The following is a 72,089-nucleotide window of genomic DNA, read 5'->3' as shown; positions in this document are numbered from 1 at the left end:
AAGGAATTAATTAACATCTATCGTTTTAATAATACTCGTAAATTTAACTACAAGTATTGCATTTATATAGTGACCTCCACCCAACTACATAAATGATTCCAAGATCCAAATTCATATCAACTCGGGCACGGTGAGCCGATTAAACCCTTATTAATATAACTCGGTGGATTAACTTTTTAATCGATTCTACTTTTAGAACTCTCGGTCGATAAAAATTACTCTAATTCTCATCTTTAGCCCGGAACACATGCGACTACGGTCAACAATACTTCCGTTGAGCTCAATCCAAATTTCGATGTAATAAATTTTTACTACCCCACTTCGCCAACGTAACAAGGTTTGTATTACGGTGAAGCCGGATTAACTCCCTCATGAAATTGGTACTTCATGGGTTTCTACTATTTGGTAAGGCTATTTCTCAATTTTTAATATATGTGAGAGGTCTTGTCAATTTATTATCTATCACGTTTTAAGTGAACTAAAGCGGTGAACTACGATAATTATAATTGACACGGTCGATGACTCGATATTGTATGCATGTGTTGTTATGGCGATTTGGCAATGCATGCAACATATTAAAAGAAATGCAAAGCAATAAATAAAATTCCTAGTATGGCCTTCCTAAAAATAGAAAATCAAATAATATATTACATATTCGGAAACCAACTCCTTTGGTCCCTTGATTCTTCAAATGGCACGCCTCCCAAGACACCGTCTTTGTCGGATCACCTTTCCGAATGGCACCGTCTTTGAAGATGCTCCATAATTACAAATAATAATAAAAGTACAAAGCTATTCCTATTATACATTTGTAAAATGGAAAAACTAATGAAATAAAAATAAAAGTGATACCAGATCACATTAAATTACAACCGAATCAATATTCCCTTTCATTACGGGTAATATTGATTAAAACTAAGGCCATACTAAGATAAAATTACATAATTCAAAATTATATAAATAAAAGACATTCAACAATTGAAATATGCAGCATTATAATATGTACCTATCATGCAAAATCATGTGCCAAATCGCCCTATTTAACTTATGTCGTACATATAACCTGGTTTCATGGAAATGCGTGATAATAACCTTTTAAAATCATTAGTTAACACTTAAATCACATCTAAGCTCAAGTTAATTATCCTAAGACATTTTAGGACTCAAAAATCAGGCATCACTAAATTTTTGACAATAATTCAACTTGATTTAATTTTATGCTCATTTTTGACCTTAAAAACACAATATTTATGAAATAAATCCAAATTAAATCATAAAAGTTTCAAAATTTGAATTTTAAATTTTTGAACATTCTGGAATAAATCCATGACACTCATAATGACAAAAATAATGGTTAAAATTTTCGAATTAATTTTGAGAAAATATAGTTGCATTTTATAGGTTTTATCTCATAAAATACATAAAGTATACGAAAATTAATCCAATAATTTTTACAACTTTAGATCTGAATAGTGGGATATTAATGCAACTTAAAATAATTTTATCAAGCCATGCAATACGTTTTAGCTAATTTTTGCTAAAATAGTCACTATTTATGCCATTTTTACTCAAAAATCCATAAATCATGCTAAAGAAGATCTTTTAATCTGCAAATTTACATACTCTCTATAAATTATTCATGCGACATCATATGTAAAAATCATGGCTTAATTCGAAATTTAACTATTTTTAACCATTTTACCTCTTTTAATCCATTTTTATCTCATAAAAATCATAAATCATGCAATATTAATCAAATTAAAACGTCCTTTTACACACAACTTGTCAAATATTCATGTGAGGTCATATAAAATTTCCAAGGTCAGAAACGAAGTTTAACTATTTTTAGCATTTTAATTCCCATTTTAGTCATAAAAATGTAATAAAATGACAAAAAATCCTTAAAATGAGCAATAAATTTCCATAAATCATAAAAATGACCTAAAAACATTTTAGGACCAGAATAGATAACATGCATGGTGATTTCGGGGCTTATACTAATAAATCACAAATTTTTAAGTTTTATATGTTAACTTTTTAACTCGGAAAAACAATAACCGATTATGCATGCAACATCCTTATGCTCTGATACCACTTGTTAGGTTCATAAACCTATTATTAGACTCCTCTAATAGTGAACTAATTAACTTGTTAATTATTTGTTCTTTAGATCTAGTGCATGCATAACAAAATGAAAGATTTATAAGGAAAAACAATGTTCCTTACATTGTTGGTTGGTTCGAAATTATGGGCACAAGTAAGGTCACCTTCCTTCACTTGTTCTTAAGCTTATAATGATGGATGATCCTCCTAAGACTCCAAGTATAGAAGCCACTCCAATAAATTGCACCCAAGATTAATCCCAAAAATTCCTACTAATATTAACTAGATATGTAGTAGAAATATTACCTTAATAATACTAATGATCTTGTATTACTATCTCAAGTAATATATGATGTGTATTAGTATTTATGGAGAGCTTTGTTGCATTTGCATGTGAGGAAAAGCTTGAGAGGAAAAACAAGTAAAAGCTAGAGAGGAAAAAAATGAGCAAAATATTTGCCCATTTAAAGAGCCAAAACCGGTTGGCATTAGGCAAAGGAGGAATCTTTTGCCTTTTGTTTTTACTTGTTTGTAAATTGTAGGTAGGGTGTGTAAGATGTAGGCATGATTAGAGCTAGCATGATGTGTCACAATCACACAATAACCAACATCAACATAAGACAAAAGAGCATCTCTTGTGCTCTTAATATGACCGAAATATTGGTCTTATTTTGGTCCATTTTTGCCTTTTGTCATTTGTCCCACAAATGCTTATAAGTCATATGTTTAACTATCTTACATATTTAATTATTAATGTAATCCTTTAACACTTAAATATTACAAATAATAATATAATATACACTCCACTTTTTGAGTAGTATACTACCATTATATCAACTATAATGGGTCCCATAATTACTAGTTAGTTAAAATTACAACTTCTTGTAACTTTAAATAACTAATTACCTCTACCTCAAAACTTATATTAATACATCAACTAATTTAGTAATTTAACACTTAATTACTAAATTTAATCTTATTTAATCACATTACAATAAGACGCAAAATTGCACTCCACAATTAAGGAATTAATTAATTCGTATCGCATACAATTAATTAAATATCTATTTGGGCCTCATCCTATAGGTGTGACCTAAAGGGATCAACTGACCACCACCGTCACACCACAGTAATGTCAAACTCTAGTTAGCCAATCATTACCGATTAATGACGGTCAGTCGACTGTATAAAGAATTATCCCTCATGTATTCTTAGTATGAGATTTAATAATGATATTTAAATCATGTGATCGCACTATTGTTGAGGACACATTTCCCAACACACTTCTATGAAAAGAAACTTGCATCTCTCTTGACAAAATATGGTGTTTAACATAGAATCGGCTTGGGATATCATTCTCAAACAAGTGGTCAAGCCGAAGTTTCCAATAGAGAGATGATTCGGTCTAAAATTTTTCGTCTAAGCTTACCAATCAAAACACTGTTTATTAACTTAACATACTACTCTTAGTAGATTGGTGAGTAAAGATCGGATCCCAAGGGACGGGTATTGGAGTTACCGTTTGCAAGTAGCTATGTCTTAGGGTGTCACAATTTAGTTTGGATTGAGATGGTTATCTAAAATACTTAGATAAGCAAACGAAAGTGAATGGAAAACAAAGCAAGTAAAGTAAATGGGGATGTAAACAATTGATAAAAGGCACTAGGGTGTCATGGGTTTATAGGGGAATCATGGTGAAGATCATACAAACAAATTTACATAGATGCAAGCAAATTATTGTTATAGTGGAATCAAGTTAGTTTATGTCTTACAATTCCTAGGAAGATTTGGATCTCGGAGTCGAGTCGGTTAAGACTTTACAACACCTACAAGTTGACTTAGTTTCTTCCTATTCAACTATATGCATGGTCTAACAAGCCTTGAGTTAGTTTATATCTTACAAGTCTTGTTGAATGGACAAGAGATTCATGCTAGGTTGTCAATCAAGCATTTCATCAAGCATAACATTTGCATAAGTGGAAACTACAACCATCAAGCATTCATATGAAAACATATTAAATTAATTATGGATCTACCCCAATGATTAATTCCCCTAATCTCCCACTAACCCTAGTTAGGAGACTACTCACTCGTGATCATGTAAAACATGCTAACAAGGGCGTCAATCACATTAACAAGTCTAAACATGATGGATGAGTAAAGCAAAGAACAATAATTAAGCAAGGAGTAAAGAAATTGTACCAAACTTATGACGAACAAATAGAAGGAAAGAATAATAGAAGAAAAATTGATTGATGAATGAAGAATTGTCAATTCTTCAATAAACCGAAATAATCTTCCAATTACCCAACTAGATCTAAGAATTCTTCAACAATAATTAAGGAGGGATTAATATGTAATTAAGCTAATTGATTTCTAATCTACTCTAATGACTTCCTAATAACCTCCTAATACAATGGAATATTTATACTAAGTACAAGTATTAGGGTAACTAAGGGCTTAAATGACGATTAAGTCCCTAAGAAGAAGATTAACGCCTTGCAGGTCCTTAAGGAGCCTCACGACCACCCTATGTTAGACGCTCATACTGCATAGAAAAACGCCCGTCTTGCTTGTGGGACGCTCGGGCTGAGCCTCGGGACGCCCGTGTTATTCTTCAGGAATCTCGGGCTGCTATTCAGGACGCTCAGGGTGCTCTCGAGACGCCAGGATCATGGGTCAGCTTGGCTTTCTCTTCTCTTAACTGCCTCAAGATCCGTGGGGATCATTGAGGGGTCGTGGGGGTCTTCATCAATGCTCATTCTACTTGTTCTACCTACTTAGGCCTTTAGTATCGGTCTCCTATTTGATGCTTAGTCGTTAGATGCGATCAATTTAGCTCCGTTTTTGCTCCATACGTGCAAGGCTAGCGCTCCTTCCCTACCAAGGGCACAAAGCCTCAAAGAATATGTAAAGTAGGAAGCTAAAGATAAGAAACGACCCTAATATATGTAAGAAAGCATAGGAACGAGGCTAGTTCGGTGACTAAATGTGTGTAAATATGAGTCACATCAAATATCCCTAAACCGAACCTTTGCTAGTCCCGAGTAAAGAGGTGACTAAAACTATGACCTTTATTAATACTACTAGTCGATGTGAGACAATTAGCGGGTCTCACTCCGCCTCTTCAACTCACAACAAGACACCTATGAGGTAAGATGTCTTCTTGTAAGCCAAGGTGGGGCTTGCCAAAATGGCGATGCATCCTAACATTTAAGCACATAAAAACAAGTAAGGAATGCATCTACAAAAAGAATAGCCACTTTCCTCATCTAAGTGGCGAAAATCACCTACAAGGGAAGCAATACAAGGGCACACACTCCATCATAGATATTGGTTCTCCTAGTTACTAAGTCCAAGAGGATATAACCAAGTCACCTCCAAGTTGTGTTAAACTAGGGTACCTTTATCCACAATTGATAAATGCTTTTGTCAAAGGTGATTGGATGGGGGTGGAATGATGATCGTTATGACGTTAGTGGCATATGACATGAAAAATATCGGATTCTCTACAAGTTTAAAGGCCAAGGATCGTCCCAAGATCAACAAGGTGGCATAACAAAAATGATTTTTGGGAAAGGAGTGCTCAAGTCAATCAAAACAAAACTAGTGGATTTGACTAACTTTCCAAACTTGACCTCAATTCAACTTCCGTATTTCACATTTCAAAACTTTGAGATAGGATTTGTCCCTCATTTGCTAGTGTCCTTTGCTTTTGCCAATCGCTTATTAGGCAATCGGTTAACCTCTAGACAATAGCTCTTGGGGTGATAGTCACTTTGTCTTTAGGCGGCCGAATTCACAACCGTGTGGGGGCCCAATTCAATGGTTCCGCACCAAAGCACATTGAAGTGGTACTCCTCCAGAAAATTTCTCGGCAATATCAACAATTCAAAACATTTGAGGTCTCCTTGGCAATTAAAAACAATTCCACATCACAAAACTTTTGAAATGAGCACTGTTTAGGTATTTTTTACCGAAATGATTGATTCGGATCAATGTGGTCTTACTCGTCGGATATTCGATTGTTTGTTTGTATGACGGTATTTAAATAAGGAAATAAAGTACGTAATGTAAATTGACGCGTAAGGTTTGGTGACGCGGAAAACCCAATGTGGGAACAACCGGGGGAGGGACGGTACCCTGCCAAATATTGTACTATGCTCGAATGGGAGGAAGATTCGATTGTATCGTAATGTTAGTCTTGCTAACACGAGGTATCGTGTTGATGAGATCTTGGATGAATGTATGTGTGTGGATGCGTTTGAGTTGATATCTTGATGAGAATGCGGATGTGTGTATGTATGTCCTCCTGCTGATTGCTTCCTCGGCTATTTATAGGGTAAGAACCCTAGGCATGTCCTACCTTGATTATGGAAAGGGAATATAACTTCCATAATAACTCTTTCCATGTTTGGTCGTCTCCCTCAATTCTCCCTGATCTCCCTGACGTCTCCGTAACTTCTCCATGTCTCCCCCTTTCCTAATTCCAGATGCCTCATTCGATGGGCTTTAGTCTTCTCCTGCGTGCATGCCGGTCCATTCCCCTTCTCCGTACTTATTCCAACCGTGGACTCCCTTTCTTCCCATTAGACCCATTTATTTATTAAGTGGGCTTTTCCTTATTGTGTGATTTTTGGCCCAAACAGTTTGCCCTAAATTTCTTGTAAAGTACGCTTCGAGGTGTCGAGCAAGGAATTTACGTAATAGAATGCTAAAACCCTAAGCCGTCATTTACACTCCTTTTCGTGCAACTCTATCACGTCAGCCGCCCTCCTCCTCTTTTCTCGCACCCTACTCCCTCTCTCTTCCTTTATAACCTCAACCTCCACCTTCCACTTTCATTAATCTCAAATTATTTCAAAAACTCTTCCTCTCTCTAAACCCTCAACCTTCCTCTTCCCTCACCTCGTCGGCTTTACTGTTGCTCTCCCCATTGACTCTTCCACCAGGTATTCTTTCCCTTTTTCTTCTTAGTTTCCATTTTCTCTTTCTTCATCATGGGTAAAACCCGACATTCGTCATCAACTTTCGCCCCTACTGATCGCAACCCTGACCAAGTCTTTCCTTCTCGGGGACTCTTTACTTACCCTCATGACTGTGACTGCGTCTTGACTCCCGCTGACATTCCTATGATAAAGGGCTTGCTTGGTCTTGGTGATGGGGTGGATATCGCCATCCCTGAATCGGGTCAGAAAGCTGATGCCCTTCGTCCCGGATGGGTTTGTTTTTATCTGTACCCGTTTAAATATGGCCTCCGTTTTCCTTTTCCCAAACTCATCCAAGATTTCATTTTTACGAACAATTTCGCCATGGCACAAATTTCTGCCACTGTTTGGAGGGTTCTCCTCTACTCCCTGGCCGCTGGTCAAAATACCTGTAATTCCATCTCCCTGGGCGATCTGGTCCATATGTACAACATCAGGTCCCTGAGTAGGGGCCAATTCTCACTCCGGGGACGTGGAGAGGTTCCCTTCAGGCATGTGTCCAAATCCCGAGATGAGAAATGGTTTGAGGACTTCTTCTTCGTGAGGAAGGACTCCATCCAGCCGCCTGCTGATTACATCTTCGAGAAGTGGGTCATAACTTCGAGTAAGTAGCCTCCCTGTCACCTGATTTTTAATCTCGCTTCTTACTAGCTTACTTCATCGTCCTCGTGCAGGCCCCTGTGACCTGACCCGCATTGGTGCCAAGATCCCTGCCTGCAGCAAGTTGTTCTGTATCTTTGAATCTGAGAGAAAGTTCCCTGACCTACTTCCTGGTTTTTCACCTGCTTCCTCCTCCAACCCTCTTCAGTCAGCTCACAGCATGTCTTCGGGTAAGCTTCCCACAATTGTTTCAGTTTGCATGCAGCTTTTACTAACGCTTTAATTGTCTTGACGCCTGAGACTACATCTGCTTGCAGGCTCAAAAGTTGATCCTTTAGAAATCATCCTCCAAAGCGCAAAAAGAAAGAGACCTTCTGCCAGTCCTAACGTGGCATCCGCCTCCAAGAGGAGTGCTCCTACTGCCTCCTTCCAGACTCCTCCTACGCATTCCAGTTCCGCTGTACCTGAGCCCTTAGAGGTCGACCTGTTGTCTTGCTATATGCCTACTCCTCCTGTCAGTCCTCGTGCCTCAGCTAGCGGAGGCACTATTGCTCACTTCCAGAAGGTTTTGGGAATATGGACAAGGTACCATACTGGCCAGAGATCGACCAGCTGCTCTTCCGTCCTTTAAAGGAGACGTTCTCAGAGTTTTCTCTAGAGGTGATGGCTGAGAATGACGTGCACAACGCCTTCATGGTGAATGATCTTCGTCTTCTACCTGTTTTTTTTTTATTTTATCCTTTGATTTCTCTTGATGACTCTTGAATTTTCTTGCCCCAGACCCTCCAGTCTACACTCTACAATAGGAATATGATCAATATAGTGCAGACCACCAGTCGCGCCACCAACGTCAAAAACCAAGAGATGAAGGGGCCAATTGCCGACTTGGCGCAGCAGCGATCTGATCTGAAGGAACGCGTGGTGGAATTGAAGGCTGAGCTTGCTGTTGCTAAGAAGAAGCTGAAGGAAGGAGTTGATTAGCTGGTCCGCACTCAGGAGGTGTGCAGCACCTTCTCTGACTCCCTCAAGCGTTCTGATGAGAAGATCAGTGAGCTGATCTCCCTAGCCACCAATGTTGCCGCCTATACTACCTGGCGGGGAAACATCAGCGGGATGCGTGCTGCTCTTGAGGAGGTTCCCACCCAGCAAGCTATAGAGGATAAGGAGAGACAGCTGGAGATGCTCTACCCCACCCAACCTGATCTGAGTGCGCTGATGCCTGAAGTCGGGGAGGTGAATTCTTCTCGCTATTTGGTTGAGCAAGTCTTTGGTGGAGATCTTTGGAATGCCCCAAGATCTTTGCGACGGAGACTCTGGATGCTATGGCAGCTGAGAGTGTGCAAGCTGGGGCGGTACCTGAAACAGAGGGTCAGTAGGCAGAGGAGGTTCCAGAAGTGGAGGTCATTAATGTGACCGATAATTAAGTACTTTTTTTTATGTTAATGAACGTTTTGGTAGTCTGGCCTAGAGGTGGCAGACTTGTAAGTTTTTAAACTCTTTTTGGTTGCTCCGCCAAGGTGGCGGTTAAACTCAGGGGCCGTACTTTGGCCATATTTTGGGAATATCCCTTGCCTTAGTTTGGCAATTTTTAGTTTATACCCAGCGTGCTTGTTTCTTAGGTTTCCTTAGTTTAGGAAGTTGCTGTTCATGACGCAAGGTGTGTTCATCACGTTTAAAGCCAACAGGGGCATAATTTAGGCAAGTTTATCGTCATTCTAGGACCAATGGGACGCTGAAGGATTCTGGTAGCGCAGAGAACCCTACGTACCATGTATGTGCATGCATGCTGGGGCCCTGTTTAATTGCGATTAGTGCGAGCTACGTCCAGGGGGTGGTATCAGGGGTAGCTGGGTAAGCGTGTTTAGCTGTCAACCAGGCTCCCTTTCATATGTTCCACAGTCCGCCTGGCGAGGGTTCTCCTTGTGAAAAAAATATGTTAGGCATGTTGGAGTGCCATGTGCCTTGTCACCCCGCGTAGGCAGTTGACAGACCTGCTAGATACCCTTTCAACGTACCATAGACATTAGGATTCAGAGTGATGTACCTAAAGAAGCCTAAAAATAGGAAAATCTATTAAAATGATGTGAAGTACCTGTCGCCATCTCATGGGGTACCAGAGCAATTGTGGTCCCAGGACGCTGCCAGACCACACCATCTAATAGCAGTTTAAAATCTTAAAATAGTTAGAGACACCAGAAATAGGAGTGAAATTGGCAGTATGCCTACTACCGGATTTTTATTTTAATTCCAAAATGATTTGGCTTTTCATAGTACATCATTCTGACGGCTAAAATCTACTTATTATTAAAAGTAATATCTCTTCAGGTGAAGTATGTTCCATGGGCGTTGTATGATTTGACCGTCCATCGTCATCAGTCTGTATGCACCATGGCCAACAACTCCTTCTACCTGGTATGGTTCTTCCCATTTGTAGGCGAATTTGCTTACCTTTCGATTCTTAGTGTTTTGAAACACTTCTCGGAGAACCAGGTCTCCTACCTCCAGGAGCCTGACTTTCACATTCTTGTTGTAACTCCTGGCCACGGATTGCTTGTAGGCGGCTAGACGTATTTTTGCACTTGCTCGCAGCTCATCAATTGTGTCCAGGCTTCTGACCATCTCTGCATTGTTCAGCTCCCCTGTCGTACATTCATACCTGTGAGTGGGAACTAGAACCTCTGATGGAATGACTGCTTCTGCGCCAAACACCAGGCTGAAGGGTGTTTGACCTGTTGCAATATTTGGCGTTGTTCTATCTGACCATAATACCAGTGGCAATTCATCTACCCACTTTCCTCCTAACTCCTGTAACCTCCTTCTCAGATTGTCCTTGATGATTTTGTTGCTGGACTCAGCTCGCCCCTTGGACTTTGGAGTCCTAGGTGCTGACTTTTTTAGGGTGATGTTCCACCTGGCACAGTATCCCTCGGTATCGTTTGTAACACCCCCATATACCGAGGGGCCTTAACTAGACCTTCCTTAGCATATAAGGGCGTTACCATCTCGGTTGGCCGAGGTAAGTAATCATCAAAAGTCGATAAAAGAACAATTATAGATAAATTTACAAGTGTTATAACCAACTAACAAAATAAAGATACAACTCGTCAGCTACACGCTATCACTATAAGAACTCGTGAAGACTCATCCCCACCAGGACTCCAGCTATCAAACACATCAACACCTGCTAAGACTGACTGCTCACCATAAGGGATCACGGCAGACACATAAACAAAGAAGACAACCACACAAGGTATTTAACTGAGACAAGACTCAACATAAACCAACAACAATTGCCAACAGAATACAAACACAATCAGTCACACACAATCACACCCACTCCAATCAATCTTTGTCACCGAGTGTCCACTGGACCAGCCCTGCCAGTGGGGGACCGCAGCCGTTCCCACCTAAGCCCCGCTCATCATACCGAGCGATAACCTTGTCCCATTAATGTGCACATCCCCTCCCGTGGTGGGTTCCACGGAGGGCGAAACTAGGGCGTGAAGCCACTCCCGCAAGTGACACCACTCAGCCGAGGACGCACCTCGAGAACCAGAGACAATCAAACACAGACAACTGCAATACAACAATAACCAACAAACTGCATACACCAACTAATTACCACTACACTCTTGCCATACAAACATAATAACAACACAACAACCACGACAAAACAACCGACACACTAGATCATACATTGAAAATGAGTAGGCGAACCTACCTTTAAGCGAATGCAACGATTCCATGCCCACACACGCAATACTCAGCAATCAAGCAACACCTTTATACACAAAACAAACATCTATCACTACCAAGCTAACCCTAACTGCAAGACGAGGATACGGATGATGATGACGACATACCTACAAGAGGAAACCTGGCAAAGAACCGCTACCAGACTCAAGCTATGCTCTCCTAAGGCACAAGGACCTTCAAAGGCTTTCATGGAGGTTATATGGTGAAGGGAAGGGAAAGAGGCGAACTAAAGATCTGAATAAATGAGGCGGAAATGATTTGCAGTTTTAACAAAGCACGATTATAAACTGTCGCTGAAAAGACGCTACTCGATCGAGTGGCCCACCTACTCGATCGAGTGGCCCACCTATTCGATCGAGTGGCCCCTACTCGATCGAGTATCCAAGGTACTCGATCGAGTAGCCTCTACTCTATCGAGTACCACCCACAACTCAAAACACAGGATAACTTTGGTACGCACTTCTAAGGACTATTACTGCTCCCAAGGTCAGTCAACGCTGGTCAACGGGTCTCTAAAAAGTGCGGGTATTACAGTCTTCCCCCCTTAAAAAGAAATTCGTCCCCGAAGTTCAACTCACCTATCCCAAAGCACAAGACACGGGAACAAAACGACATCACTACTCTTCCGACATAGGTCACTACTCCCCAGAAATACTATCCCCCTCATGTCATCATCATCAACTGTCTAACACTCCATATAGATCAACTCCTACAAGCTATTACATGAAATACTAACCTCACCACATGAACCAACACCACCAACGACTACACTGCTCCTCACAACTCTTAGCCACGCACTACGAGATTACACGTTCACTAATAACAACCATCAACACGAAGCATGTCACATTAACACCACCATGTTACTCAACGATACGATTCTATTCCAACACACGACATCATAACTATCTCTTTATTACCGTCTTTTAAAGCACACTATCAACTTTTACTTCAACACACAATTATTCATGAACAAGTGAAAACAATTATAGTTTCATACAAGAAATGTAACCGAAATAATAGATAACATTATAAACAACAACAAAATAATTGTAATATCAGCCTTTTATTTCGCGACATTACTCTTCCCTCTAAAAAGGAACTTCGTCCCCGAAGTTCACCACCAAAATACTACACATATTATTGAAAACTTACCTCTTGACATGTACCCAACACATATGATTCGTTATTGACATTACTCATTACTCATACAACCATTAATTCATGAAAGCATATGCACTATATTCGAGCAATTATTCCTAGACACGAATGCATGTATACATCAATTGTACATTTATATAGAAAATACACCACTCCGGTGAAATATAATTAGTAGACATTACGGATGTAAAATGAATGCAATAAGAACCAACTACTATTTCATTATTCGTTACGAATACGCATCCAAAACCCAAACACGACTTCCAACATATGAAATTAACGGTTCAAACTTGTTACTAATCATCAATAACCATATCAAACATCAAAACATGTAACTATATAACCATTAAACAATTTTAATTAACGAAAAGTTCCTGTGACAGTGCTACTCGATCGAGTATATAGGGTACTCGATCGAGTGCCCGCTACTCGATCGAGTGTCTTGGCTACTTGATCGAGTAGCCCGAGATCATAATATAACCCTTCTCGTCACATCTGCAGCTACTCGACCGAGTGTGGGGCACTCTGTCGAGTAGCTACAGGTCAAAACCTTAGAAATTTCCTGTCATAACACCATATATATATATAACGTCACATAAGCGCAAGTCGGGATGACAACCCGACCCCCAAAATCCTGCAAATAAGTTCAAACTAAACAAATCCGGCCTTACGGCCATCCATACAAACCAAGGTAAAAGTACTAACTAACAATGATCACTATCATCCCACATAACCAAACCATAAACAAAGAGAAGAAAAAAGAGTATCACTCCTGCTGCTGCTGCTGCTCATCCATCATCTCATCTCCACCACCATCCCCTCCCGAGGTTCCTGCTCCTGATGACCCAAGACCCACATCAACCTCTGCCCCAGCTCCAGGACTCACATACCATGGGCTCAAACCACCAAAAACAAAGGACTGTGGTGTCCCCCATGCTGTCTGGTCCACCCCGTAAGAGTGGAAAACCCCACTGTAGTCCCCAACTCCGCTCCACCACACTAGATGTGGCCCCTCGGTCCCAATCCCCTGAGCATACGCCATCTCGTGCACGTTCCGGAGTGTCAAAGTAGATGATACTCTCTCTGCCACTCGAACGTGTCTCCGGGGTATCGAGGTAGGGGTAACAAGGAAAAGGGTGCTGCTGTGGTGTTGTTGGCTATGGTCTGGTCTCAGCTGTCCTCTCTCTCACACGACGAGGTCCTCTCCCCAACCTGGGTCTATCCTTCACCATTGCCACGTTCTCTCCCTTCTTCGGCTCGGGCATCACCTGAAGGATCGTGTCATCAATGAGGTATGTCTGTAACTGTCGAGGTACATCATCATCCTCCTTCTCCTCATCGGAGTCAACAGCTACCACCACCGGATCTAACGGCTCTGTCGGTGGGAGGTGCTCAGGAACCGGGATCCTCATCCAGCTCATACCCCACACTCTCCAAGCTAGGCTACCATCAGCTAAAGTTCTCAACCATTTCAGGTCGAGGTAGTAGTCTCTGTCCATGGTAGGCACCGGTGTAGATAGGGGAACGTACTCAGAAGAAGCCTCAAAGGAGGCTAGCTTTTCAGCTAACCGGGTGGCAAGAGCACCACAACTCAAGTACCGAGTGGTAGAAGTAGCCATCAAAGCAAGGCTAGCACTGACCATGGCAGGAGCATTGAAGACCACCCTCTCAGTCCGCTCTAGGTTAAGATAAGACATCAAAAGCAACAACTCGTGATTGTTCAGCTTACTCATATCCGGCCTCTCATAAAGAAGATTCGAAATAGAACGAAGGAATATCCTCAAAGTAATATGTTGAACATCATTAATCAACATGTTACTAGAGGTGGGAGCTGACTTCCCAGACAAACAAGGCATAAGGCGACAAACCCCGCACTCAGATGGAATCTCATTGATGGAATCCTGTGGAGGCTTGGCCAACCCAAGGTGAGAAGAAAAGAGGTCCATGGTCAACAAAAAACTCGTGTTCATAAGAAGGAACTCAACAGACTGTGCAGCTGGCTCGTATTTAAACGAGCTCATGAACTCCAAGGTCAGAAAAGGATAGGTATGCTTCCTCAAACGATACAACCCCGTGAACCCGAAGGTCTCAAAGATATGATGGACATCCGTCTCAATTCCCAGGTCATCAAGGAGTGTGGTATCCATATAACGGGTGGGTCTCATCTTGCATTTCTGTAACGCTACAAATCTCTCTCTCTGTTTAAAGTCCACAAAGACTACCGAAGGATACTCGGGTACAGACGGTACCACCGGTCCGCTACCCTCCCCAATTTCGGGCTGAGAAGCCCTCCACCTCTTACTTTGACGGGTTCCCAGGTTTAGTCTCGGCATCTGTTTCAGCATACGATTTAAACATATTTGCATAGGCCTTTAAAACATGTAATTTACACAAATTGAACATTGAGTAATCATCTATGTACACACTTTCACCAACAAATTTCCAATTTGATATATAAATTCAGTTTATAGTATTTCAGACGATCTCTATAGCTGTGAAAATTTTAACATGATAAACATGATTTACCCGACTACTACGATTCTCAAGACATGGCTCAAATACTACTCCATATTTACTTGAAAACATGTGAAACATTCATGTATGCTCATAGAAGGGCTACTAAGTACACACCATCACCAACATTCAACATTATGAGCAACTTCTCAATTAGACAGTCAGACGGTCTCTACAGCTGTAACAATTTGGCATATTTGACAAGAATTAATCATCACTACTACCATATCAAAGGTTTAACTCTTACACATTCATTCATATTCAACACAAAACTTTAATTATAGAAAACGAATTTCAATTTGGGGCACTTTTAAGACGGAGTTTTAAGGCAAATTTTAAGGTGAAAATCACAAAATCCAACTTCCAACATGATATATGCAGCATGTACTACTCAATTTCATCATCCAACATGTAGAAATCACCCGAAAATCAATTTGATTTCACAAACCCTAGAAAAATTCGCCCCCAAAATTTGCAATTTCTAATCTATTTTTAGCACAATAAACATCAACAATCAGGAAAGGGAAGCATGTGAATCATATTACAACAATTACAAGCAACTTTTCGTCCATAAGGATCGAAATTTCAGATTATTCTACCCTCTCAATAGATTCTAAGTGATGAAAACATGAAATTAAGAAAGAAATTCATACCTTTATCAAATAGGAAGTGAAAGAACGAAATTAAACAAAGAAAACCACCCAAACTAATCACCACAACCACAAATATATGAGAGTAGCCTACTCGATCGAGTGCCTAAGGTACTCGATCGAGTGCCCTCTACTCGATCGAGTAGGTGCTATTTCGTCGAGTATCCGCAGAAAATTCCCACACCTCGACGTCATAGCGTCCTAACTAGATCGAGTGAGGTCTACTCGGTCTAGTAAGCACTCGCACTCGGTCAAGTAAGGTTGAGTACTCGGTCAAAATTAAAAGACTAACTGAAGATTCCTGCAAAGCAATATCACGTGTCGATTCCAAACCAAGTTCGAAAATCGTCACTGGTTATCGTACTCACTCAGATATCACCATTACTACTCAAATACATCGTACCGTCTAATCAGATAAGATTCATATCATATTACGCTACAACTAACATCACGCAACATGGTTTACCTGCTACCGAGTCATCCGTATACGCAATTATGTCATTGTATCATGTCTAAACTCGTCTTACCACATTGCTAGCAACTTATACTTACGTTAATTAAAACATGTAATTAACGATGAATTTTCTACATGTCATCCAAGTGTATTACTATCATGTTCCAGTTTCAACATAAACAAATTATGCTACACAAATTAATCGCCACGCAAGCGGAAACTTTCAGCCATTAAACATTGTATATACTCATTACTATTTGCTATTTCTCATACTATAACTCAAAACTTCTTTAACAATCATTATTGTGGCTACGGTAAGACTTATAAACTCGTATAGGATCACCATCACTAAAAACCTGAAGCAAACACCAACATGACCACTTTTCATACTACAACATACACTTCTACACTTTTCACGCATTTCTATTAAATAAAACCTTTTACGTTTCTCATTATCATCACATATACTCACTAATTCTACCAAAACTTCACCATACACGGTCCGAATGCAACTACCATACCTATATCATCTTCAACAAAGACTCAGCCACAGATAGTTCCAACGTAATCAACATACACGTTAAGTACATACTTATTGACTCCACATTCCATACCCAGTGACTGGCTTAAGCACAATGGGGCCAGGATTTTGAAATGAGGGCGCCTACTCACCCAAAATCTAGCATCAGCTGGGGCTCCCATTACACATACACCAGGTTCATTTTATTAGACTCACTACGTTCATTATGTTCATTGGTTACAGGTTCCAAAATCGTCACTCTGATACCACTTTGTAACACCCCCAAATACCGAGGGGCCTTAACTAGATCTTCCCCTAAGGGCGTTACCATCTCGGTTACTCGAGTTAAGTAATCATCAAAAGTCGATAAAAGAACAATTATAGTTAAATTTACAAGTGTTATAACCAACTAACAAAATAAAGATACAACTCGTCAGCTACACGCTATCACTATCAGAACTCGTGAAGACTCATCCCCGCCAGGACTCCAGCTATGAACAATATCAACATCTGCTAAGACTGATTGCTCACCATAAGGGATCACGGCAGACACATAAACAAAGAAGACAACCATACAAGGTCAGTAACTGAGACAAGACTCAACATAAACCAACAACAATTGCCAACACAATACAAATGCAATCAGTCACACACAATCACACCCACTCCAATCAATCTCCATCACCGACTGTCCACTGGACCAGCCCTGCCAGTGGGGGACCGCAGCCGTTCCTACCTAAGCCCCGCTCATCATACTGAGCGATAACCCTATCCCATTAATGTGCACATCCCCTCCCGTGGCGGGTTCCACGGAGGGCGTAACTAGGGCGTGAAGCCACTCCCGCAAGTGACTCCGCTCAGCCGAGGACGCACCTCGAAAACCAGAGACAATCAAACACAGACAGCTGCAATACAACAACAACCAACAAACTGCATACACCAACTGATTACCGCATACACTCTTGCCATATAAACATAACAACAACATAACAACTGCGACACAACAACCGACAAACTAGACCATCCACCGAAACTGAGTAGGCGAACCTACCTTTAAGCGACTGCAACTATTCCATGCCCACACACACAATATTCAGCAATCAAGCAAAACCTATATACACAAAACAAACATCTATCACTACCAAGCTAAACCTAACTGCAAAGACGAGGATACGGATGATGATGACGACATACCTACAAGAGGAAACCTGTTAAAGGACCGCTACCCGACTCAAGCTATGCTCTCCTAAGGCACAAGGACCTTCAAAGGCGTTTGTTTAGGAATTTTTACCCAAATCGATTAATTAGGGTCAATGTAGTCTATATTCGTTGGTCGATTGTATGATGATTTGTATGTCAATAAGTAAACGGAAAAAATAAGGTACGTAATGTAAATTGACACGTAAGATTTTGGTGACGCGGAAAACCCAATGTGGGAACAACCGCGGGAGGGACGGTACCCTGCCAATTATTGCACTATATGAATTGGAGGATGATTACAATTGTGATGCGTAGCAAATCCTGCTGGCCCTAGGCGTCAGGCCTGCAAGATCCAGAATGAGCGTATATTATTTGCTGAGATATGATCTTGATTATTGTTGTATGAATGAATACAGATGTGTTGAATGAGTTGTCTTGGATCTCCTATTTGATTTGCTTCCTTGGCTATTTATAGGGTAAGAACCCTAGACATGTCCTACCTCGAGTATGGAAAGGGAATATTATTTCCATAAGGACTTCTTTCCAAACCCGAACTCTTTTACCAATTCTCCCCAATCTCCCTAACTTCTCCCTAACTTCTCCCTGACTTCTCCCTAACACTCCTTTCCTTAACGCGGGCACCTTCTATGATGGGCTCTTGATCCTTCTTAAGCCCATCTCCCCTTTTCCTGACCGCGGGCTCCCTTCCTCCTTACCTCTTCTTTCATAATCTTTACCTTATCCAATGGGCCTTCTTTATTGTGCTATTTTTAGCCCAAACAGTTTGCCCCAAATTTCTTGCGAAGTACGCTTTCAAGTATCGAGCAAGGAATTTTACGTAACCAAATGCTAAACCCTACGCCGTCTTTGCTCTTCTTCCCATGCATCCCATCATTTCCAGCCGCCCTACTCCTCTTTCTCCGCACCCAACTCCCTCTCTCCTCTTTATAACTCCAACGTCCCTCTTCACTCTCATTAACCACTTCAAATTATTTCAAAAACTCATCTCTCTTAAACCCTCAATCTTCCTTCCCCTTTATTCTCCACCGGTTTCACTGTTTCCCCTCCCCGTCTCCATCACCAGGTAATCCATCTTCTTCTCTCCCTTTAATCTTCATTTTCTCTCTTCATCATGGGTAAAACTCGGCAGTCTTCGTCAACCCCTACACCCTCCGACCGCAATCTTGACCCTACTTTCCCTTCTCGGGGACTTTTCAAACACCCACATGATTGTGACTCCGTCCTAACTCCGGCCGACATTCCGACGATCAAGAACCTGCTTGGTCTTGGTGATGGGTTGGATATCGCCATCCCTGAACCGGGACAGAAAGCTGACGCCCTCCGTCCAGGGTGGGTTTGCTTCTACTTATATCCGTTTAGATATGGCCTCCGTTTCCCTTTCCCTAAACTCGTTCAAGATTTTATATTCACCAACAATTTCGCCATGGCACAAATCTCTGCCGTCATTTGGAGAGTTCTTCTCTATTCTCTGGCCGCGGGTCAGAGTACTGGCAAATCTGTCACCCTGGGCGATCTGGCCCATATGTACAACATCAGGTCCCTGGGCAGGGGTCAATTCTCCTTCCGGGGCCGTGGAGAGGCTCCCTTCAAACATGTGTCAAAATCTCGCGATGAGAAATGGTTTGAGGACTTCTTCTACGTGAGGAAGGACTCCATCCAGCCTCCTGTCGATTATATTTTCGAGAAATGGGTTCTGAGTTCGAGTAAGTAGCTTTCTTGTTACCTGATTTGTTTTATCTCGCTGCTTACTAGCTTACTTCATCGCCTTCGTGCAGGCCCCTGCGACCTCACCCGTATCGGCGCCAAGATCCCGCCGCAGCAAGTCGTTCAAAGCATTTCTGAGTCTGAGAGAAAGTTACCAGACCTGCTTCCTGGTTTTTCACCTGTTTCTTCCTCCAATCCTCCTCAATCAGCCCACAGTATGTCTTCTGATAAGGTTTCTGTAACCACTTTCGTTTGCATGCTGTTTCTGCAGACGTTTTTAAGCGTTCTGTCGCCTGAGGCTATGCGTTCTTGCAGGTTTAAAAGTCGATCAACTGGAACTCATCCTCCAAAGTGCTAGAAGAAAGAGACCTTCTGCCAGCCCTGATGTGGCCTCTGCCTCCAAGAGGAGTGCTCCGGCTGCCTCTTTTCAGACTCCTCCCAGAGTTTCCAGTTCTGCTGCACGCGTGCCCCTGGAGGTTAATCCGTTATCTCGCCATCCGCCCACTCCTCCTTCCAGTCCTCGTGCTTCGTCTAGTGGGGGCATCATTGCTCATTCCCAGAAGGCTTTGGGAATGTGGACAAGGTGTCGTACTGGCCGGAGATTGATCAGCTGCTCTTTCCTCCTGTTGAGGAAACGTTTTCGGAGTTCACCCCAGAGGAGATGGCTGAAAACGATGTGCACAATGCCTTCATGGTAAATATCCTTCACTTTCTATCTGCCTGACTGTCTGTTTACTTGGATTCTGCCCCCTGATTTCCTTGCTGACTCTTGATTTGCTTTGCCCCAGACCCTCCAGTCTGCACTCTACAATAGGAAGATGATCAACATAGTGCAGACGACCAGTCGTGCTACCAGTGCCAAGAATCAGGAGCTGAAGGAGATCATCGCGGATCGCATGCGCAGCAAGCGGGTTGATCTGAAGGAGCGTGTGGTGGAGCTGAAGACTGAGCTTGCTGTCGCCAAGAAAAAGTTGAAGGAGGGCGCTGATCAGCTGGCTCGAAACCAGGCCGTGTGCAGCACTTTCTCTTACTCCCTCAAGCGCTCTGATGAGAAGATCAGTGAGCTGATTTTCCTGGCCACCAATGTTGTTGCATATGCTACCTGACGGGGAAAGATCAGTGGGATGTGTGCTGCCCTTGAGGAGGCTCCCACCCAGCAGACCATAGAGGAAGAGAAGAAGCAGCTGGAGATGCTCTACCCCGCTCAACCTGATCTGAGTATGCTGATGCCTGAGGTTGGTGAGGTGAATTCTTCGCGTTGGCCGAGCAGGTGCTGGGGATGATCTTTGGAATGTCCCGGATCCGCTTGACGGAACTCGGGAACTATGGCGGCCGAGAATGCTCGGTGAAGCGGCACACGAAATGAGAGGTCACAGGGGAGAGGGGATGCTGTGGAGGTGGAGGTCATTAATGTGACCGATAATTAAATTTTTATGTTTTGATAAACTTTTTGGCAGTCTGGCCCAGAGTTGGCATTATTTGTAAATTTTAAACTTGTTCTTGTGTTTGCTCCGCCAGGGTGGCGGTTAAACTTGGGGCCGTATTTTGGCCATATTTTGAAATGCCCCTTGTCATAGTTTGGCAAGGTTTTAGCTAACATATCGTGTGTTTGTTGTTTATCTTCCCTGTTTTTAGGAAGTTTATGTCGTGTCAGTCTGTTTGACTGATTTAGGCGAGTCCTGTCACCCTGAAAAGGATAACGTTATGACTCAGCTAGTCATCGTGTCACCGATGGCGATTTAGGCGTATGCCGCAATGTAAGGAGGAGTGGTCGTGTCAACCTTGGAGGCTGATTTAGACCGGCCTGGTCAGCCAGAAAAGACTGACTCAGACCAAGCTAGCTGCCGTGTCAGCTGGATGACTGATTTAGGCGTATGCCGTAGTTTTTGGACTACTTAACCTTGTTCATGACGCAAGGTGTGTTCATCTCGTTTTATGCCAGCAGGGGCGTCATTGAGGCAAGTTTATCGTCATTCTAGGACCAGATGGAGACGCTGCAGGATTCTGGTAGCGCGAGATATCCCTACGTTCCATGTTCGTTTTGCATGCATCTTTGGGGCCCCGATTAAGTGCGATTAGTGTGAGCTACGTCCGGAGGTGGTATCGGGGGTAGCCTGGATAAGCGTATTTTGTCGGCCGGGCTCCCTTTCGTATGTTCCACAGTCACTTTGGTGAGGGTGCTCCTTGTGGAGAAAATAGGTTGGGCATGTTGGAGTGTCGTGTGCCTTGTCACCCCGCATTGGCAGTTGACAGTCCTGCTAGATATCCTTTCAAAGTACCATAGATACCAGAATTCAAAGTGATGTGCTCAGAGAAGCCTAAAAATAAGAAAATCTATAAAAATGATGTGAAGTACCTGTCGCCATCTCATGGGGTACCAGAGCAATTGTGGTCCCAGGACGCTGCCAGACCACACCATCCAATAGTAGTTTAAAGTTTCAAAAAATAACTTAAAGATACCAGAAATAAGAGTGAAACTGGCAGTATGCCTACTACCGAATTTTTATTTTATCTTTAAAAATGATTTGGCTTCTCATAGTACATTATTCTGAAAGCTGGAGTCTACTTATTATTAAAAGTAATATCTCTTCAGGTGAAGTATGTTCCATGGGCGTTGTATGATTTGACCGTCCATAGTCATCAGTCTGTATGCACCATGGCCAACAACTCCTTCTACCTGGTATGGTCCTTCCCATTTGTAGGCGAATTTGCCTGCTTTTCGATTTTTGGTGTTTTGAAACACCTCTCGGAGAACCAGGTCTCCTACCTCCAGGAGCCTGACTTTCACATTCTTGTTGTAACTCCGGCCACCGTTGTTTGTAGGCGGCCAGGACGGATTTTTGCGCTTGCTCGCGGCTCGTCGGTGTGTCCAGGCTTCGGTCATCTCTCGCATTGTTCAGTTCCCTCGTCATATTTTCATACCGTGAGTGGGAATTAGAACTTCGATGGAATGACCGCTTCGCGCCAAACACCAGTGAAGGGTGTTTGACCTGTTGCTACCTTTGGCGTCGTTCTCGTCGGACCATAACACTAGTGGCAACTCATCCGCCCACTTTCCTCCTAACTCATGTAACCTCCTTCTCGATTGTCCATAATAATTTTTTCTTTGGATTGACTTGTCCATTGGACTTTGGAGTCCTAGGTGTTGACTTTTTTAAGGTGATATTCCACCGGCACAAAGTATCCTCGGTATCGTTGGAGATGAATTGTGAGCCATTGTCACATATGATTTCTGATGGGATACCAAATCTGCAAACGATGTTTCGTTTTATGAATTAAATGACTTACTTGTCTTATACCTCCGTGAATGCTTCTGCCTCTATCCACTTGGAGAAGTAATCTGTCATTGCTAGCATCCGGTTACATTTCCGTGGCCCGTGGTAGGGGCCTACTATGTCCATGCCCCATGCCATGAATGGCCAAGGAGAGATGATAGGGTGTAGAGGCTCATTGTTTGGTGGATCATGGGCGCCGAGCGCGGGCGGGCATCACATTTTCGTGCATACTCTGCCGCATCTGCTTTCATTGAAGGCCGTAATATCCCTGTCTCGAGTGCTTTATTTGCGGACTCCGCCTCCGCATGGTTTCCACATTCGCCACCGTGGAGAGCATGTAACACGATCTGCGCTTCTTCCTTGTCCGGCACCGTAGGTAGGGCCTGCTAGCGATTTTCTCGAATAATATATCATCGATAAGTATGAATCGGGAGGCCTTTATTCTAAAAGCTCTTACTTCCTTCTTATCATCTGGTAGCTTGTTGTGGCGCGGCCGTCTAGGTAAGGTGTACGCCGGTCGTCTTTGGATCGGCTACGGTCGGGCGTCGCCCGTTTGACCGAGAGCTCTCACCTTCCTCTCAGAATCGCTTGGATTTCCTTTTCGCTTTGTGGATCCTCCGTTCACCCCCTGTCTATTCCGTCTTCCTTTCGGATAGAGGGTTCCAGATATGTGTTATTGGAATCTTTGGATAGCTCTGTTGGCTTGAATGTTGCCCCCGGGGTTGCTAGGGCGTCTACTTCCACGTTCGATCTCTCGGGGACTGTTTAAGCTTGCAAGATTCGAATTTTTGTTTTAATTCCTTTGCTACTTTTAGGTATACTATCATCTTCGAATCTCTGGCTATAAACTCATCATTCACGTGGTTGACTATTAACAGGAGTCACCGGATATGAGCAGTGTCGACCCACGACTCAGTGCTAGCTTCATTCCCAATATCAAGGCCTCGTATTCTGTTTCATTGTTGGTTGCCTTGAATTCACATCTTACAGCTTGCGCTATCAGATCTCCTTGTGGTGATCGCAAAATTAATCCTACACACCGCCCCCTTTGGTTGGAGGCTCCGTCGATATGCATCCGCGGACTTCGTCTCGCTTGCTTCCTTCTAAAGTGAGAATCTCGATCCGCCGATTCTGGATGGCCGGATCAAGTCGACACGAAGTCGGCCAGTGCTTGTGATTTGATTGCTGTTCTAGGGTCGTATTGGATGTCGTATCCACTGAGGTGTACAGACCATTTAGACATTCTTCCTGATAGCTCAGGCCTCCTCATGATAGCTTTTAGCGGGTAGTTTGTCACAACATGTATGATGTGTGACTCAAAATAGGGACGCAGTTTGCGAGATGCTACTACCAATGCTAGTACTAACTTTTCAAGAGATGTGTACCTGGTCTCTAGGCAGCGAGAGACTTGCTTACGTAGTACACTCGGCTTCTCGCTCCTTTTCTTGCTCTCGGACTGTGACAAAGCACTCATTGCTACTTACTTCGTGATGACTAGGTATATGAATAATGGTTCACCTGGTTTGGTTTTGACAAAGAGTGGCGGGTCTCTTTGAGATAGTCCTTCGGTCTCTAAAGGCTTGCTCGTGTTGGCGGTCCACTTAAACTTCGGCTTTTCCTTAGCACGTCGTAAAATAGCCCGCATTTGTCGAAGATCTTGAAATGAACCCTGTTTGTGGCTGCTACCTTTCCAGCTAGTCTTTGAACATCTTTAGGTTTCTCGGGTGATTCAGTGTAAGACGACTTTGATCCGCTCGATTGGCTTCTATTCCTCTCTCGAGTTACAATATAGCCCAAGAATTTGCCGAAGATACCCCGAAGGTGCATTTAGATGGGTTTAATTTCATCTTGTATTCCCCGAGGGTCTTTGAATGTTTCGCGGATGTCGCATATGATCTTTGGGTTTTTCTGATTTCACCACCATGTCATCAATGTACACCTCCATGGTTCTTCCTATTTGCTCTTTGAACATGCGGTTAACCAACCTTTGATATGTGGAGCCTGCGTTCTTTAGGCCGAACGGCATGACGTTGTAGCAATATATTCCTCTTTTGGACATAAATGTTGTCTTCTCCTGGTCTGCAGGATCCATCTTGATCTGATTGTATCCACTCCATGCATCCAGAAATGTTAGCATCTCGTGTCCAGCTGTTGCATCTACCATTGCATCAATATGAGGCAGCGAGAATGGATCTTTAGGACATGCTTTGTTGAGATCAGTGAAGTCCACACATACTCTCCACTACCCATTCTTTTTAGGCACCACCACTACATTAGACAACCATTCTGGGTAGTTCACTTCTCTTATCTTCTTTGCTACCAGCAGGCTGTCTACTTCCTGGTTGATTACCTTATTTCTCTCTCTTTGCAAACTTTCTCCTTTCTCTTTGGATGGGTTTACACTTTGGGTCCACGCTAAGCTTGTGTGTTATGATGGATGGATCTATGCCTATCATATCATCGTGTGACCATGCAAAGCAATCCATGTTATCTTGTAAGAACTTGACTAGCTGCTGTCGTGAGCTTCCTGTACATCCTGCTCCAATGAGCATGGTTCTCTCTAGGTGCAGCTTGTCCAGGTTAATCGATCCGGCTCTCTTTCCGGGGGCTCGATGTATTCGTCTGGATAGGCGCTTCGCAATTGCTATGCGGGAGGGCTGGCAGTGCACTTGAGTGCCTTCTTGTAGCAGCCTCTAGCTTCCACCTGATCTCCTCTTATCGTTTCTACTCCCCATGGGGTGGAGAACTTTATGCACTGGTGATATGTTAAAGGGATCGCTTTCATCCGGGTGCGACCATGGTCTTCCTAGGATGACGTTGTAAGTAGAGGGCCATCTATAACCGGATACCGACTTGCTTGTTGACTCCTCCCACATAGGTGGGGATGATTATCTCACCTAGCGAGTGGTTTGTTTCTCCATTTGAAGCCTACTAGCGGGATAGTCTTCTTCTCAGTAAATCCTTCTCGCTGAATCCCATGTTCTCTATGGTTTTCAGCATGATTAAGTTGACCGAGCTTCCTGTATCTACCAAGACCTTTCTTACTGTTCAATTGGCCATTGACAAGGTGATAATAAGTGCATCATGGTGTTCTCGTTCATCGTATGTATCTCCTTCATCAAAGCTTATCTGGCGGGTGTTGTGAGAAATTCTACAAGAGTTGGTGGCCTGTCTCCTTTGGTCTCGGTGGCATGTCTCTTGGGTCTTTGAGTATGTCGGGCCGCTTAAGTCCGAGCGCTGTTATCACGTTTATAATTTTAGTGCATGTGGGTGGGTTTTGCCGGCAGCGGAACCTACCTTATCTGTTGCTTGCCCCCACGTGGCAACGGTGGCTCGGCTTTCCTTGTTCGTACAGCGCTTGATCTCTCTTCTCAATGTGTAGCAATCCTCGGTGTTGTGTCCGATATCACGATGGAATTCACACTTCTTCTTGCTATCCTTTCTCCAAGCTTGCTCTCTCTTGGTGGGTTGGGCCACCGACTCCATCTCCCATCTCTCTGAGCGCCTTCAAGATTCCTCCGATACCTGTAGTGAATCCATACTCTGCGAGGGTGGGGAGTAGCTGGTTTTCCTCGATTCTGTAGACTCCCCTCCCATATGGTCTGTATCTCTCGTCCTTCTTGTTGGTGGTTTGCTTTCTTCCTGATTTCTCCACGGCTGAAGTACTAGAAATACTTGGCGCGCTCTGTAAGCGGCTCGGCTAGGATATCTTCCTCCGGTCGATCGCGGCTTTGCTTTCTCTGATCGCTTGAAACTATGGCAAGGATGCATAGTCGGCTGCTTGTATAGGTCAGAGTCGTGATGGAGGCCTCTTCTGAAGGCTTCTACTGCTGTTGAGATATGACATTCTCGTACTGCTACCTTCTCATTGTTAAATCTGGTATTGTATTCTCCAATGCTCTCTCATGCCCCCTGGACGATTCTGTACAAGTCTCATGCGTGCTTCTGTGGCTTTCTGCTGCTTGCGAACTGTTGAGTAAATGCGTTTACCAATTCAAAAAATGGAGATATCGACCTGTTGGGCAGGCTTACAAACCATCGAAGTGCCGGTCCTGTTAGGGTGGACCCGAATGCTTTGCACATGCAGGCTTCCTTAACTTGTCCTATGGTTGTTACCGTCATCATTTTTGTTTTATCTTGGTGATATGATCAAAGGGGTCTGCTGTGCCGTCGAAGAGAGGCATATTTGGGTTTGTGAATCCCTTTGGCATGGCTGTGATGGATATGGTGTCCACGAATGGTGAGTCGGCATAACTGTCTAGAGCTGCTTTCTCGAGTGGGGGTGGTAGCCCTGGAACCCTGCTCAGCATCTCCTTTAGTTCCAAGTACTGCTGATTAGTTATATTGGCTGAATCTGGGGTCCGCCTGTCAGCTGTCTGCATAATTCCTCCTGATCCGGGCTCTTGAAGATTCTGATAAGTTCCGGTGCCAGGGGGGTTGTGGCAACGATTGTCCCTCTTTGCCGAGTTCACTTTCTTTGGTTTGACTCGGATCTGCGCTGGTGTCGATCGATTCTTTGCGGAGGATGGCGACGGGGAGGCCACCTGTTTGTATCCCTACGCAGCTGGTTGGCTACCAGCTATCTGGTGTGAGGTATCCTAACCCTCGTGGGGTTATCCTTGCATCTGACGGTGTCGTAGCCAAATCCAATCTTGTAATTATTTCAATTTGGTATCGCATCTTTTCTTTGTTCCTTGTGTCGATCTACCAAAGGAAATCTTCCTTCACCGTCCTGTTCGGCCGAGAGTCTTGGATTCTTTGCTTTAGGAGATCAATTTGTGCCCAGAGCTCTCTATCTCTCCTTCTTACCTCGGCATCTGCTCTCCTTTGGTCTTCTCTCATGTTTTCCATAGCTTTCTGAAGATTTTCCACGCCGGCGAGCAGGATTTGCGTGGGACTGGGCGGCGGAGTGACGCCTGAGCTTGATGTTCCTTTGTCGATCGATCAGTGAAGGGCCGAGACAACAGGGGTCTGGGAGGTAGAGAGGCTTTTTTTGTTGTCGGTATGATTCTTGGGGTGTGTCCAGGGAGCTGCGTGGCCACTGTCGATGTTGGACTTTGGGTAGACGATGGTGGTGGCGATGGCTGCCTGCTCCCTGGCATGGTTTCAGATACTTGCTTTTCCATTGTATATCAAGAATATCAACGATTGACGACCACAATGCCCCACGGTGGGCGCCAAACTGTTTAGGTATTTTTACCCAAATCGATTAATTAGGGTCAATGTAGTCTATATTCGTTGGTCGATTGTATGATGATTTGTATGTCAATAAGTAAACGGAAAAAATAAGGTACGTAATGTAAATTGACACGTAAGATTTTGGTGACGCGGAAAACCCAATGTGGGAACAACCGCGGGAGGGACGGTACCCTGCCAAGTATTGCACTATATGAATTGGAGGATGATTACAATTGTGATGCGTAGCTAATCCTGCTGGCCCTAGGCGTCGGGCTGCAAGATCCGAGAATGAGCGTATATTATTTCTTTGAGATATGATCTTGATTATTGTTGTATGAATGAATACGGATGTGTTGAATGAGTTGTCTTGGATCTCCTCTTTGATTTGCTTCCTTGGCTATTTATAGGGTAAGAACCCTAGACATGTCCTACCTCGAGTATGGAAAGGGAATATTATTTCCATAAGGACTTCTTTCCAAACCCGAACTCTTTTACCAATTCTCCCCAATCTCCCTAACTTCTCCCTAACTTCTCCCTGACTTCTCCCTAACACTCCTTTCCTTAATGCGGGCACCTTTTATGATGGGCTCTTGATCCTTCTCAAGCCCATCTCCCCTTTTCCTGAACGCGGGCTCCCTTCCTCCTTACCTCTTCTTTCATAATCTTTACCTTATCCAATGGGCCTTCTTTATTGTGCTATTTTTAGCCCAAACAGCGTCCATGGAGGTTATATGGTGAATGGAAGGGAAAGAGGCGACCTAAAGATCTGAAGAAATGAGGCGGAAATTATTTGCGGTTTTAACAAAACACGATTATAAACTGTCGCTGAAAAGACGCTACTCGATCGAGTGGCTTACCTACTCGATCGAGTGACCCCTACTCGATCGAGTATCCAAGCTACTCGATCGAGTAGCCTCTACTCTATCGAGTACCACCCACAACTCAAAACACAGGATAACTTTGGTACGCACTTTCTAAGGACTATTACTGCTCCCAAGGTCAATCAACGCTGGTCAACGGGTCTCTAAAAAGGGCGGGTATTACATCGTTGGAGATGAATTGTGAGCCATTGTCACATATGATTTCTGATGGGATACCAAACCTGCAAATGATGTTTCGTTTTATAAACGAAATGACTTGTTTGTCCTTTACTTCCGTGAATGCTTCTGCCTCTATCCACTTGGAGAAGTAATCTGTCATTGCCAGCATCCACGTCCTGTTTCCTCTGGCTCTTGGCAGAGGTCCCACTATGTCCATGCCCCATGCCATGAATGGCTATGGAGAAATGATAGGATGCAAGGGTTCTACTGGCTGATGGATCATTGGTGCCGAGCACTGGCAGGCGTCACACTTGCGTGCATACTATGCTGCATCTGCCTTCATCGTGGGCCAGAAGTATCCCTACCTGAGGGCTTTATTTGCCAGACTCCTGCCCCCTGTATGGTTTCCACATTCGCCACTATGGAGAGCATGTAACACAGTCTTTGCTTCTTCCTTGTCCAGGCACCGTAAGTAGGGGCCTGCCAGTGATTTCCTGAATAGTATATCGTCAATAAGTATGAACCTAGAGTCCTTTACTCTGAAAGCCCTTACTTTCTTCTTGTCATCTGGTAGCTTGTTATGACGCAGCCAGTCTAGGTAAGGTGTGCGCTAATCCCAGTCATCTGCCTGTTCGGCTGTTTGATCAGGCGGCTGACCGGTTGGCTGAGAGTTCTCACCTTCCTCTGTAACTGCCTGTACTCCTTCCCCGTTCTGTGAATCCTTCAGTTCTCCTTTATCTATTTCATCTGCCTTCTAGATGGAAGGCTCTAGCATGTGTGCTATTAGAATGCTGGATAGTTCTGTTGGTTTGAATGTTGCCCCCAGAGTTGCTAAGGCATCTGCTTCCACGTTCTGATCTCTGGGATCTGCTTAAGCTTGCATGTTTCGAATTTCTGTTTTAACTCCTTTGCTACTTTTAGGTATGCAATCATTTTTGAATCTCTGGCTATAAACTCATCATTCACGTGATTAACTATTAATAGAGAGTCACTATATATGCGCAGGTGCCTGACTCCTAACTCCAAAGCTAGCTTCATTCCTAATATCAAGGCCTCGTACTCTGTTTCATTGTTGGTTGCCTTGAATTCACATCTTACCGCTTGTGCTATCAGGTCTCCCTGTGGTGACCATAGGATTAACGCTACTCCTGCCCCCCTTTGGTTGGAGGCTCCGTCAATATGAATCTGCCAGACCTCTGCCTCCTTGTTCCTCTCTAGGGTGAGGATTTCCTTATCTGCCAGATTTTGGATGGTTGGGCTGAAGTCTGACACAAAGTCGGCCAATGCTTGCGATTTGATTGTTGTTCTGGGGTCATACTGGATATCGTATCCACTGAGGTGTACAGACCACTTTGACATTCTGCCTGACAATTCAGGCTTCCTCATGATAAATTTCAGCGGGTAGTTGGTCACAACATCTATAGTGTGGGACTCAAAATAGGGGCGCAGCTTGCGAGATGCTACTACCAGTGCTAATACTATTTTTTCAAGAGATGTGTACCTGATCTCAGCCGGCAACAGAGACTTGCTTACGTAGTACACTGGCTTCTGCTCCTTTTCCTACTCCCTGACCAGAACAGCGCTCACTGCCACCTCTGTGACGGCCAGGTATATGAATAGTGGTTCTCCTGGTCCTGGCTTCGACAGCAGTGGTGGGCTACTGAGGTAGTGTTTCAGCTCTCTAAAAGCTTGCTCGTGATCCGCGGTCCACTTAAACTTCTGGCTCTTTCTCAGTATGTCGTAAAACAGCCTGCACTTATCTGAAGATCCTGAGATGAACCGGCTTAAGGCTGCTACGTTTCCAGCTAGTCTTTGAACATCTTTAGGCTTTTCAGGTGACTCTAGTTGTAAGACGGCTTTGATCTGCTCGATGTTAGCTTCTATCCCTCTTTGAGTTACAATGTAGCCTAAGAATTTGCCAGAGGATACTCCGAAGGTGCATTTAGATGGATTTAGCTTCATTTTGTATTCCCTTAGGGTGCTGAATGTTTCTGCCAGGTGCCGCATGTGATCATTGGCTTTTTCTGATTTTACCACCATGTCATCAATATATACCTCCATAGTTCTTCCTATCTGCTCTTTAAACATGCGGTTAACCAACCTTTGATACGTGGAGCCTGCGTTCTTTAGGCCGAATGGCATAACGTTGTAGCAATATATTCCTCTTTCAAACATAAATGTCGTCTTCTCTTGATCTGCAGGATCCATTTTGATTTGATTGTATCCACTCCATGCGTCCAGGAATGTCAACATCTCATGTCCAGCTGTCGCATCTACCATTGCATCAATATAAGGTAGTGGGAAGGGATCTTTAGGGTATGCCTTGTTGAGGTCGGTGAAGTCCACACATACTCTCCACTTTCCATTCTTCTTGGGCACCACCACCACGTTAGACAGCCATTCTGGATATTTTACTTCTCTTATTTTCTTTACTGCCAGCAGACTATCTACCTCTTGGTTGATCACCTTGTTTCTTTCTGCTGCAAACTTTCTTCTTCTTTGCTGGATGGGTTTACACTTTGGGTCCACACTAAGCTTATGCGTTATGATGGACGGATCTATTCCTATCATGTCTTCATGTGACCATGCGAAATAATCCATGTTATCCTGCAGGAATTTGATTAGTTGTTGTCTCAAGCTTCATGTGCATCCTGCTCCAATTAGCACAGTTTTTCCTGGGTGTAGCTTGTCCAGGTTGATTTGGTCTAGTTCTTCTGCCGGGGGCTCAATGTATTCGTCCTGGACAGGCTGCTTCTGTAATTGCTATGCGGGAGGGCTGACAGTGCACTTTAGTGCCTTTTTATAGCAGCCTCTAGCTTCCTCCTGATCTCCTCTTATTGTCTCTACTCCCCATGGTGTGGGGAACTTTATGCATTGGTGATATGTTGAGGGGACTGTCTTCATCTGGTGTAGCCACGGCCTTCCCAAAATGACATTGTAGGTGGAAGGTCCGTCTATAACCAGATACCTGACTTGCTTATTGACTCCTCATACATAGGTTGGGATGACTATCTCGCCTAGTGAGTTGGCTGTCTCCCCCCTGAAGCCTACTAGCGGAATAGTCTTCTTCTGTAAATCCTTCTCGCTGAATCCCATGTTTTCTATGGTCTTCAGCATGATCAGGTTGACCGAGCTGCCTGTATCTACCAGGACCTTTCTAACTGTGCAATTGGCCATTGATAGAGTGATAATAAGTGCGTCATGATGCTCTTGTTCGTCGTACGTATCTCCTTCATCAAAGCTGACAGCTGGTAAGTCGCTGTGAGAAATTATGCAAGAATTTGCTAGCCTATCCCCTTTGGTCTCGGTGGCATGTCTCTTAGCTGCTGAGTATGTTAGCCCACTTAGGTCTGAGCCGCCTGTTATCACGTTTATGATTTTGGTGCACGTGGGTGGATTTGCAGGCTTCGCGGAGCCTACCTTATCCTGCTGCTTGCCCCCACGTGGTAATAGGTGGCTCAGTTCTCCTTGTTCGTACAGGTGCTTGATCTCTCTTCTTAGTGTGTAACAGTCTTCAGTGTTATGCCCAACATCACGATGGAATTCACACTTCTTCTTGCTATCTTTTCGCCATGCCTGCTCTTCCACTGGTGGCTTAGGCCACCTTACCCTATCTCTCATCTCCGTGAGTGCTTTCAGGATTCCTCCGATTCCTGTGGTGAATCCATATTCTGCCAGAGTAGGGAGTTGCTGATTTTCTTTGATTCTGTTGACTCCCCTTCCATATGGCCTATATCTCTCGTCCTTCTTGTTGGTGGTATGCTTTCTTCTTGATTTCTCCACGGGTGAGGCACTAGAAACACTTGGAGTATTAGGTAGGCTGGCTCTGGCTAGGATGTCTTCTTCTAGTCTGATTGCGGCAGCTGCCTTTTCTTGTACTGCCTCGAAACTATGGCTGGGATGCATAGTCAGCTGCTTGTATAGGTTGGAGTCATGGTGGAGGCCTCTTCGGAAGGCTTCTACTGCTGTCGAGACGTCGCACTCTCGTACTGCTACCTTCTCATTGTTGAACCTAGTATTGTATTCTCCAATGGTCTCTCCTGCCCCCTGGACGATTCTGTACAGATCTCCTACATGCTTCTGCGGCTTCCTGCTGCTTTCAAATTGTTGAGTAAATGCGTTTACTTATTCAGCAAATGTGGATATCGACCTGTTGGGCAGCCTCACAAACCATCGAAGTTCCGGTCATGTTAAGGTGGATCCAAATCCTTTGCACATCCAAGCCTCCTTGACTTGCCCTGCGGCTGTTACTGTCATCATTTTCTGCTTGTACTGGCTTATATGGTCAAAGGGATCTGCTGTTCCGTCAAAGAGAGGCATATTTGGATTTGTGAATCCCTTTGGCTTGGCTGAGATGGATATGGTGTCCACGAATGGTGAGTCGGCATAGCTGTCTAGTTCTGCCTTTTCGAGCGGAGGCGGCAGCCCCGGGACCCTGATCAATATTTCTTTTAGCTCCAAGTACTGCTGATTTGTTATGCTGCCTGAATCTGGGGCTATACTGCCTCCTGATCCGAGCTCCTGAAGGTTCTGATGTGTTCCAGCAGCTAGAGGGGTTGAAGTAACGATTGTCCCCTGCTGCCAGTTCACTTGCTAGTTCCACTCGGACCCTGCTCCAGTTGTCTGATCAGTTGCTGCGAAACTGTTGACGGGGATGCCACCCGTTCGTGCCTCCGTACAGCTGGCTGATGGTCAGGTGTCTGGTGTGAGGTATCCCAGCTCTTGTGGGGTTATTCTTCCATCCGTCGGTACTGTAGTTAGATCCAACCTTGTTACCAGTTCGGCTGGTATCTGTCGAAGTGGATTCATGCTGCCTGATGCCCCCTGTGTCAGATCTACTAGTGGAGACCTTCCTTCCCCTGCCCTGCTCGTCGGGGCGGCAGAATGCTATTTCAGGAAGTTTATCTGCGCCCAGAGCTCTTTGTCCCTCTTCCTTGCTTCAGCTTCTGCTTTCTTCTGGTCTTCTCTCATGTTTTCCATGGCTTTCTGGAGGTTCTCCACACCAGTGAGCAAGATTTGTGTGGGACTAGGTGGCGGGGTGAGGCCTGAGCTTGCTGATCCCTTATCTGATCTGACTTGGGTTGTGACAGCAGGAATCTTAGGTGGTATAGAGGTCTTTGCTGTTGGTGTTGTTCTCGAAGTATGTCCGGGAGCCTGTGTTGCCACTGTTGATGCTGGACATTGAGTAGAAGTGCGTGGTGGCGACGGCTGTCTGCTCCCTGACACGGCGTCTGATGCTTGCTTATCCATTGTGTATTTAGAGTATCAACGATTGACGTCCACAATGCCCCACGGTGGGCGCCAATCTGTTTAGGTATTTTTTTACCGAATTGATTGATTCGGGTCAATGTGGTCTTACTCGTCGGATATTCGATTGTTTGTTTGTATGACGGTATTTAAATAAGGAAATAAAGTACGTAATGTAAATTGACACGTAAGGTTTGGTGACGCGGAAAACCCAATGTGGGAACAACCGCGGGAGGGTCGGTACCCTGCCAAATATTATACTATGCTCGAATGGGAGGAAGATTAAAATTGTATCGTAATGTTAGTCTTGCTAACACGAGGTATCGTGTTGATGAGATCTCGGATGAATGTATGCGTGTGGATGCGTTTGAGTTGATATCTTGATGAGAATGCGGATGTGTGTATGTATGTCCTCTTGTTGATTGCTTCCTCGGCTATTTATAGGGTAAGAACCCTAGGCATGTCCTACCTTGATTATGGAAAGGGAATATAACTTCCATAATAACTCTTTCCATATTTGGTCGTCTCCCTAGCTCAATTCTCCCTGATCTCCCTGACGTCTCCCTAACTTCTCCCTGACTCCCCCTTTCCTAATTCCAGATGCCTCCTTCGATGGGCTCTAGTCATCTCCTGCGTGCATGCCGGCCCATTCCCCTTCTCCATACTTATTCCAACCGTGGGCTCCCTTTCTTCCCATTATACCCGTTTATTTATTAAGTGGGCTTTTCCTTATTGTGTGATTTTTGGCCCAAACAAGCACTTCAACCTTATTAACGAAAACTGTTTTTGGGTTGCCAAACCACCAAGTTAATCAAGGTCTCCTAGATAAGTGGATCAAGTCCATATCACATCATAAAGTTGGATAGGTGACACACATGCAAACCCTTGACTAGGCCTTAGACCATGGGACAAAAGATACTAGTATGACACATCTTAGGGTGTCTTGAGAGTATTCTAGCAAACAAAGTTTTAAGGAGAAAAATTATCTACAAGGGCCTTATATACACTTGTCAAGATTCCCAAATAGGCATTTTAACAAAAATTTTCCTATTATGCAACTACGTGCTATGATGCAACTATCATATATACAACTCTAATGCATATGCTTCTATCAACTAATATGCTATGTACACTAAATGCAAACTCTTAATAACACATAGGTTTGTACCGCATCAAACAAAAAGAAGCCATATTATCAATAACATATAAGAGGAAAAAAGAGATTTGGAAAGATCATACCATGCGGTCTTCATATTCCTCATGCTTCGAATGTGGCGTAGTCGACCCAATGTGATAAGAGTGACAACAAACAAACGCATATATACAATATATGCAAAGGAAAGGAACATGTTTTTGGATTTTTAAAACTTCAAATTTTTATCATTTTTCAAATTTTTAAGTTAGATGTTATGTTAGAATGTTAGAATTTCTCATCCCCACACTTAGTATGGACATTGTCCTCAATGGACAAAACGATAAGAAATTGTGCAAATGCAATGACATGAAATGCATGAATCTACAATAAATGCAAGCTATATGGAATATATTACAAAGTGATGCAAGCTAAACTATTTTAAATGATGCATGCTTTCTATTGTTCGGAGAGCTAATTTAGATTAACTCGGGTTGCTTGTGACTAAACTTCCCCAAACCGGATAATTTTATTGGTGAAGTTTGGCCACAAGGCCATGCATGCATGCAATGCAATGCAATTTGTCATTTTGGATTTTTCCTAATGGGAAGAAAAGTTGTCATCACCTTGATGTTGCTAAAGTGGAAAAAGTCCTTTGATGTTGCTAGGACACTTCACTAAGCAAAAAGCCGAAACAACAACGATTATTCAAAACAAGTTTGTTAAACAAATCAAATTTTGACATTGAGATGATAGAGGAATAAAGAGCTTACTTAAGCCGTGATGGGTGCCTCTTGCCCGCTCCATCTAGCCAAAGAACTCTTCAATTATCGCCATCATCTCCTCCATCCTCATCACTCCAATCCGCTCTAGACTCATCACCTTCATAGAAGTCCATGAATTCATCCCCTTCACTATTCACCTCCATGGTGTCGCCATCACTCTCCCGTCCATCACCATTGCCATTTGCTCCACCATTCCCATGGGCCGAATTTGGAAAGAGTATATCGACTTGAGCCCAAGAGTGAAGCATTCCCTCTTCACTAATGCGCCCTTGGTGGGCCATTTGATGGAAACAAGGGTATAGAGCATAATAGGCATCCACCCTATCAACATATTGTTGGCGATGCATAGCTTGAAGTAAACCCGTGGCAAAGTCATCCCTTGGAAGAATGAACGGGTTAGGGTGGTTGTAGGGTTGGTAAGGGAAGGGGTAAGGAGGAATAGTGATCTTCTCCCCTTCATTCTTGTTTTCATTCTCTTGTTGTTGAGTAGGGGTGACGCTTCGTTCTCTTGCCTTGGGTTTCCGGGCTTTAGGTAGGAAGGTAGGCGGGAATGAGGTCCTCTCCTTGGTGAAATTCTAGCCAAACCTTCCATTGGAAGGATTAGCGGATCGCTTCCCTTTTTTAGCCATTTGATCTTTCTTTCATAGCCTTCATAGGCTATCCAATGATGTTGTTTGAAAAAGGAGACATTTATTAAGCCTAGTATTGCCCGGAAGAGGGACATACGAATTATCATTGTTGAAGTTTGGGTTAAACCACTTTGTAATCCTTGTTATCAAGCCTCCATTCACAATATGCTTCATCCCGTTGTAACACCCATTTCGAAACCATGCCCATCTCTCAAGTGATACCAAAGGAGCATTGAAGTGGTGTAAACTTTTACCTTAAATTTGTAAGTATGACTCCATAAAGATAAGGTCAATCTCATTTACCACCGCGGGGCCACGTCGAGCAAGTAAGGTGCTCGTTATAAAATGGTAGGTGTATCTTATGATCGGGTTTTGAATAAAGGAAGCCAAACAATCTTTAATCTTTATCATGTCACGGCCCGTTAGGCCTCTCCAAAGTGGCTCTACACTATAATTCCGAGGTTTGGATGATCGAGAGGGTGATACATCTAAGCCCAAAATATCCGCAAACTCAACTAATGTTACCATTCTTGCGACATTTTCCAATCAGAATTCTATGCAAATGGTATTGTTAAGAGTGGAAATTTTCAGGAAGCTAAGGAATTTAAGCACAAGTGATTTGTAAGTAAGCTCATGCATGTGAAACATGGTAGAGAGTCCGAATAAGTCGAACAATGCTTAAGTTTGGTGACAGATCCCAAACTTTCTTAATGTTTCATGACAAACAAACTTAGTTAGGAGGATGTTCTTACCCAAAAGGCGGTGAAAGACGACTCGTTGAGCATCATTAACAAACTCGATATGAGGGAACCGATCAAGTATTGAAAGATCAATAATCTCTTCATTTTCTCTTCCCCTTGTATTGAGGTGGGGGGTAGAAGAACTCCTAATAATCCCTGTTCTTCTTTGTTCCCTTGTCATAAATCTCCTTTGTGTACTCATTTTGGTTGGAGTTGAAGGACTTTGATTGTGATTGAGTGAGGGGGAAATAAAACCTTCCAAATTAGATCTCTTTTGCTTTGTGGAAAACCCTAGATTAGATGACCTCAAGTTTAGAGAGGTTGATTTGTTTTCTTGGGGATGAAGTGGGGTGATTTTGTGTATTTGTGAGAGGGATTTGGGTTTACTAAGTGAGAGAACTTGATGTGGCTAGAAATGTGTGGTGGGATTTAGGAAAAGAAAGTAAGATTATAGTCAATAGAAGAGCGGCACGGGAGGGATACGCGCGGTTCATTTAGGGAGTCGGGCGTCTTCTGTCTTTTAGAAAAATTTGTATATGTGGGGAGGGACGGGCGACCTGAAGTTGGACCGCCCGTCTTGAGCAATGGGACGCCTGACCTGATGCTAGGACGCCCGAATTTCGTGGCAGGACAAAAATTCTCTTGGATGAGCATATAGAGACATGTGTCCCAATAGGTGGTCCGCCCGTCTTGAGTATTCGGGACGCCCGTCCTGATGCTAGGACGCCCGAATTTCTTTCCAGCATAAAATCTTCTAATCTCTCTTGGCTCCAGCTCCCACGAGTCGAGGCTAGCTCGTGGGGATCCTCCTTTTAGCTCTTCTATAGTTTCTTCTTTTTTGAATGAGTGATATAGGCTCTCTCTTAGCCTAGACAAAAGCATCCCTACAATTGAACTTCAAATTCTTCAGACATCAAACTTAATTAGTAACCCTCCCTCACTTACTCTCATGTCAAAAATTGTACTTAAAACAAGGAATTAAAATGCAATGCAATGAAGTTAAGTGCAAGTAAGTAAGTTAGTATATTTACAAGTGGTGGTTTAGGGAGGACTCCACCAAACTCTCCTCCATTTCAATGCTTGCTCATGGTGGGAGGGGCTCAAGGCGAGTGACCTCAACCTCCACTACAAAAGCTCCTTCATAATAAGCCTTGATACGTTGGCCATTGACTTTGGACCGATTCCCATCTTCCGACATTAGCTCAAAGTCTCCATACTTTCCTACATTTGTGATTACAAAGGGACCCGTCCATCGTGAATTCAACTTTCCGGGGAAGAGCCGTTATCGAGAGTTAAATAGAAAGACTTTGTCTCCCTTGTGCAAGGCATTTTGCTTGATTCTCTTGTCGTGAAACAATTTGGTTCGTTCTTTGTAGATCTTTGCATTTTCATAAGAGTGAAGCCGAAATTCCTCCAATTCTTCAATTTGTAAGATCCTCTTCTCTCCACTTAGCTTGAGATCAAGATTGAGAGTTTTGATTTCCCAAAAGGCTTTGTATTCCAATTCAAGTGGCAAGTGACAAGCCTTTCCATAGACTAACTTGTAAGGTGAAGCTCCTATGGGTGTCTTATAGGCCGTCCTATAAGCCCAAAGAGTGTCATCCAGCTTCATGCTCCAATCCTTACGAGTCTTGTTAACAACCTTCTCAAGAATTTGCTTGATCTCTCTATTTGAAACTTCGACTTGACCGCTTGTTTGAGGATGGTATCCCAAGCCGGTCCTATGTTGAACACCATACTTTGTCAAGAGAGATGCAAGTTTCTTTCATGGAAATGTGTTCCACCATCACTAATAAATGCTCTAGGAACTCCAAACCTTAAGAAGATCACTTTCTTTAAGAGTTGGTCACTGTCTTTGCATCGTCGGTTGGGGTGGCAATTGCTTCTACCCACTTGGACACGTAATCAACGGTAACTAGAATGTACTTGTTGCCTTGAGATGATACAAACGGACCTTGGTAATCAATTCCCTAAACATCAAAGATTTCAACCTCCAAAATGCCTCGTTGTGGCATCTCATTCCTCCAAGATATGTTGCCGGTTCGTTCGCAAGGATCACATTGAAGGATAAACTCTCTAGCATCTTCAAACATGGTGGGCCAATAGAAGCCTGATTGTAAGACTTTGTGTAGATACCTCATTTCTGCACCTCCCGCAAACCACCCGGTGATGATTGGGCCGCATGTTTGGTACACGGAACGAATTGTGACAGTTCGTAAGTTTATCGTCAAGTGGTCGCTCAAACACGTGTGTCTACCTCATAGTCCGCCATCTATACGCGCCGATACGGTCGTTTTGGCAGTAATTAGAGTACATTTGGAGTCCGGATCAAAAACCGTCTTCATTTTTCTAATAACCGTTTAAAATGCCGAGTCAGAATGTTCTGGAACGTTCCGGATATTTCTATCCCATAATTTTCCAATCTTTTGATCTTTGGTAACATATATCCCGAGATTATCATATAAAATATTAAGGAAATAAGATTAATCCGCTATTCCATAATAGAAACACGGAAATCTTTCTTCCGCATGAGGAAACCACTAAGGAAAAGACGCAGGAGGTGCTGCGCCTCTTCCAAGAGACGCAGTGCTTGCTGCGCCTCTTCCTCAGTCCTTTTCTGCGTATTTTTCGTATCTTTTCCAGATTCACTTCCAAAGTTTCTCCGAAAACCTTAATTTCCTTCGTGTGATTAGTATAAATAGAGACCTTTGGTCTCACATATTTCTCACACGAGTGTCCGCCCTTCTCTTCTCCCTTTGCATTCTAGACCACATTCTTACTTTTTACCGTCTACGTGCTTGAACTTTCGACCACGTAAGCTCGGATCCTTCTGAGTACCAGCCTCGTTTTGCATGACCGACCAATTTGACCAACTCCACAATCAATCAACTTAATCAATCTTGTTCGTTTTCCTCCTAGAGGGCACTTTCGTCGTACATTCGAGTCGAGCATCACTAAACGTTAACTTAGTTCATCTCGGTTCGTCAAACATGTAAGTCTGAGGGTGTATAATCCTTATTTTATTATTGTTATTTATTTTCGTAATCACAATTGTAACATTTATGTCGAAAATATTCTTAAAACCGATTTGTAAACCCTTGTTTTAAACCCTTTTTACGGATTATCAGAAGACAGACGTCGAGAAAGGACGCAACAACTGCTGCGCCTCTTCGAAGGGACGCAGCACTTGCTGCGCTTCTTCCTGAGGCTGTCGCAGTTCCTGCTTCCTTTCTTCTTCCTTCGTCTTCTGTTCGTCCAATTGTTTTGTTTCTTCTTCAATTGTTCATTGTTCTTTTAACATAATAATTTGAGTATAATAATTTGAACACGTAAATAAATCATTAATAATTTATCATCTTTTAAATTCCCGACTTAAATCCCTTATAATCCATATTTGCGGGTTTTCGTCATTAAAATCAATTCGGGTTTTGGAGATTCGATTCATCAATATTGAATCTCTGGAATTCCTCTTTGAGGATATATTTGCATATGTTATTTATCGTCACCATCATTAGTCCGTCTTAATAACCTGTTTAACCTAATTAATTTGTTTAGTTTGTTTAATTCTCATAATTAATCTTTTAGTCTCGTAATAATTCATCCTAATTAGTTTTTATCCATGTTTTATCGTTTTTATGACCTCAATCACATGTAAATAATCCGTTAATCACTTCTATCCAAGTCAATAATATAATCAAGCATTAAATTTACCTACGAATATTAACGAGATGCAGTTCCGGCTTCACAGCCAGAACTCAACCCAGGAACAGACGCAAAGAATCGCTACGCCTCTTCAAGGGACGCACTCACTGCGCTTTGTTCCGTTGATTTGTCCCCGAAATCTGTTTACGCCTTGACTTAGTTTATTAATTACGTATTTAATTAACTATTAATCGTATTATCACCTAATCTGTTTGTTTATTTATTTATTCTTTCTTTTCCCAAATTATCCGTTTTAAATGTATTTTCGACATAAATCAATTAATCCAATGTAATTGTTGTAATTTTCTTTATTGTATTTTTATTGTATTTCTTTTATCGTATTGCTTGTATGCTCTCACATGTAATTAACCTAAAATTCTACCTCGACATTATTGCATGTTAAATTACGTGATAACCGACTTAGTTAATTCTCACATGCTAGGATTAATCTATTGGATGTTGCATTGCATGCATATAATCGACAACATATCGAGTATAGACAATTTCCCTAATCATTAGTAGAGGCCGCTATCGAGGCGGGCGGAATTAGGTGTTCGATCAAAAGAGCTTCCTAATACGTACCCTCACCCCTTACTCCAGATCTCTGTGAACATCTGTGTTCATTGGCATCCACGAGAGTCATTCTAGACATAGAATGCTAAGGGTAACGAGTTCTTGGTGTTCATGTCACTACTTTGTGTCTTGACATGGCATGAGGTATTCGAACGGTTTCCAATTTTCCACAATAAATTGGTGGCGACTCCACAAATGCAACAAAGAAAAGCTTGCTTCGCTTTTCGCCCCCATGGGCCCGCGTCCGCACTTTGGCAATCGTCCTCCTAACTCCGTTGTGTCGTCCATATGGGGATGAGTGACAACCTTCCAAGACTCCTTGAACTTCCCATTGTGGTACACATTTTCGGTAAAGACCATGACTACATGCTTTGTAGAGGCTGGGATCATCCCAAAAGTATCTTTTCACTTCGAACAAGAACCTCTTTCATTGATTGTAGTTCAATTTCGGAGGTAAGACTCTTCCCACAATGTAGTTTGAAAAATCGGCAAACCATGGTGGTGTATGTTTCTCAAGTTGTGTGTGGATGGCCATTAGAACATCATCGGGAAAGGAATCATTGATTGGTGTATCTTTTTCATTATTGTCAAACCGAATCCTTGAAAAGTGATCCGCTACTACATTCTCGGCTCCTTTCTTGTCTCTTATCTCTAAGTCAAATTCTTGGAGTAACAATATCCACCTCAACAAGCGTGGCTTTGATTCTTTCTTCACCAAGAGATGTCTAAAAGCACGGTGGTCCGAGAATACTATCGCCTTCGATCCAAGTAAGTAAGAGCGGAACTTGTCCAAAGTATACACTATAGCAAGAAGTTCCTTTTCCGTGGTATCATAGTTGACTTGTGTTGCATCAAGGGTCTTGCTTATATAGTATATAGCATGTAAAGCTTTCCCAACTCGTTGGCCAAGAACCGCGCCAACGGCATAGTTGCTTGCATCACACATTATCTCAAAAGTTAACTCCCAATTTGGAGGTTGAATGATCGATGCCGAAATTAGAGCCTCCTTGATCCTATCAAAAGCTTCAACACACTCATGAGTAAATTGGAATGGGGCATCCTTAAGCAAAAGTTGAGTGAGGGGTTTTGCAATTTTGGAAAAATCTTTTATGAATCGTCGGTAAAACCCCACATGACCGAGAAAACTCCGCACCTCTTTGACATTCACGGGTGGCGGTAATTTCTCTATCACCTCAACATTAGCTTTATCAACCTCGATGCCCTTTTCCGAAATCAAATGACCCAAGACAATGCCTATAGGACGGCCTATAAGACCTCCATAGGAACCTCCCTGATGTAGAATTCGTAGGTTTTGAACGAACGAATTAGGGTTTGTAAAGTTACAGCAGGAGCTATAACTTAAACGAATTGAAAATCTTGAAACTTAAGATGGAATCTGATTTTTGTATGTGGATTTTCGTGTAATTGAATAGGAACGAAGAATTGGATTGAATGATATGCGTGAATTGGAACAAAGTAACCAGATAGGATAGTGGATTTCGTTCTAACCTCGCAAGATTATAGCTCAATCTACTATAACTTTCAACCTCTCAAGGAAGAAAAGAGAACTAACAACCTCGCAAGATTAATTAGGGTTAGCTCACAAATGTAAACTTTTTATTAAAACTCATAATCTGAAAAATAGGGTTTAAAAGAGAACCTATTTACACTAACTCCTCCTCCAAGCTATCTTGGGGAAAAAGATAAGAATCAAATAACTAAATAAAATCTGATATTATCTCTTATCTTAGATAATAAGCTAAGAATAATATCTTTTATTTGAAGATAAATTAATAACTAATAAAATCTAACACCAGCTATAAATATCCGAACACAAGCCCGACATTCGGTTATTTAGTAACTGTGTTTTCAGCCCACGCCTCTTCGGTACCAGCCCACTTCAACATCGTCACACAACTCGAGCCAAACTTGAATCCCTCTACGATTTGGGTCGCATTTCGACTAATAAGAACTTCATTTTCACTATCGAGCAATGCTCCCGCATCATTCTCTCCTTCTTTTTGAAAATTTGGCCTCAAATTGTCGTCATCCAGATACGGCGACAGGTCTCCCACGTTGAAAGTAGCACTCACACCTACATACTCGCTTGGTAACTCAAGTTTATAGGCATTTGAACCATAACATTCCAAAACTTTGAACGGACCATCAGCTCTCGGCATAAGCTTATTCTTCCGCTTCGATAGAAATCGTTCTTTCCTCAAGTGTAGCCACACAAGATCTCCTACCTTAAACACGGGCTGCTTGCGATGCTTATTTGCTTTCTCCTTATACTTTGTATTTGCCTTCTCAATTTGAGCTCTCACCTGCTCACAAGTACGAAGAAATGTCGCTTGTCTATCTTTTGCTTCGAAACTCATGAGATCTTTCTTTGGGATTGGAACCAAGTCAATAGGCAGAAATGGATTGACTCCATACATAATTTCGAATGGAGCTCTCCCAGAAGTAACAGATGGAGTTCGATTGTAAGCAAACTCGGCATGTGCGAGTTTAACATCCCAATCCTTTGTGCTCTTGCTAACTAATCCTCTCAACAAACTTCTAAGAGTGCGATTCGTTACTTCCGTCTGACCATCTGTTTGTGGATGGTGAGAAGTACTGAAAAGTAACTTAGTTCCCATCAAACGCCATAACGTTTTCCTGAAATAACTAAGAAACTTTACATCCCGATCCGATATAATGGTAAGTGGAATTCCATGTAGACGAACCACTTCTTTGTAATAAAGATCAGCAACATTAGTAGCATCATCGGTTTTATGACAAGGAATGAAATGAGCCATCTTCGAAAACCGATCAACAACCACTATTATAGAATCTTTACCACGCTGCGTTCTAGGCAATCCGAGTATAAAATCCATACTCACCTCGCTCCAAGGCTGTTTCGGAACTGGTAATGGCGTGTACAGCCCTTTAGCAAATGAACTCTTCGCTTTTTGACACACGGCACACTTAGCCACGATTTCTTGAACATCGTTAATCATCTTTTGCCAATAAAAATGTTCACTTACAATATCGTAAGTTTTATTAGAACCAAAGTGGCCAGCTATTGCTCCTCTATGAGCTTCGCGAACAAGTAGTTCCTGAATCGAACTTTGTGGAATGCAAAGTTGATTTCCCTTGAATAAAAACCCATCTTGCAATGTATAAGCTCCAGTAGGCTCAATCAATTCTTTAGCAAAAGACGGATCAGCCTTGTACAACTCCTTAATATGCTCGAAACCCAACAATCTTGCATCGAGCTCAACCAACAAACAATGCCTCCTAGAAAGTGCATCAGCTACAACATTCGAACTTCCCGTCTTATACTTTGATGAGAAAGTAAAAGTTTGCAGAAACTCGACCCATTTAGTGTGCCTTTGATTTAACTTTTGCTGCCCATGTATATGCTTAAGAGCCTCGTGATCAGAATGTAACACAAACGGCTTCGGGCGCAAATAATGACTCCAATGGTCTAATGCTCTCACAATGGCATAGAATTCTTTATCGTAAGTTGAGTAGTTCAACCTTGCTCCACCTAGCTTCTCACTTAAATATGCAATCGGCCTTTTTTCTTGTACCAATACAGCACCAATTCCAATGCCACTCGCATCACATTCGACCTCAAACAACTTGTCGAAATCAGGAAGTGCTAAAATAGGCCCGGAACACAACTTACTCTTTACTTCTTCAAACGCCTTTTGGGCGCTAGTAGTCCACACGAACTCTCCTTTTTTGGTCAGTTCTATAATTGGGGCCATGATGGAACTGAATCCTTGAATGAATCGCCTATAGAATGATGCTAATCCATGGAAACTTTGCACCTCTGTAGTCGATTTAGGAACCGGCCAGGCCTGAAATGCGTCGATCTTAGATGGGTCCATACTCACACCATCTTTACCAACAATATAGCCAAGAAACACCACACTCGGCACCGTAAACGTGCACTTCTCAAGCTTGCCAAATAGTTTCTGTTTTCGCATAACTTCGAATACAGCTCTAAGATGGTATTTGTGCTCTTCTTCATTCTTGCTATAAATCAGAATGTCATCGAGATATACAACCACGAACTTGTTAAGTAAAGGTCTTAACACTTCATTCATAAGCCTCATAAACGAGCTAGGAGCGTTACACAACCCAAATGGCATGACGAGCCATTCGTATAGCCCCTGTTTCATTTTGAATGCCGTCTTCCATTCATCTCCCTCTCAAATCCTCATCTGATGATAACCACTCCGTAAATCAAGTTTGGAGAAAACACACGAGCCAGAAAGTTCCTCTAACATATCATCAAGCCTTGGCATAGGAAAGCGGTATTTGATTGTAATATTGTTCACTGCCCTACTGTCAATACACATTCGCCAAGCTCCCTCCTTTTTTGGCACTAATAACGCTGGTACTGCACATGGACTCAAGCTCTCTTGCACATACCCTCGATCAATTAGTTCCTGTACTTGCCTTTGTAATTCCTTAGCTTCCTCGGCATTACACCGATAAACTGGTTTATTAGGCAAGGCAGCTCCGGGAATCAAGTCAATGCGATGTTCAATTCCCCGCAATGGAGGTAACCCATATGGTAACTCCTCGGGAAACACATCCATGAACTCGTCAAGTAACCCCTGCATTCCTTGGCGGTTACTTTCACCAACGGACTCCAAGTCTCGGACAACCAGCACATATGCTCGTTCTCCTTGAGCAAGGACCTCCTCTATTGCACTTGCATCTAACAACAAGCTCTCTTTTGTAACGGGTTTATTTCGTTTACTCGGTGACAATGGTTTAAGATGATATTTAGCTTTTCCTTTAGTCACGATATAAACATTACCCCTGCCATCATGCTCAACCCTACGATCAAATTGCCACGGCCTTCCCAACAATATATGACAAGCATTCATTGGAATCACGTCACATAATATTTCATCTTCATACGGTCCTAATTTCAAAGAAACTAAGGCCTGTTTCTTAACTAAGATCCCGTTATTCCCATCAAGCCAATGCAATTTATACGGTTTAGGATGATTTTTCATAGGCAATTTCAGATTGTCAACAAGTTCCCTAGATACGACATTAGTGCAAGAACCGCTATCAACAATAAGATTGCAAAGCTGATTGTTTACCTTACAACAAGAGTGAAACAATCGTTCCCTTTGCTCCTCGTCAACGCGAGCAGCCTCGGTGTGGAGACTTCGGATTACCAACACCTCTTTCTCCTCATCACTATAAGGATCAATAATATGCACCTCTCCATCGCTATTTTCCTCTTCTTGCACAGCTGAAATCGATTTTGGTTCGGGGAGTACAAAATTCGGAACTAAGTCCACCAATTCTTGAATCATTAGGGCTCGCTTTTGTGGACATTCTTTGGCAATGTGCCCATATCCCTGGCACTTGAAACACCTCCTCAATCTCACATCCTTTGTTTCAACCGTCGTACCCTTGCCCTTGTCTTTTGGGTCTTCTTTTTGTGTCTCCTTGCTACTAGACGCGGTAGTTGCTGGTTTTGAATAAGAATTCAAACCCTTTGAATAATCACGAGAATAGGATTTCTTGCCCTTATCTTGCTTCTCAAATTTAAGAGCCAACCTGCAAACATCGTCAAATCCATCATAATTCTGGATTTCTACCCGTTGTTGAAGTGTTGGATTGAGGCCTCGAATAAATCGTGTTGTCCTCAATTCTTCTTTCTCTTCCAAATCACAAACAATGCTCAACTTCTCAAATTCTTTCACATAATCAGCAACGTTCAAACCCTCTTGTGCTAAAGATGTTAGCTTTAAATAGTTGTCCTGCTCATAGTCCCTAGGCAGAAACCGCTTCATCAAATGCTTCTTCAATTTTTCCCAAGTCTCGATTTTAGTTTTTCTGTCCCTTTTTCGTTGCTTTTTCAGATTTTTGTACCACAAAGACGCATACTTAGTTAATTTTAAGGTAGCAACCTTAAATTCCTGATGTGACCATAATTAGTGCATATTTAGCCCCCGAATTAGCCTTGTTCCCATGCTTTTTAGTGCATATTTGGGTCATTTCTTATCTTTAGTTCTTTGTTTTGCATATTCTTTCAGATTTTGATCCCTTGGTAGGAAAGGAGTAAGAATCTTGCATTTTCATGGCAAAACGAGACTAAATTGATCGAATTCAATGACCAAGCATCAAGGAGAGACAAGATTAGAAGGCCTTTGTATATATTATAGTAGAAGAGCAATGTTGAGAAAGGATCCTTGAGTCCCCAAGGAAATCCCCAAGGAATTTATGAAGAAAAGGGAAGAAAAGAAGAAGATGTCTTGTTGAGTGACAATCCGTGCGGATTGTCACCAATCCGGCCGTCCCACAGCTGCACAATCCGTGCGGCTTTGCTCTAATCCGCTCGGATTCCACCTCCAAAATCCGCCCGGATTCCCTCGAATCCGCTCGGACCCCATCGCCAGAATCCACCCGTCCCGACCTTATTCCGCCCGGATTCCAGCACAGCGTGATTTCCTCTTCTCCAAGCTACGAATAAAGAAGCCTTCCTTCGAAAAATACCGGATCCTCCTTGCTCAATCTAAAAAGTGTAATTACTAGTTTAGCCCTTAGTTAACCCTAATGCATCCTCCCTAATTTCCACTATAAATACCCCATTAGTCTAATTAGAGGAGCATGTTCTTCTTATCAATAATTAGAGTAGTTAATATCAATCAAATCTCTCTTTAGTATTGTAATCAACAATTAATCAAGTTCTAATACAAGTTTTATTTCCTTAATCTCTCTTTTGTTCATCCTTTATTTTGGGTAATTGAAGATTATTTGGGTTATTGTTGGGAGATTGACAACCTCTGAATCAAGCATTCAAGTACTTCTTTTATCTTTGCTTTATTATTGGAATCATTAGTAGGTATAATTCTCTTAATCCCTTTTTAATTATTGTTAATTACTTTCATTTATTCATCATGTTTCATATTGTTGGTATGATTGACAACCTTGCTAGCATGATCAACATGATAATGAGTGAGTAGTCTCTTAGCTAGGGTTAATGGGTGATTAGGGGAAACCAACATGGGGAATGATTCATGCTTAAATTAATATGCTTTCATGTTTTATTTGCTTGCTTGTTTTGATCTCAACTCATGCACATGTTATATTTGATGAAATGCTAAGCCTATGAATCCTTGCATTTACTATCATCTTCTATCTTTTCAATGAGACTTGTAAGACATAACCCAACTCGAGTCTCATTAGACCATGCATGTTGTTGAGTAGGGAAGATTAAGTCGACTTGTAGGTGTTGTACAATCTAATCGATTCGGCTCCGGGACCCAAACTTTCCTAGGATTGTAAGATATAACCCAGCTCAATCCATCACAACAATAATTGCTTGCTTATAATTTGAGAACATGTTTGTATGATCAATTCCCATGATTCCCCTATGATCCCATGATACCCTAGTGCTTTTAATCAATTGTTTACACCCCCTTTAATTCATCTTGCTTGTTTATTTTCATTGCTATTTTAGTTTAGTGACCTTCTACATCAACCCAATTTGTGACACCCCTTAGACACCACTAGTTGCAATAGAAATCTCATTTCAATACCCGTCCCTTGGGATCCGACCTTTACTTGCCTCTTTACTAATTGTAGAGTTGTTTGTAAAGTTATAAATTGTGTTTTGATTCGACCGTGACCCAACGACCACATCTTTAATTGTGAACACGAAACGGACCGATCAAAAATGGCGCCGTTGCCGGGGACGGTGTTTACTTGATTTAGATTTCTTTTTATTGTTATTAGTTGTGTCTTTCTTCGCCTTGGGGAAGTAAAACCCCTCAAGGTTTGCTCTAATCGTTTTCAAGTTGTTTGATATTTTGCGAGATGGATTTCATAGATTGTTTTGTAGAGGACCACTTGAGTATACCTTACTTCAAGGATCCCATGCAAGCATTGGAAGCCTTGGAAGCAAGTGAGGCTAAGAGCATGTATTGGGAGTTGGAGGTGGATCTCTTTGAGGCCGCTCTAGCTAACAAGGAACTTACTCGTGCACAATCCGAATTAGTGCATAATATTCTAGTGGAAGCATGTCAACCCATAGAGGATGAGCAATCCATCCTAGAGGATATTTTACAAGCTCAAGAGCAAGAGGAACCCATCATGGGATTTGAATATGATGAGGTTGATGAAAGTGAAGTTGAGTATGCTATGAGAATGGAATGTCTAATGGAGATGGAGCAAATTCTCAATGAAACTCCAAAGGAGGAAAGTAAGGTACAAACTCCTACTTTGAAACCCCTTCCCCCAAATTTTAAATATGCTTACCTTGATGAATCAAAGACCAAACCCGTCATTGTTAATGATAGACTTGATGATGACCAATTGGGAAAGTTGCTTGATGTGTTGAAACAACATGAGAAGGCTATAGGTTATAGTCTAGATGACCTTAAGGGGATAAGTCCCAACTTTTGCATGCATAGAATTCATCTAGAGGAAGACCATAGACCTACCATTCAACCCCAAAGAAGATTGAACCCCCACATGCAAGAAGTTGTCAAAGGAGAAGTCATGAAATTACTTGATGCGGGAATCATATATCCCATATCGGATTCTTTGTGGGTTAGCCCCGTCCAAGTGGTACCTAAGAAAGGAGGTACTACGGTAGTGACAAATGAAAAGAATGAATTAATACCCACAAGAATGATCACCGGTTGGCGTATGTGCATTGACTATCGGAAATTAAACTCTGCAACAAGAAAAGATCACTTCCCCTTACCATTCATTGACCAAATGCTTGAGAGGTTAGCCTCCAACAAATTCTTTTGTTACCTTGACGGGTATTCGGGATTCTTCCAAATCCCTATACACCCGGATGACCAACATAAGACCACCTTCACATGCCCTTATGGCACTTTTGCATATAGGAGGATGCCTTTTGGATTATGTAATGCCCCCGCCACTTTCCAAAGATGCATGATGAGTGTCTTCTCCGATTACTTAGAGACCATAATGGAAGTTTTTATGGATGATTTTAGTGTTTATGGAAAGGACTTTGATTCATGTTTGCATAATCTTTCTCTTGTGTTGCAAAAGTGTGAAGATGTTAGCCTTGTTTTAAATTGGGAAAAGTGTCACTTCATGGTCAATGAAGGAATTGTCTTAGGCCATTTGATTTCGGAAAAGGGCATCGAGGTCGATAAAGCTAAAGTTGAGGTGATAGAGAAACTCCCACCTCCTATGAATGTTAGAGGGGTGAGAAGTTTTCTCGGTCACGCGGGTTTTTATCGTCGTTTCATAAAAGATTTTTCAAAAATAGCAAAACCCCTCACTCAACTTTTGCTTAAAGATGCCCAATTCCAATTTACTGACGAGTGTGTTGAAGCTTTTAATAGAATCAAAGAAGCATTAATCTCGGCACCAATCATTCAACCCCCGAATTGGGAGTTACCTTTCGAGATTATGTGTGACGCTAGCAACTACGCCGTTGGAGCGGTTCTTGGCCAATGGGTAGGGAGAGCTCTTCACGCCATCTATTACATAAGCAAGACCCTCGACCCCTCCCAAGTGAATTATGATATAACCGAAAAGGAGCTTCTTGCCATTGTTTATGCTTTGGATAAATTCTGTTCCTACTTGCTTGGATCCAAGGTGATTGTATTTTCGGATCACCGTGCTCTCTGACATCTCTTGATAAAGAAGGAGGCAAAACCAAGATTGTTGAGATGGATTTTGCTTCTTCAAGAATTTGACTTGGAAATAAGAGACAAGAAAGGAGCCGAGAATGTAGTGGCGGATCACTTGTCAAAGATCCGGTTTCATGATGAAAATGGAGAAACCCCGATCAATGACTCATTTCCCGACGATATTTTGATGGCTATTCAAACACAACTTGAAAGGCACATCACCCCATGGTTTGCCGATTATGCTAACTATATTGTTGGAAAAGTGCTCCCTCCAAATTTGAACCACAACCAAAGGAAGAGATTCCTATTCGAAGTGAAGAGGTACTTTTGGGATGACCCAAACCTCTACAAGGAGTGTAGTGATGGGCTCTACCGGAGATGCATCCCTCAATGGGAAATCCAAGGAATCTTGGAAGGATGTCATTCATCACCCTACGGTGGGCACCATGGAGCAAGGAGAACCGTTGCAAAAATTCTCCAATCGGGCTTCTATTGGCCTACAATGTTTCAAGATACAAGAGAATTCATCATTCATTACGATGCTTGTCAAAGAACGGGGAATATATCTTGGAGGAACGAAATGCCACAAAGGGGCATTCTAGAGGTAGAGATCTTCGATGTTTGGGGAATCGACTACCAAGGGCCCTTTGTGACATCCAATGGGAATAAGTACATCCTTGTGGTCGTAGATTATGTCTCAAAGTGGGTGGAGGCAATCGCCACCCCAAATGATGATGCAAAAACGGTCACCAAGCTTTTCAAGAAGATAATTTTCCCAAGATTTGGAGTTCCTAGAGCGATCATTAGTGATGGAGGAACGCATTTCCATGAGAAGAAGCTTGCATCCCTTTTGACCAAATATGGTGTTCAACATCAAACCGGCTTGGGATATCATCCTCAAACAAGCGGTCAAGTGGAAATTTCAAATAGAGAGATCAAGCAAATCCTTGAAAAAGTTGTGAACAAGACTCGGAAAGATTGGAGCACAAAGCTTGATGATGCTCTTTGGGCTTATAGGACGGCCTATAAGACTCCCATAGGAGCCTCTCCCTACAAGCTTGTCTATGGAAAAGCATGTCATTTGCCAATCGAATTGGAGTACAAAGCTTATTGGGCAATCCGAGCACTTAATCTTGATCTCAAATTGAGCGGTCAAAGGAGGATGATTCAAATCCAAGAGTTGGAGGAATTCCGACTACAATCCTATGAGAATGCAAAGATTTACAAAGAAAGAACAAAATTGCTTCATGATAAGAGAATTAGACAAAAGGCCTTGCACAAGGGAGACAAAGTCCTTCTATTCAATTCCCGCTACCGACTCTTTCGGGGAAAATTGAATTCTTGATGGATGGGTCCCTATGTGATAACCGAAGTTGGAAAATATGGAGATTTCGAACTCAAGGCGGAAGATGGAAGCAAGTTCAAGGTAAATGGTCAAAGGTTGAAGCCATACTATGAAGGAGCGTTTGTTGGAGAGGTCGAGGCTACCTACCTCGGGCCTCCTCTCCCTTGAAAGGACCATCTAAGGGAGAGTTTGGTGGAGTCCTCCCTAAACCACCACTTGTAAATATACTAACCCTCTAACTTGTATTTATTGCATTTGTTTTAATAAATAGCATGAACTCTTTTCATGAGCGTAAGTAAGGGAGGGTTACTAATGAATTTTGAATGAAGGAAGGAACGAATTCTCAAGTGTGGGGACGCATCTAAGAGAGGAGGAGAAGTCAAAACACGCGGCTGAATCCGTGCGGATTCCCCGGAATCCGGCCGTCTTGCTTTGGAATCCGGCGTTCGAGGAGAAACCGTCCGTCAGCCTACGCTGAAAATTTGAAGATTTTTGACCGAGGTTGAATTCGAGCGTCCAAAGAGGAAAAACGCCCGTCTTGAAGAATCCGGCCGGATTTGAAAAAAGACGCCGTCTTTCTACCGTGCATTTCAAAGAAAATCTCGTAGAAGAATCCGTCCGTCTTCGAAGAAGACGCCGTCCTATCGTAAAAAGAATCCGAGCGTCTCATGCTCGGGACGCCCGTCTCTGAAGCGTCTAAATTTTGGAAATTCTCATTTTGTGTGAGAATCCGGGCGTATTGCCCAGAATCCGCCCGTCCCGAGGAGCACAAATCCGAGCGTCTTCAGCTCGAATCCGCTCGTCTTCTCACGGTGTTTTGACCCGACTTTTCCCTAATTAAAATACACCCCACCACACATACAGTGACACATCACTACTCCTTCCAATTGCACTATAAAACCCACCTCCTTATGACTCCCATACATATCCAAATCACTCTCTTTACCCTCAAAATCAAAAAGCCCCAATTTTCTAGGGTTTCCAACACTCAATCAACAAGGAACATCCTTACCCTTTCACAAATCAAAAGAACCCAACAAAAGAATCAAGAATGGCACCAAGGAGATCCTCTCTTATGAGTGCAAGAAGACCAAGGATGATGGGAAGTTCTTCTACATCCCATCTCAACACCATTAGAAGGGAACATGAAGAGATTGTAGATCTCACAAGGCTTGATGATTTCTCAAATGTGGAATTCCTCAACGATGTGCAGAGATTAGTCTTCCACCGGCTTCTAAGTAAGAATATTCTTCCCAATAAATTTTTATGTCATGCTACCTTGAGGAAACTTGGGATTTATCACCAAGTGGAAGCTCTCTTTGAGGTTTTTGGTCTTTCAACCCTTTTTCGCATGTATGAACCAACCTATCGGTCCCTTGTGCTTGAATTCTTGAGCTTTTTGAAGATTACAACCTTGAACAAAGTAATATGCATATAGTTTAGGTTGGAGAATGTTTCTAGGATGATGACCCTTGTAGAATTCGCAAATGTTTTTGGACTTGATGTTTCGCCTACCCGAACATCGAAACCCAAAAAGTATAGTGTTGCACCTTTGTGGAGGGCCATGACGGGTCGGGATTTCATTCTTACCAAGGAATGTCTTGCTTTTCATATCCAAAACCCGATCTTGAGGCTTACATATCGATTTCTTTTGGGCACTCTCTTTGCCCGCCGAGATCCGGCCATCGTGAACCAATTAGACCTTGTGTTTATGGAATCATACCTCAACATTCAAGGGAGAGATGGGTATCACTTCAATGCACCTCTAGTTTTGCTAGAGAAATGGGCAAAGTTTAGAAATGGGGATGATGATGGAATGAAGCACATAGTGAATGGAGGACTCATAACTAGACTTGCAAAGCACTTCAACCCAAGGTTCAATGAGAACAATGAGTACACTCCACTTACGGGGAGCACGAGAATTAATGAAGATCTCCTTCTCGTCCAACACCATTGGATAACCCTTGAGGGGGTCGATAAGCGGATAAAGTGGTTGACAAAAGGAAGCGATCCGATCTATCTCCCAATGACCGATCTACCACGGATCTCCCCAAGAAGAGGAAACTTGTCCCCAATGCCCTCCTACCTCATCCCAAGTCAAACAAAGCAAGCACCACCACCCCAAAATCCACCACCACAACAACAAAAACAACAAACCCAAAAATAAGAAGATAAAAGTGCCTCCCTACCCCTTTCCCTACCAACCGTATAACCATCCAAATCCCTTCATCCTCCCCCGTGACGACTTTGTCACGGGAATCTTACAAGATCTACACTACCGTCAATACGAGACCTCCGTGGACACTTACTATGCTCTTTACCCCCAATACCATGAGATGGTTCGAAAAGGACGGATTAGTGAGGAAGGAGCTTTCCCCTCATGGGCTCAAATGGATTTGCTCTTCCCCAACTCGGAAAAAGCTAATGAAGGGGCGAACGGTCGCCAAGAGGAGGAGAGTGGCAATTCTTGTGGAGGTGACACGGTGAAGCTTGAGAGTGAGGAAGACGAATTCATGGACCCAAGTTTGAGTGATGCTTCAAAGGATATTTGGGATAGCGATATAGAGGGAGATGATGCCGATGTCTAGAAGACTACTTCATCACTAGGTGGAGCGGGCAAGAGGCACCCACCTAAGTTCAAGTGAAGTTTTCTCATCTCTCCTCTTTATTTTTCAATGTTTCATGAAAAGAAGTTTATGTCTTGTTACCTTGTATTTTCATTAATTTTGATCATTGTTGGAGTAGTCCTAGCACCATAGAGGACTCACACCTCGGTACCATTGAGGTGTTCTCATTTTATTGTTCCCATTTTCAAAATCCAAAATGACAAATTAGTTTCATGCATTGCATAGTGTGTGCATGAACTACGCCCATCCTTGGACATTAGCAATAGTGTCTCACTCGGTTTGGGGAAGTTAATGCATACACAACGGGAGGTAATCTAAATTATCCTCTCCGTCATAACAAAAACCATGCATCATGTAGTGTAGCTTAGTGTAGATTGCATTTAGTGTAGAAATCATGCTTCATCTTTGCATAATTTCCATCATTTTGGTCATTGAGGACAATGCCCATATTAGTGTGGGGATGGGAATTCTAACATTTAACTCTTATTCAAAAATCCAAAAAAATTGAAAAATTTCAAAAAATCATAAAAATTTGAAAATTGAAAACCCAAAAACATGTTTATTTCCTTTTGTAGTCTTGTATATATTGTCTTGTATATATTGTGTTTGTTCTATCCTTGTTCACATTGATTGACTACGCCACATCCGAGACATGAGGATCATGAAGACCGCATGGTATGATCTTTCCAATCTCCTTTTTCCTCTTTATGTTGATGACTATGTGGCTCTATTTTGATTGATGCGGTATAACAATGTGAACTTAGGACTTGCATTTAGTTTATATGTCATATTAGTTAATAGAATCACTTGCATTAGGATGTTTATATTAGTTACATCATGGCATGTAGTTGCATGTTAGAAATGTTTTGAAAAATGCCTATTTAGGAACTTTGACAAGAGCAACTAAGCCATTACAAATACTTGTTCAACTTAAGACTTTGCCTACTAGAATGGTTGTAAAACACCCTAGATAGTGTCATACTAGTGTCTTTTGACCCATGACCCAAAGCCTAGTCAAGGGTTTGCATGTGAGTCACCTATCCAACCCCGTGATGCGATGTGGACTTGGTTAACTTGTCTAGGTGACCTTGATTGACCTTGTGGTAAGGCAACCCAAAAAAATTTTTTCTATCAATAAGCTTGAAGTGCTCATTTCAAAGAAATTTTGTCATGTGGAAGTAATCTAATGCCAAGGAACCTCAAATGTTGTGAATTGTTGAAAGTTGAGAAATTTAAGTTATTTTGATGGAGGCGTACCACTTCGATGTGCTTTGGTGCGGGATCCATTGAATTGGGCCCCCATACGGTTGTGAATTCGGCCGCCCAGAGACAGAGTGACTATCACCCCGAAAAGCTATTGTCTAGAGGTTAACCGGTTGCCTAATAAGCGATTGGCGAAAGCAAAGGACACTAGCCCGGAAGGGACAAACCCCATCTTAAATTTTTGAAACGTGAAAGTGAAATGAGGACAATTTTGAATACTAGTCATATCCACCCGTTGTGAATAAAGATTTGAGCATTTCATTCCCAAAAAGCCTTTTTGTCAAGCCACTTGGTCGAGCTTGGGACGATCCATGACCTTTACTTTTGTAGAGAATTCGAGACTTGTCATGTCATATGCTACTAGCATCATAGGGATCATCATTCCACCACCATCCGATCGCTCTAGACGAAAGCATTTGGAAGTTGAGGACGAAAGTAGTCTAGTTTAACACCATTTGGAGGTGATTTAGTGCCATTTTCTTAGCCTTAGTAATTTGTTGAACTAGTATTTGTGAAGGATTACATGCTCTTAAATTTGTTCCTCTTTAGTGCCTCCGCCACTTGATGAGGAAGTGGCTATTCCTTTTGTAGATGCATCCATTATGTGATTTTGTGTGCTTAATGTTTGGATGTGTCGCCATTTTGGCAAGACCCACCTTGCCTTGCAAGAAGGCATCCTACCTCATGGTTGTCTTGTTGTGAGTTGAAGGGGCGGAGTGAGACCCGCTAATTGTCTCATATAGGCTATATTATTAGGATAGGTTAGTATTGGTCCTAGTCTTTGTCACCTCTTTACTCGGGACGAGCAAAGGTTCGGTTTGGGGATATTTGATGTGACCATAATTAGCGCATATTTAGCCCCCGAATTAGCCTTGTTCCCATGCTTTTTAGTGCATATTTGGGTCATTTCTTATCTTTAGTTCTTTGTTTTGCATATTCTTTCAGATTTTGATCCCTTGGTAGGAAAGGAGTAAGAATCTTGCATTTTCATGGCAAAACGAGACTAAATTGATCGAATTCAATGACCAAGCATCAAGGAGAGACAAGATTAGAAGGCCTTTGTACATATTATAGTAGAAGAGCAATGTTGAGAAAGGATCCTTGAGTCCCCAAGGAAATCCCCAAGGAATTTATGAAGAAAAGGGAAGAAAAGAAGAAGATGTCTTGCTGAGTGACAATCCGTGCGGATTGTCACCAATCCGGCCGTCCCACAGCTGCACAATCCGTGCCGCTTTGCTCTAATCCGCTCGGATTCCACCTCCACAATCCGCCCGGATTCCCTCGAATCCGCTCGGACCCCATCGCCAGAATCCGCCCGTCCCGACCTTATTCCGCCCGGATTCCAGCACAGCGTGATTTCCTCTTCTCCAAGCTACGAAGAAAGAAGCCTTCCTTCGAAAAATACCGGCTCCTCCTTGCTCAATCTAAAAAGTGTAATTACTAGTTTAGCCCTTAGTTAACCCTAATGCATCCTCCCTAATTTCCACTATAAATACCCCATTAGTCTAATTAGAGGAGCATGTTCTTCTTATCAATAATTAGAGTAGTTAATATCAATCAAATCTCTCTTTAGTATTGTAATCAACAATTAATCAAGTTCTAATACAAGTTTTATTTCCTTAATCTCTCTTTTGTTCATCCTTTATTTTGGGTAATTGAAGATTATTTGGGTTATTGTTGGGAGATTGACAACCTCTCAATCAAGCATTCAAGTACTTCTTTTATCTTTGCTTTATTATTGGAATCATTAGTAGGTATAATTCTCTTAATCCCTTTTTAATTATTGTTAATTACTTTCATTTATTCATCATGTTTCATATTGTTGGTATGATTGACAACCTTGCTAGCATGATCAACATGATAATGAGTGAGTAGTCTCTTAGCTAGGGTTAATGGGTGATTAGGGGAAACCAACATGGGGAATGATTCATGCTTAAATTAATATGCTTTCATGTTTTATTTGCTTGCTTGTTTTGATCTCAACTCATGCACATGTTATATTTGATGAAATGCTAAGCCTATGAATCCTTGCATTTACTATCATCTTCTATCTTTTCAATGAGACTTGTAAGACATAACCCAACTCGAGTCTCATTAGACCATGCATGTTGTTGAGTAGGGAAGATTAAGTCGACTTGTAGGTGTTGTACAATCTAATCGATTCGGCTCCGGGACCCAAACTTTCCTAGGATTGTAAGATATAACCCAACTCAATCCATCACAACAATAATTGCTTGCTTATAATTTGAGAACATGTTTGTATGATCAATTCCCATGATTCCCCTATGATCCCATGACACCCTAGTGCTTTTAATCAATTGTTTACACCCCCTTTAATTCATCTTGCTTGTTTATTTTCATTGCTATTTTAGTTTAGTGACCTTCTACATCAACCCAATTTGTGACACCCCTTAGACACCACTAGTTGCAATAGAAATCTCATTTCAATACCCGTCCCTTGGGATCCGACCTTTACTTGCCTCTTTACTAATTGTAGAGTTGTTTGCGAAGTTATAAATTGTGTTTTGATTCGATCGTGATCCAACGACCACATCTTTAATTGTGAACACGAAACGGACCGATCAATTCCCTATGCTCATCGTAGTCTTTGTAATCGAATATTCTCTCTGCTTGACGAATCCAATCTAGAAACTTTTCAGCATCTAGATCTCCATCAAACTCGGGTATGTCGAGTTTAAGGCCTTTATCATCATCGTTTTTGTTTTTCTTTTTCTCCTTCGGACGTTCTTCTTCTTCAGATTCGGCTTGGCTGTCCAAATCAGCCTCGTTCTGCTTCTTTTTCTTAATCAAAAAATTGGCTATGTTCTTCACAATATAATAGATCTGGCCAATTACTGCTCTCATCGCATCCATGTCGTCCTTGTTAGAAATTATTAATCTCATTATTCAACATATTCATATATGTTACATTTAATTTAGTCATAAAATTAAATCTAGATCTTATGCATGCAAACATAAATAAGTATAGAGAAGAAATCGTCTTTCTTACTATGGGAGTTTCGGATTAAAGGGCACAAGTAAGATCTCCTTCTTACTTGTTCTTGAGCTTTCCTTATATGGAAGAACAAATATTCAAGTTTAGAATCCCTCCCAAAGATGTATACCCAAGATAACCTCTTAATAGATTAATATTACTTGAACTAGAACAATAATAATCTTACTAAAAATTGACCCAAAATATTTATTTTGGTCTCTATTATTTCGGTATAGAGAAAGGAATTTTGGGAGTTATTATCTCTCTAATTTTTCATAAGATGTAGAGAGGAAATTAAATTTCTTACACTAGAAATTTTTATGTGAAGTTGTGAATAAATAATTAGAGAGAAAAACTCTCTATTATTCCCTTAGAAAACCGGTGGGTAGGGTGGAGGAGAGCCAATGCATGGGCAAGTTTTTCTACCCAAGAAATCATAGGTATGCATGGCTATATTAGGTTGCAATCATCATGCTTTCCACTTAAAAATAATCAACATAATTTTTAACCTAATACTCCCTCCATTTCGGCACTTATAAAATGTAAGGTCCACTTTATATTTTGTTATTTGTCAATTGTCACATGTCACTAGTCATGTGTAATTGTAATGTATTTTTAACATATTAAAAATCAACGTATTAATAAAAATACGTCATGTACAAAATCGACTTAGTAATTCATAATTACTTGTACCAAAACGGTTTACCAATTATAAATCACAACATCTTGTATTTATAATTAATTATTCATTCAGTTTCAATTGTTTCGCAAACAATAATTTTATCTAAGTAATAAAACAATTTGATTACTTAGACCGTATCTTATTTAATCGAATTACAATAAGATACGTCAATAATACTCACAAAATCGTCCGTCAATTTTAAGCAATTTAATTAACCCGTATCGACATACAATCAATTAAATAATCAATTAAGAGTGTTACCCTTTAGGTATGACCTAAAGGGATCAACTGATCACCACCGTCGCACGACAGTAATGTCAAACTCTAGTCAGCCAATCATTACCGATATGTGTGGACCAGTTGACTGTAAAATATTACATCCCACATGTATTCTTAAAATGAGACTTAAACATGTGATCATTATGATCGACAGTTGTGATCGCATTATTGTCGGAGGACACATTTCCAACAATCTCCCACTTGTCCTCGACAAGTGTGCGTCACCAATTCTCTTGTCCTATTACTATCTCCCACTCAATGCAAGGTGTCTTTCAGGTCGTACTTGCAAGTGATCATATCGAGAGTGGTTTCCTCGATCTGGAGAATAACTGATTGACCGGAATTATCCACCATGGATACCTTCCGAGCGTGGCCACGCATTTCCAGTTCATTACTCCTCGAGTGGCCCTGAGATATTGTTATAACCCTGACAAGGGGTGGACAATTCCTATCGCACTTATTCCCTTCGACTAGCCACAGCCATCATAACCCAAAATATGCCTATTTGACCCCATTTACGAAGGTCGTAGTAACATAAATCAAAGTTAATCTGTAACTGTACCACCTTAGGCGAATTGTCTTTAGTCAAAAGAATCGACTCATTAGAATACTATAGTAGCTCTCGCCACGAACAGGCTACATAAATTTGCCAGAACTCTATAAGCGGTCATTAGGCCCGACAAAGTGTTCCTAATAGTCTGCCTATGTGATCGACTAGTCATCTCACATGACTCCATGGCACTTGAACTTGCCATCAATCGCATCACACTTTAGTCACTTCGAGACGTCACCTCATGTAAGTGACTATGGACGAATACAATGCCAATCCGTGTTCACTTTAACGGGGTTTAATTGTCTCTACAACCCGTTTGGATGCAACAAAGTATAAGGTGAGTTAATAATAACTCAAACGACGAATGTCGACATCACATTCGGGTAGTCAATACCATATTCCAACCTTGTGATGTATATCGTAAGTGTGCAAACACTAGTCGTTTGCAACATGAGTTTAACATACCATGTGTCCATGTGTTCAAACTCTTGAATTTCATTTTCCTTTATTTTCATGTTATCTCTCATAGCATGAACCTTACCAAGTACACATCTAGGTTCCCAACCTAGGTTTAGGTTCTTTATCTTGAAAGAACTTTCTAGTTGTTTATCACATAACCAACGAATTGTGGAGGATGATATAACATGCACTGGTCAAGTGTTCTACCAACTCGCAATGTACCAGGTATATGTTTTGTAGGATCTTGCAACAATTGTCAAGACAATTAGCCTAGCACTTCTCATAAGTCCTAGCATATTAGAAAATATTAGTTTTGAGTAACTTCTTACTATAACTAAGTATCTTTCCAACATCTTATTTCTCCTTTTAGCTTGAATAGCTTAGGATTTTCATAAATCCTTACGCGTTTTCGAACTTCAATATGTGCAACTTCTTGACACATAACAAAGTGTTCTGTCAAACACTAGAATAGCTCATTAGTTCTCCTCGAGAATTCATGACGATTCTTCTATGGCTTGCCAATGACTCATCATGCTCTTAAGCATATGATTAATTATTGGACATGTGCATGATTATTTTAATGGCAGAAACATTAGTAATCTTTAATCATGTGATCAACCATTCTTAGGTTCAATGAATGACCATGACTGCTTATGGTAATTCCATTTTCATTGACATGAATAACCTACGTTTCTCGTTGATTTGATGTGTATATCTCAATACCTATCCAACATCCCATGATGTGATTGGATTCATCATAGTCCATTTTCATCCAGAATTGAAAACTCAAACATATCTTTGTGAAAGATAGTACTAGCTCGTTATTCTCAATGAGTAATGAGTTATAAATTTTGCAAGATGATTGCTCCCACTAAATTCCATGTCTGCACATGATAATTTCAAACTCCCACTCAATTCCACATGTTTCGCAATTGACTACTCAATCGAAACATTTCAAGAATTGAAATACATTTTGCCTTGCCAAGTTATTAAGATTAAAACCATATATGTTCCAGCATATCCTTTCAAAATACCTATTTAGAAAAGGTTTCAATCTTAAACTTATGGAAAGAGACTTTTAATCTCTAACTCATTCATTTTATAATGATGCGTAGAAATGTCATTATTTAAATGTGAATTTTATTTAATACACGTCCTTCTCAAAATACCCTTTTCCGGAAGAAGGTTTAACCATTTCATTTTCATAATGAGGTTAAGTAATGACACTAGCGTGGTTAACAGTTAACTTAGCTTTTGTAGATATCGGCATATCTTCTTTTGCAACTTTTAGTCATAAATCTCATTTATTTTCAAGGATGCAACTTTGTTTCATTTAGGCTCTTAAGTAAATATCAATATTGAAACTCTTGGTCAAATGTTGTTCATAAACTTGCCAAATCTCTTGTTAAGACTTTTCTTTAGTCATTTTCTTTCAAAACTATCTTTTAAACAAGACTTTTCTTTAGTCATTTTCTTTCAAAACTTTCTTTTGGTCTCCTCGTGTAGTTATCTTAAGAACATATTATTTTGATTACTTCACTTGGTCTCTTTTGTCATGTATATCTCATCTGTTCGAGACCATAGATCTCATCTATTTGTGCATACTTTCTATTTTGGTATAAAAATCATTCTTTCTTTCGTAGATCTCATTTACTCAAGCATAAAAATTATCCTTTGTATTCTTTGTGTCTTCATTTTTCTCCCACTCTATCTTTAGAATAAATACACTAAATATTCAAAGATAGTTTATGAGACACAAGTGATGATTTCGACGTATAAGGAGGACTATCTCATAAATTGACTAATAGTTTTAGATTTGATGAGTGCACATGGTAATTGACATTCCTTTAGGAGATTTCATCAACTCAACATCACTTTATAATTGATCATACGCAAGCCTTAAGCTTGTGGACATATAATGAATCTCATCATTATAGTTGTCTATTGGAACACTTTAAGTAGATGATCATATGTTTCTATGTGCAAGCATATAAAGACGAATTTTTAGAACAAATAAATACGATAAAAGGGGTGACTTGGGTTGCAAACCAAGCCACCATAATCCAAAATACAACCATAGTTTAGAAAGGATCAACTATTTCCATGTCGAACACGGAAATCAAAATAGTTCTAAAAATCCAAAACACAACTTAAAATAAGACAATAATAAAAAGCCAAGCTTCATTGGTAGCTACTCCTAGCTCCTTGATGATTTCTCAATCTTGTTTTTCCTTTCCCTTGTCTTTGCTTGGATGAGGCCCTATTTACAATAAAAAGGGGATACATTATCACAACTTTGTATCAAAATACCATAGTTGAATTAAAAACATAAAAGAAAGGACAGTCATTTACCTACTGGAGTGATTTTTCCAGCTTTGATGTCACCAAGGTACTTGGAACAATTCCTTTTCCAATGTCCAACACCATTACAATAATGGCATTTATCAAGAGGACCCTTCTTGGTCTTGGAAGTGCTAGCTTCAAAAGTCTTAGTCTTGGTAGACATGGGAGCTTGCCTCTTACCCTTTTTTCCATTCTTCTTGAACTTCCCTTGCTCTTGGTGCTTATGTTAAGCACATCCTTAGGTGGGTTAACATTTAACCCCATCTCTCTTTCGGCTTGCACAAGTAACTTGTGCAACTCTTCAAGAGACACGTCCTTGTCTTGCATGTTAAAATTCACCCGGAATTGAACATATGCTTTGACTTTGGATAAGGAGTGTAGAATCCTATCTACAATGAGTTCTTTGGGGATTTCAACCTTTTGAAGTTTCAATGTCTCGACTAGCTCCAACAATTTGAGCACGTGAGGGCTAACCTTTTGGCCCTCCTTAAAATCGAGATCAAAGAATGCCGAGGCCGCCTCATATTGGATGATCCTCGGAGCTTGCGAAAACATTGTCAAAAGTTTGGAATAGATTTCATAAGCGGTGCCCATTTTAAAGGCTCTCCTTTGGAGATCCGCCTCCATCGCAAAAATCAACACATTTTTCATTGCGGCGGATTCTTTGTGGTAAGCCTCATATGCTTCCCTAGTGGCGGCACTCGACCTAGCATTAGGTTCGGGTGGAGAGGCCTCGGTGAGGTAACGAAGCTTGTCGTCACCTTGGGCGGCTAATTTGAGTTGGGCATCCCAATCGGAGAAATTTGACCCATTCTTTTCAAGTTTACAACGATTCATGAAAGATCGGAGCCATGAAGCATTAGTGAGAGGTGCGGCATTGGTGTTTGGTGCGGCCATTTGTTATGAGAAATAAAAGTGGTCTACAAAACGAAAATAGAAGGAATAAAACATTTGTCGTTTTCAAAATAATAATAACACTCGTAAAAAATTAATTTAAACAAGTTTTATTGCATTTATCTAGTGACCTCTACCCAACTTGATAAATGATTCCAAGACCCAAATTCATATTAACTTGGGCACGGGGTAGCCGATTCATCCCTTATCAATATAAATCGGTGGATTAACTCTTTAATCGATTCTACTTTTAGAACTCTTGGTCGATAAATTACACTAATATTTATCTATAGCCCGGAACACATGCGACTATGATCACGAATACTTCCGTTGAGGTCAATCCAAATTTCAAATAAATGTGTCCATGATCCAAATTCACATTAACTTGGGCACGGGGTAGCCGATTCATCCCTCATCAACATGAATTCGGTGGATAGACATTTTGTAATACTACGATTTTATGAGTCTCTGGGTACTCTATCGAGTGGGCCTTACTCTGTCGAGTAAGTGTGTTTTGCGTTTTAAAATAGTTTCTGACCTGTTGGGTACTCGATCGAGTAGCCTTGGTACTCGATCGAGTAAACGGCACTCGATTGAGTACGTCAGTTACTCGATCGAGTAGCCGGTTTACGGGGGGATGATTTGTCGGGTTTTGTTAATAATGCGAATTAATATATAAACACTTCCGTTGTGACACCCTCATATATCGCGGAAAAGTAAACACGTAATTCTAGAATAAAAACTGCATGGATATGTTTGTAATAGGTTCATTATAGTAAAAACCTGTAATTTTTAAAACCATAACCTGTTATAAAGATATCCAAATTGGAAGGTGTCAAACATACAAGGTCTAAATAGAAGTTTCATAACATAACCATCGCTAAAGTCGCGAATAGCAAATTATACAACCAAATGTAAAGAGGGAGACATATGTCCCTAAAATGTATGTGACATAAAAAGTGTTTAAGGGTCACAATAAAATAAAACCAATCTAGGTCCCAAGGTTACTTTGCTCGCTAGCTCGTCCATGTACCCCATATATGCATCACCTACCTGTCAATCGCATTATATACAAATACGAAAGCCACAGTCAGTGGGGAGTAACTCCGAGTTCTCCTAGCCACGAAATGTCATAATTAATATAACATGTAAACATAAGAATATGAATACGAATCACACAATGCCTTAGCATATAGATGCTAGACAGTCGTGCTTATCATGTGAACAACAATATAACAACACATAGTCCTAGCATGTGAATACTAGACCGACTCATACTACACTATCATGTGAATCACATAACATCCAGGAATCCAAACTCTATCAACCATAGCCGGCTTGCATCTCACCTTCTATGATTCATAGAATCATCAAACAAGAAAGGACAATATATCTAGAGACAGGCATAAGTTCTTAGCACGGTCAATAGTCACTTTGTAACTCGAGTCTATACCACGAGGTAGGGAAGGTAATCGAACCGGTATCCTGGCTCAGAGGTTCTATAAAAACATAGCCAAGACACAACACAACCCTAGTCCTAAATCTGCGCAGACCTAGACATGCGGATACACACCACCGCACCCAAGACCCACAATTTTATAAAACCATGTGAGTACCCTAAGGAGTCCACCAAAGGGTTGGCTAGTACTTAAGCTGACCACTTACTCTCAAAATAAGTAACGAGGTCATGCCCCAACTTGGATATAAACCCACTAAGTCAGGAACACAAAGGCTATTGAGCAGTGAACATACACTCGTCAAAGACTATAAAGACCTATCTATGATGAAGGCCGAAATACTCACCTAAGACCTAAATAAAACCAATCTAGGTCCCAGCTTGAATACTTTAGCCCACACCACACAAAACAAGTAGGACACTCAATTAACCATAAGAGAGGCAAAGAGTCCAAACTTGCACACTCAAATGATCATACACACCCTAGCATATGAAAGGTTACGCAAGAGCATATTCAGCTGACAATCCAACAAAATCTCCAATATCAATAATAATCCAAATTCCAGCTAACTGTTAATCTCATAATTCATGAGAACAAGCTAAAATGGCAACAAGGCAAGAAGACTCAAGTATAAGGCAACCAATTCATCCAACAACCAACATGTGAAATGATAATCACAAATATTAAGGCATCAACATAAATCATCCAAAAACAACCAATCTCACCTCAAAGACAAACCCTCGACCCGAGTCCCGCGACGGGTCATCGGTCAAATCGAGGCTGACTGGTTTAAACCTAGCTTGACCAAACTCGTTCGGTCAATCTGGCCCAGCTCAGAGTCTTGGCCTACTTTGGCCCAAATCACTAAATTTATCACAATATCATTCTCATGCTATTTCCAATTTCTATCATGTGAAAAACGAAAGTAACACATTATCAATCACCTAAACACTTAACAAACAACAAGCACAACATTTACTACTAATGTGACATTAATTCGTCGAGTAACTCGGAATAGTTACCTTAAGCTAGCAAAGAGACAAGCAATAAACTTGAGAAAGCTTCTAAAACCCAAAATTACTCTTCATCTTCAACCACATATGAGCTACCTAAAATAATTATGTGAAAGGACGATATTAACGAATTATTTTTATATAAAAATATGAGACGGAAATTAATTTAATTATATTTTAAATAAATCAAACTAGCGTCAAAACAAATTATAGACACGGCTCTAAAATTATTATGACAACCTCAAACTCGGCCTAACCACCAAGTACACATGGCCTCAAACTCATGACTTAGCTAGGCCACTGCCTAGGCCACGGCCAGGCCACTGCTAAGCTACAGCCAGGCCACAACTAGGCCACTGCAGGCTACGACCAAAACAACCAGCTACTACTCCACCTAATGGACCACCCAACCATAAACAAAGGAAAGAAAGAAAGGGGAAAAACAGGGGTATGAGTACCCCGTCCAACCCAACACCACCCCGTTCAACTCTCCCTCCCCCACGGCTGCTAAGCAGCCAGCAACCATCCCTACCAACACCTATTATGGCTGACCAGACAGGCCATTTCTACCGCCTTCCACCATCCCAAAACAGTCCTAGCAATGTATACAACCATCTCCAAGTCTCAACCAATATTCATCCCAAAACAATCCCTGCATGTCAGTATACACCGTCTTAAATATACCACTTACTAACTAGCATCCCAAATGATCCCTAGAGGTCAGTATACACCGTCTCAATCATCTCCACATATCAGTATACACCGTCTCAACTATACAACAAACTAATTAACATCCATAAGGATCCCTATATATAATTATACACCGTCTCAACTATAAAAATGGACTAACCAGACTTTCAAAATACACATATTTAACAAGTAAAATCGAGTAACCTATAATTGTTACCTTTTTCCGATTGAACTAATCATTTATGACTAACAAATCTTCTACAAGACCGTCTATCTTAGCATCTACAACCGTCTTATAATAAATAAAGCTGAAAATATAAATTGGGTTTGTAAAAATACATGACGAAAATGAATGTTACTTACATCGGAATGACGAGAACGACGAAAGGAGCGCTATGGAACAAAAATAGTTGAAAACGGATAAGGAACGAAGCACCGACGTCGATTAACAGATCAAATTTTAAAAAGGAAAGAAAACTCGCCCAAAAGAAGAAAAAAGAACGAAGAAGAAGAAAAGAGTGCGTTCGTGAAATGAGACAATGACCTATTTAGCTTTGCTATTTATTATACGTACGTTTCTTCGTCGTTAAGAAATTTCGCTCGTTTTTAAAACCGTCTCGAGTTAATAAAATCGGTTTTAGTAAAAGTTTGATAATAAAACGGAATCAATAATAAATAAATTTAATGAGTGAAAATAAAATAAACTCAGCCAGCTAACGGAAATAATAGGAATTCGATTCGAATCGGAGTTATTAACGATTTTTACTAAATTAGCGGAGTTTAACGAAATTTGATAATTTAGCAAAATAACTCAAAATAGCTAATTGGATAACTTTTCCTAAATCCGTTTTGAATCCACTAAGGGCCGACTTTCATAAAGGACTCGTAAAAGGATCGGAAATTATTAAATAAATAAACTCGAACTAACTTCAATAAACTCGAACTAACTTTAAATAAACTTATTAATGATTATTAAAATTAACGTATCGAATTATGATGAAATTAATTAATTAGCTAAGCATATATATATAAATCGTTAAATGATATAATTAAATTCAAAATAGCAATTAAAAGAATTTTATCCAACTTAATAAAATACGGGGTGTTACAATCACCCCATCTTTTAAAAAGTCTCGTCCTCGAAACTTGAAAGTATAAATGAAAGGTTATAAAAATAAAACTGGAATGGGAATCGGTAACCAAAACATTTAAAAGGTCACTTATCGTAAGAATCAAAATTCTTTCAAGAACTTCAACTAAAATTTTTAAAATGAACCAGGACTCTCATCGGAGGAACGGAAGTGTTCTCGTTGCGCATTCAAGAACATCACATTCCAAATCCAAGATAAGGTCAAAGGCAAATCATTTGTATAAATCAAAAATCAAAATACTTTCAAAAACATTAATGAAGAGTTTTCAAAAGTATAAGTCTCATTCATGGAACGAAATTGCTCTTGTCGTGCACACAAGAACGCTAACTTTCCAAGTCAGAGACAAATTTAAAACAAAAACTATTCGCCGACAAGCGTAGAACAAGTTATCAAACGTTTCCAATAACTAGTTCTAACATCCGATCAACGTTAAAATCAAAATAAGAGAAAGGTAATCTACTCAAATTTTCTTTTGCAAAAAGCCAAAATAGAAATAAAGGTTTCACCTTTAAACTCAAAGGGGAATCAAATTCCTGAAAATATAATATTAAACTTTGACAAAAGCATCATAATTAAATCAAAGTGAATAGAAATTGGATAAAATTTACAAAAATCTCAGGTTTAGCAACTCAAAACCATGATAAAGAAGTCTATACTCAAAGAGCAATTAGAGAATTAAATCGAATTTTCATTTTCCAAATCTTTACAAGTAGAGAAAATTTGGTAATAGTAACATAAAATTTTTAACAACAAACCAAAAATGGTAGCTTGAAATATTTAGAAATTGTGCGAAATGAAAAGTAAGTTAGACATCATAGATACAAGTATGCTAAGAGGGTTCAAGTTTAACCAACAAAAGAGGTATGATGAACTTCCTAGGGATAAGAATTGAAGTCAAATTTACAAGGATGTCAAAGATAGAGTTTCACATGATACGAGTGTCAAACTTAAAGGAGGAGCAAGATGAAGCGAGGAAATGAGGTATGAACGGTAACGCTCATGATCAAGGAGAAAGGGAAATTAGACAACAAGGAAACGCCAGATACTCAAATCTCAGACAACAATGTCATCACTCCACTAAGGAAACAAAGGGTAATAACCAGGTCAGGAAATGATAGGAAATTTAAAAAGGGATATATGAACATGTCAATATGTGAGCCTAAAAGAGTCGAATCATAAAGATAACTAGTTAACAACCAGTAAGAGATATTAGAATTAGGGAGGTATTCAAGACAAGGAAATAATGAGTAAACTTTTATACTTAAGAATCAAATCCAACCAAGGTATGAACGAAAGGGAGGAAAACGATTAATGGTACGAAAGAGGATTTTAAGGCTTAATCCATACGCTTCCTAAAAGTTAAGGTTCTCTCTAACAAGGTCACGTCTATTAGGGTATTGTACCGTTATAACAAAATGACCAAATCCCAAAACAAGGGTCAAGGTAAAATAAACGCTCGCTTAAGGGGTGATAAATCGGTTAGATACTTCTTCCACCTATCTTATCACATATTAGGATTTCCCTAAAGCAAATCTACCACTCAAGTATAAAAGCATCTCTTTATCTCAAGCACTCGACACAACCTCAATGTTTTAAAAACCAAAGAATCAATTGACAAAGACTTCTCAAGGAACAACTAACATCAAATCACATCCCCAATCTATACGGGATTGTTAACATCTAAAAATGGGTTTTCTTCCAAATTCAAATTCTAAACTTATCTCATGTTTACTCCTAAGGTGACGATGCTCAACCTACTAAGCTTTCAAATCCCAAACATAAACAACAAAGCCAAGTTCTATAACTTTAATTACATAGGCAACTCATTCCTAACACAAAGAATCCACCAATCGATTATACTCACTTTGTCAAGGAACTAGGTATAAGAATCACTAAGTATGTCTCATCACATTACCTAAGTCTTTATAACATCACATCCTCTCAAAACCAGGGTTAAGGGTCAGACACAAACAATCTCCTCAAAAGTCGAATTTTCCAACCAAGGTCAACATTCCTCACAAGAAAGAGTACTATCTAATGGCGTTAAGGGAGGATAAGCAAGGAACAAAGAACAAGTTAGGAGTACAAGAGTAGCTTTTAAAGTAAAACAGAAGGGAGTTTAGAAGGAGGATAAGCACCAAGAGATTAAGAATAAGGCGAGATACAAAAAGAACGAGAAACATCTTCAAGGAAGTAGAAGCATTCTTCAAAGGTTGAACAATCTTCAATCCTCAGCAATAGGCACTAAATCTTGATCTTCTTAAAATATATAAGTGTCCTTTAAATGGAACGGAGATACTCTTGGCGATCACTCAAGAACATCAATATTCCAATTCAAAGACATAAAAATACATTTTTACACCAACAAATGATAAAACTAATTATCAGACGTCTCCAATAACAAGCTTTAACACTAATTGACGTTAAAACCAGTGAAAAACATTAAAATATTTTCAAAACCTTTAGTTCAAAAATTTTTTTATAATAAGGGTAATAACTCCATTAGCTATAGATAAGCTCACGGTCATTGATCCAAGAACGCAACAATTATTAAATGACAATCAACAAACAGGTTAGTACCTAACAAAGAGCAAACACAAAGAGACTACAACATAAGGTCCTAAGTCTACCCATCTTACCCATCTCTCAAGTTTATTATTTTAAGGTCAAGTTATTTATATTGGGGTGCACAAACGTGCGTCGGGATCAAATATGCTCTGATACCAAC

The sequence above is a fragment of the Silene latifolia genome, chromosome 10 (assembly GCF_048544455.1).
Source record: "Silene latifolia isolate original U9 population chromosome 10, ASM4854445v1, whole genome shotgun sequence".
In the NCBI taxonomy this organism is placed as follows: Eukaryota; Viridiplantae; Streptophyta; class Magnoliopsida; order Caryophyllales; family Caryophyllaceae; genus Silene; species Silene latifolia.
This window is presented reverse-complemented; position numbering follows the sequence as displayed.